The sequence below is a fragment of the Sinohyriopsis cumingii genome, chromosome 4 (assembly GCF_028554795.1).
Source record: "Sinohyriopsis cumingii isolate HCF-2022 chromosome 4, ASM2855479v2, whole genome shotgun sequence".
In the NCBI taxonomy this organism is placed as follows: domain Eukaryota; kingdom Metazoa; phylum Mollusca; class Bivalvia; order Unionida; family Unionidae; genus Sinohyriopsis; species Sinohyriopsis cumingii.
The window spans coordinates 89,827,775-89,899,863 of NC_142964.1; the positions used below are offsets into that span (position 1 = coordinate 89,827,775).

At 36.0% G+C, this 72,089-nt stretch overlaps 1 protein-coding gene across 1 annotated transcript; it reads left to right on the plus strand.

Moving 5' to 3' along the window:
- The first annotated feature begins 12,045 nt into the window (after window positions 1–12,045).
- Window positions 12,046–40,034, plus strand: LOC149801640 (uncharacterized). Its single transcript, XM_089955909.1, has 5 exons — window positions 12,046–12,285; window positions 29,750–29,832; window positions 32,194–32,403; window positions 34,459–34,541; window positions 37,567–40,034. The coding sequence occupies exons 1-5, from the start codon at window positions 12,115–12,117 to the stop codon at window positions 39,780–39,782; spliced, it is 2,763 nt and encodes a 920-aa protein (XP_089812035.1). The 5' UTR covers window positions 12,046–12,114; the 3' UTR covers window positions 39,783–40,034.
- Window positions 40,035–72,089: the final 32,055 nt, after the last annotated feature.

Sequence of the window (72,089 nt, forward strand, 5' to 3'; positions counted from 1 at the left end):
GTATCCAGTAATCCTCCTTTTACATGAATATAGCAGCAATGTAACGATTAACTGTGGAAGTGACATTTTAGGGTAAACGTGGATTATGTATTATTGTAGGCCTACCTTAATAGACACGGTGTACTGTATCAAACAATGTAACATCATACGCATTGGTCATTCTGTGGTGAAAAATGATTTTGTCTTTGTCAATTGTTCTGTTTATTCAGATAGGCGCTTGTTTTTTCATTTAGAGTTTGTAAAAATAGGTATCATCAAATTTTATTAGTTCAGTTTTTTTGGGACTATTTTTACGCACAACAAATGAAAGGTGCAACGTCTGTCAGAATGAATTAAATTATTTATTCTTCTTTCTATCGAAATAATTTCGACTGAAATAAAAAAAATCTCAAATGGATAAGGCTCGTAAAAGTTGGACATTATTCAACTCGTTTCATAAATTCAATATTAAATCATTACCCATCTGAGATCCTCTATTTATTACGTACGATTTCTGTTGCTAAGCTAGTACCACAAAATACGCCATCAATCAATTGACTTGTGTTTTTTCTCAAGGCAACCTTCGCGGCTGTTGCGACTATTGCGCTGTTTCTCACCACCAGCGCCTCGTTTGTTTGGCTCATAGAGTTATCGGTTTTACGCTTTAAGTGCTCATTTTACAAATTCGGACTGGGCTGTTTAGATTTTTTTATATCTTTCATGGGTCTGGTATATACAAGACCGAGATATCTCTCTTAAGTCTTTGAACAGAAATTACAGCAATTCTCGAAAAACTATTGGCATTACCATGAACACGTCCAGAGCTTTGTTCAACGATAAAACGGTATGAAAATAAGGCTTTAGTACATCAGGCTACATGCCGGTCATGTTTTGGTTTTGAAATTGTGGAGCTATAGTAAGCCATTGTGGTCACTTACTACGTTGAATAAAACGTCCATATAGGTAGTGTTGGAAATGTTTGAATTAACATATTATAACAATATTAATAATGATGAGGACTTTGCATAGCACTTAATCTTTAGAAGCTCTAAGCGCTTTACAACATTAGACAACACAAATAAGATATAAAAAAACATATATAATTACAAACACAAACACCATGAAATTAGAAAACATAAAAAATATGCTGAGAATATTTAAGGTAGGAAACATTATCAGGTCTTTAAGTTTGTTCTTGCAGTCGAAATAAGTGAGTTTTGAGAGCACTCTCTAATGTGATCACTGTATCTTTGTGTCTAAGTTCAGTGGGCAATTCATTCCACGTTGCTGGGCCCTGGTATGCAAAAGAACCCTGTCCATATGACTTTGTTTTCATAGTGGCAATAATGAGTATACGATTGTCAGAAGAGGAGCGTAAGTATCTTGCTGGTGTGTACACATGGGTGAGGTCGGATATGTATGTTGGACTAGAGTCCGTCAGTGAAACGTAGCACAGAGAACACATTTTGTGTTTGATTCTGGATCGAATGGATAGCCAGTGTAGGGTACAAAGCAGCGGAGAGGTGTACTCTGATCGTGGTACTCTAAGTATGATCCGAGTAGCTGTGTTTGAACTTTTTGAAGTTTTTGGAGTAGATATTGAGATGAACCAGACAGAATTGAGTTACAATAGTCCAGTCTTGAAAGTACTAATGAACACACAAGTGTTTTAGTGGCATCAACTGAAAGATATTTGCGAATGGAGCCGATGCGTCTCAACTCAAGATATGCAGCCTTGCATATGTTCATGACATGTTGGTGCAATGTGGGAGTACTGTCCAGAGAAACACCTAGGTTTCGTACTGATTGTGTGAATTTAATGTTGGTGTTGCTGATATTTTTTGTTTGAGGTAAAGGATATTATGACTAGGTGTTCTCGTTTAGTCACACAATACCTTCTCTTTGCTGGAATGAAAACTTTAATAAAATAACTAATCACACCTTCAACTTCGTCTTGTTCTTGTGACAAAATGCACCAATACCTTCATTTCTAGGGTCAGTGTGATAGATACAAAGACCTCCCCGTTTAGAGTAAGAGGGGATGATAATGCTTGTCATGAACTGTTTTAGAGTCTCTAAAATAAATGTGAAACTTGACCGACCAACCAAACGTTTGACCTGACTCAGTTGTTTTGAGCAACAGGCGGGTAATATCAGCAAAATGATAAACAGAACGTCAAAAGTAGTAACAGACCTAAAAATAATCTAACATCTTTGAACGTATTGGGAATGGACCAGTCTTTCAAAGCTGATATTTTTGTGGGATCTCTTTGGTCCCCGTTTTCATTTCCTGAATGTCCCAGGAATAAAACCTCTTTCTTTAAACGTTTGAATTTCTGAGGATTTAGGGTGCAAGGTTGATCCAACACCCCTACCACCCAAATTTATACATGTATTTCTAATGTTCTAAGGCCATTTTGGTGAGCACGTGAAGTTCAAAGTGCAAAAACAAACCTTTTCCCTTGGTGATAATTTTGAAAAACATTGTGTACTTAATAGCTTCATTCAGTTTAAAATAGATGTAACCCAGGCCGATTTTGAGATATTCTACTTGCCTTGAACCAACATGTCTACTGCTATAAGTGGCTAGCTCTGCTTCCTAGCCGACTGTTTGTATTTCACTGGCTACATACTGTGTAGTAACTACATGAGGTGCATGCGCCTTGCATCAATGTCAAGAACACAAGCTGGAAAGACCAACTTCACAAATAGATCAATATCTTTAATAATTAAACAATCATAGATCAAATAGTCACACCAAAGCCTTTAGAAAGTTGTCAGGAGCCATTTCACGAAACTGCACTCTTTCCAGCTTAGTGTTACGTTTGCTACAGAAATACTTCGAGCCTGATAGTGCAACAATCATAAGGGGAAGATGGATTGAAGTTTTAACTGTAACGTCATTAAGTTTTCTGTAATCAACAAGGAAACACAAGAAGCGATCCCTTTTCTTGACAAGTACGATTTAAGCCGACAAAGGACTAGAGAAAGTTTCAATTATCTCTTGCTCGGCCATCTTTTCTTTTGATCTCTTGCTCAACATTATTTACGTATACGCATATGCTGTTCGCGTGTCGGTAGTCTATTGCCAGTATTAACTGAGAGTAGCACCAGACTCGTTCTGCCTACGTCATCTGCAATCGGATTATAGTCAGATATCCGCTGTCCTACGTCAAGATCTAGTGACATTTGAATTAGCCAAGGGAAATGCAGCTTTCAAAAATCTGAAAGTGAATAAAATCGTTCGGTACACCTTCATGATCTTCATCCACACTGATCAATCTCCAAACACGAAGATATAAGACTTCATCTGATTGGCTGTAACATCGTATCTCAATGTAACTACTGTTAAATTCCGAAGGACGTTTATGAAGATATAAAAAGGAGGAAAAGCGTGGAACACAGCAAGATAGTTTTTGCTAGGCAACCGAAGACAAAAAAAGGTGGCAACACTATAATTACTATAAAGCGTTAACATCAAGGATGATTCATCAGATGTGAAGAAAGTATAATTTGTAACGGAAAGTCTATCTTGCTGCAGGATGAATCTTTTTTTTAAATTCACTAAGAAATATATCTTAGTTCTTGGAAGAAGCTGTACCTTGAAGTCAAACAAATTAAACAATAAAGAAGTTAACAGAAATGAATTGGCAGTGACGGTTTACGTCCGAATGCACGCAATTTCCAGAAAACATCATTAGGGACAATACAATCTTTTTTTAAAAGAAAACAAGGACAGGAATCTGAAAAATTACTTGAACAAGTTAGTTTACCTGAGTTTTGGAAAACACGTATGTCTTTGCACCATTAAATAATCTTCGAATATTAAATGACAATCAGTATCGACAGCAAGGTCGCAGGAGATGCATTGGAATTTCCAGCAAAATTAAACGGTCCATAAGAAAAGAAGTAGCAAATCAAAACGTATAGCAAGCAGTTAAAACAAACCTTAAAGGCTACTTGATTGGCTTGTCCTGCAATGTAAGATGTATACTATTTTAAGCGGGGGGGGGGGGGGGGGGGGTGCGGGGGGGGGGAGGGACGCAAACCAAACAATCAGGATTTCATCTTTATGATAGTTTCTAAGTTTGCCATTCACGTAATAAAATGTGCACCTTTCTAGTATAGTAGCTCTACGATATTTGTAACGTATCTTAAACAAATATTTTAATTCATTACTTAAAAAAATAATATTTTTAAAGCAAAATGTTTTAGATTTGTATATAATAATTTATTTATAAATAATGTGGAGAAAATATCAGCAGCATTTGCTTGTAAATTTAATTGTTTGCTAAGTTTTATTAGGGATTACTGATATTATCCACAGCTCATCAAAATCAGCGTGATATATGAAATATGTATAAATGTTTATTTTATGGATAGTGTTTGCCTTACCATGAAAAGATATCATCTGTCATCATGAGTGGAGACTTTTTTGTATGTTTGGTATTAACTGTCCAATTTTGAATGTCCATCCGCTTTTAATATTACTATTTTGTTGAGATGATTTCCTCGAGCGAAAGCTGAAGATTCCATTCAGCACTGAACCAGGTCTTAGCCATTTGCAATCTTCAGCCTGAATCCTAATTCAATTGCAAACTTCGACCTGATGCCTAATCCGTTTGCAAACTTCAGCCGGATGTCTAATCCGTTCACAAACTTTGGCTGATGCCTAATCCAGTCGATAGCTCCGGCCTGATGCCTGGAAAATTGGTGCCCGCAAGGTATGCCATTCCACTCGCAATGAGTCATGCTGAGTAACATTGAACACATTAGAGCGATTGGTGGAATGAACGAATAAAGCCAAAGTATCAATGAGAAGATATCGTACATAAGGCGAGCAAAACAGCAAGAAATGTTTTTTGGAATGATTCTCCCATAATAAAAAAAATGATTGCGACTGTCGTTCTTGCCTTTATATCTTGGGGTGGGAGTTCGATTCAGACACAAAAACCCCAGCGAAATGGTGAGTTTGATGTTTTAAAGCTTGTTAGTCCAGTTTTTATTTCACTTATTTTGTGCAACATGAACAACATGCTGATTCATATCTTTTTGTATAGGCCGGAATATAGAATCTTCTATTCAGAAACGCAGGGTAGCTATGTCTGCTTCATCTGCAATTTCCTTATCCTCAATATCACAGTGACCAGGCGGGCAGCAGAATATATTTTCCAGATAGTATGACCAAATAATATTACTGTAAACATTCGAATATTAAGAGATTGTTAAACTTATGGATTTGCAAGGTCGTCATTGTGGAAAGGTAATCTGACAAGATGACAAAATTTGAAGTTTTAACGTAGTTCAGTGATTAGAGCAGTGCTGTCCAACCATCGGCCCGCGGGATGATTTTAAATGGCCCGCCAGAGTTCGATCATCTATATAGTCGTTGCTTTTCAGTTATCTGCTGCGGCACTCGGCTTCAAGAAAAACGTTTTTCAGTGGTCCATTGTGTCAAAAAGGTTGGACAGCACTGAATTAGAGCATCGCTGTAACTTCATAGGTAAACATGGAGGCTTTATTCAGTAACTTATCTCAGATGGTCTCACGTAGTTTTCGGATCTAATCGCCATCGTTGCTTTTCCTCCATCATTGTATACAGGGACGTATATACACCATAGGATTTCTCATTTCATTGAATTTTCTCTGTTCATCAAGAAAATGTATTGGGGATGATTTTAATTCGCAAACGTTAAATATTAGCTTGGGAGGTTTCGATGACCACGATAGTGATTTGGGAATACATAAGTTTGGAAAATTTGTACGATTATTTGCTGCTTCTTGGTGCCAAAAGATGGAATGAAATTTGGTTTCTGAGCGTACAAAGTTTGGTATTTTTGAACCTATATATCTCAAGGTCACGAGACAATAGACATTGCACTATTTATAATTTTCCTGGAAATAGGGAAGATAATATTTCCATTAACTTTGAAAAAGTTGACTACACTTCGGTCTGTCAAGTTAAATATTTTTTACAATAATATGAAGAAATTTATTTATGATATTTACGTTTTCTTATCGATGGCATGTATCTAGGAACGAATTTTGATTTATTATTGCTATTTAAAGTCATCCAACAAATGAACTGTTGAAATGTAGGAATATCATATCAGAGCACTTAGAGTTATACGTATCGCTTGACAAACGCTTTCAAAATGAAATGTTCAATGTCGAAATGATCTTTTATTCTAGAGTAATCTGTAATTTTGGCTACATTTGATAAAACATAAGTGTATAACTGTAATGTATCTAAAAGACATACAAGTTACCGAATTTAAGTTCTAAAGGATGTAATGTATTCTTAACGTTAGACTTGTGTAATTTTGCTAGCACTCTATTAAAGGTAAAATACCAAGCTAAAGCGAAAGCGTAAACAAAATATTTGAACAACCTGTCATATTCACAGAAGAACTTAGTCCAAGTATCGCAGGACAGCCTTGTTTGTGACAAAGTATTGTAGGACAGCCTTGTTTGTGGCAAAGTATTGTAGGACAGCTTTGTTTGTGGCAAAGTATCGTAGGACAGCCATATTTGCGGAATAGTATAGTAGGACAGCCTTGTTTGTGGCAAAGTATTGTAGGACACCCTTTTTTGTGGCAAAGTATAGTAGGACAGCCTTATTTGTGGCAAAGTATAGTAGGACAGTCTTGTTTGTGGCGAAGTATCGTAGGACAGCCTTATTTAGGGCAATGTTAGGTGATTTCATTTGGATATGGCATACTTTTGAGAAAGCATTCCGTGTCACATTTCCTCAAAGTTTTCAATTAGACTTAGCTCACAAAATGATACGAATAAAGCCCTACCTTTTTATATAAATAATATGAATACCGCCCCAAAGACTACCTTTTTATATAAAAACAATGAAATACAGCCCCAAAGACTACCTTTTTATATAAACAATATGAATACAACCCCAAAGACTACTTTTTTTTATATAAATAATATGTATACAGCCCCAAAGACTACCGTTTTATATAAATAATATAAATACAGCCCCAAAGACATTTTTTATATGTATTGAATCAGATTTCTGTCTGGGGCAAGCAGGATTAAATGGTACATTTGCCAGTTTGTGGAATAAACCAAGCACTGTACTTTACTGTGATCGTAAAGCGACTTAGACTAGTTTTACATAATACTTACAGCAGCACACATCAAGCGAAGAAAAGAAGTTTCTAAGTAAACTGGATATGAAAAAGTGATTACTGAATTCTAGAACCTGTCGAACATGGAATTAAAAAGGTGCAGGAATGTGACCATTTTGATACCTACAAAAGATTTTGTTGCATGTTCTCTCTCTCTCTCTCTCTCTCTCTCTCTCTCTCTCTCTCTCTCTCTCTCTCTCTCTCTCACGAGTCAATGTTCCAGAATAAATGCAAGTCTGAAAGGCCTTCACAAAGTAGTATCAGATCTTTCATTCCTTTCCAAGACAATTCGAACAGAGATAACAGACGTATTTTAGAACTGTCTAGAATGTCACAAGGTCTACACAAGAGTCATATCTATTCTCATTTAACTGTCTGTTGCTCTACTCTGATATTTGGTATGTTGGACAATAACTATTCAATACATTGCAAAAGAAGGTGATTATTTCATGTATCTGGTAATCGTCTGCTTCTCAAAGGACGGCAGTTTTTTTTTTAATACCTACAGACCGTGTAGGATAGGAGGTGATTTCAGCATTTAATTTCTATCTGCTAGTTCATCACTGATCTATAATCATCTCTTGAACACATTTTTATTTTTATATTTGAATGAAAGGCAAGAGAAACATATACACTAGCATTGGGGAAAGAATATTTATTTTCTTTATTGCTTTCGCGGGACTGTTGATTAAGCTAGAAAGATGCTCATGTATGTATGTATGTATGTATGTATGTATGTATGTATGTATGTATGTATGTATGTATGTATGTATGTACGTACGTACGTACGTACGTATGTATGGTATGTATGTATGTATGGTTATGTATATTTGATTTAATTATATCTGATTTAATATATATTTATTTCAATTTAATTCTTTGTCAGTTTTTAAAAAAAAAAATTTTTATTACGTGATAATGTAATGTAAATGTATTCACTAGAGATGATACCTGGTTTAGAAAATAGTTTGACCTTGACTGTTAGTTTATAAACACCAGGAGCTGATCTCAATCCTGACCTTGTTTCAGAATTTGTAGCAACCTTCGTAAACAAGTTCTGTTTTATTTTAAAATGATTGCTTGTTTCCAAGGTCATGAAAGGACTTTGTCTTTAAGATATAAACAATTTATTTTTTATTTCTTACAGTAAAAATGATTGGTGTTCGTCAGGATCACACTTGGTAAACGTGATATCTAATAAGAACTTGCTTCTATAAACTACCAGAAGATGATCACGTGACCCTTGTTTACGTTTTCGAAAGCCCATACAACCCATGTTTTGGAGAATTAATCTCAGTAGAAGTTGAGCCGTTAAACTGTTAGTTGTATGTTGTGTTGTTTAGAGCTATTTCAAATTACTTGGCTTGGAGTTATTTCAAATTACTTGCATTCAAAAGGATTAATTCTAAAAAAAAAAATTCTGGAAAATACGTGTGCTCATGTAATATTATGAAACAAGGACAGTTTTTCTTTAATAAATTTTTTTTTATTCAGCTCTCAGAAACCGGAGTGATAATTATTATTTCTACAAGTTACTGTAGACCTCAACACTACAAATTGTAGCATAAGTCATCGTCTTCCATATTGGATTCTTCGTCGGGATTCGAACGTGAAATCAGTTGAACATTTTGTTATTAGGACTAATAAAATTTTATTCTCGGATTATTTTTGGATCATTTTTGGATTTGATTCTACAAAACAGCAAGTTCATATTTTTTTTATTTTAACAGAATTTTTTCCAGGGAAATAAATTATTGCATTTTTAAAAGCTTGTCGTTTTCACCCTTTCTTTGTTACTGTTTATTCGAGCCTAAACAAGTGACATAAGAGTATATATGAATGTATGTATGTATGTATGTATGTATGTATGTATGTATGTATGTATGTATGTATGTATGTATGTATGTATGTATGTATGTGTGTGTGTGTGTGTGTGTGTGTGTGTATGTATGTATGTATGTATGTATGTATGTATGTATGTATGTATGTATTAGCATTTCACTGTACCTCGGAACATTAATTTATACATGATGCCAATTAAAAGACATGTTCTTTAAATATAGAAGTGAAGAAACAAAATCACAGGAAGATGAACTCTTACAATAAATGTAAACACGAAGTACTACAAGATACATTTTGAAGGTAAAGATGTTACACTTCGCTAACACATGGATTAACTAATTAAACAAATATATTGCTTACAAATATAAGGTAACAATTTGTTATATAAACTGCATTCCCTCAAAACGTTCCAGATGTCTTCAAATGATACATCATCACTCAGTAAATTAGAAGAAGGGAAAGAGAAAAATAGAAAGGAAAAGAGAAAATAAGAAAGTTCAGTTTCAATGTACAAAGTGTAAATTATTATCGTACAGAGCAAGCATAACAAGCTAATCTGAAAGATCCCAGTCAGCGTATTTGTTTGTTAATATACCAGTCAATTTTATTTTTTATTCAGAGCCCAGTCAACTTTTTATCTTCAGATCCCAATCAAAAAATTTCTTTCTTTTGATCCCATTTTTTTTTCTTCATGTACGGTCTAGTTTCTTTTTCTTCAGATTCCCTCAAAGTTTTAAAAGAATAATGCAGTTATGCTTTACTAAATTAAGATGTCAAGATTTTGGCGTAGTACCTTTGTACATTAAGGAGTGTTCAACACTGGCATAAATCTATTGAAATACCTCAAAGCCCAAGGACAATAGCATTGAAAATACTTTTACACTCATTGGCAAGGCGACCTGTGCCGTACCTCACAGATAATGGTTAGATAAGCAGTAGAGGACACGTTTAAATTTATAATCAGTATCATTAAATTAATTTACCATGTAATTGCAATTCATTTTAATACGCATCCTCTCGTAGATCCCAGGAATTGTGTCCCTTTATACCATAGTTTGTATGTAATAGCATCTTACAATAAAGACTTCCGAATGCCATGATTTTTGACAAAAAGTGACTATAAATTGAGAGGTGAGTTAATTACTAGGAGAGTCTGTGCGCCTGAATGCCAATATTCACGATAAGGTTCCTACATTTTTCATTGGGGGTGGAGTGTTTAAGATTAGTGGGGGTTGTGGTAGATGCGCCGTATATGCAATGCGACTGAGTATTGAAAGCTAACGAGAAGTATAATAGCATTCTCTCTCTATAACCATTCTAAAATCGGTCCTCGGGTTGAGGCACCCATCATCTTCTCTATGTGTGTGTGTGTGTGTGTGTGTGTGTGTGTGTGTGTGTGTTAGATGAAATGACAAAAGAATCTTGACTGAATCGCATTCTTAGATTTTAATACTTGTTACATTGAAAGAGATAACGTTTGAGATCAGACGAATGACTTTAGTCAGAATTTGTGATCTCCCTTCTCCGAAGCCAGAAGTGTTCCTAACTTTCAAATATGACATTCCACTATGCATTAGAACAAGGTACGCCAATGAAGCATGCAGAAGTCTATAAGCTTTCCTTGATGGGGAGGTTTTGTAACTGTGTCTATGTCATCATATTCATGACACAAGAGAATTGTTAACTGTACCATTTATTTATCTGGTTATTTTGGTTTTCCACGTGACTGACTATTACGACAATTATTTCCGCACAAATATTAAAGCCAGAATATAATTAGATACGCTTTCGTACATGTAGGTCTTACTAATTGCAATTTTCTAGCCCATATATAAAATGTGGCAAAGTTCACTACCAGGAGGATTCATTGCACGTATTCTGACGGACAGAACGTGTTTAACTTGTCCGAGATAGTCAGACGAGGCTCTTCACGGAGGGTGTGAAACTAATATTGTTTCAAGTGTTATATACAAAATGGAACAAGTTTTTTTTCTAAAGTAAAAAGAAGAGGACCTAATATCTTATTTTGTCAATGGAACGGGATCGGAAAAAAGACCTACTGACTTAACGAGAGAAAAAAAACACCACCTCGCACATAGTGATAAAATAGTATTAGTAGCAGTATAAATAGTATTTGCAGTCGTAGTGGTAGCATAAATGGTAATAATAATAATAATAATAATAATAATAACCTTCGATGAAGAATCGTTCTGTCGCTTCATCCCCAATCTCATGACGTCAATATTCGATCGAAACTGCCCTATTCCCTAACCTTACAAAGCTTGTTGACCACTCCGGTGACCTAGTGGTTAGAGTGCCCTCTTCAGATGCGGGAGGTCGCACGTTCGAACCCCGGCCGAGTCATACCAAAGACTTACAAAAATGGTACTAACAGCTGCCTCGCTTGGCGATCAGCATTAAGAGGTTAGTTTTAGGACTGGTCGGCCGGGTGTCAGGATAATGTGACTGGGTGGGACATCATGTTACAGTCTGCGGCATGATGCCCCAGTGCTAGACATCACCATAAACTGTCACACTGTAGACATCGTAGCGATATGACTGAAAAATTGTTAAAGCTACGTTAAAAATCTAAATCTCTCTCACACACACAAAGCTTGTTTGTATCACATGATCTTTCTACCTCTGGCTTCAGGAGCAAATATTAGTCTCGAGATCTTGGTCAGGTAACACTTTAAATTTGGCTCTTTCGTCGCTTTATTAAATAGACAAACTAGGTTTCATTTGTTATGAAGAAGATGTAAATTATATTTATTGATATCAGGCAGACAGGGTTCAATATCAGGTGGCTTAAATGTGTAGGCCCCTGTTTATAGCTAATACCATATGTTGCTGCCACGTATTTTCTGCTAATTCAGTGTTTTCCATGGTGACGAAAAAATTCCTACACCCACATGATTTTTGGTTTTCATGCTTATGATCGTGTGAAGATATTTTATTTATTTATTTATTTATTTATTTATTTATTTATTTATTTATATTTTCACATTAAGTGTGTTACAGAACAAACATTAGGGTTTAGTTGAACCCCATCCTTCTAGACCCTCAGTCATTTCTAGTTTTGAGGTACTTATGGGACTCGTATTCCTGTGATGTTCGTTCGCATGAATGCCGTTCCGAAGGACCAAAAATGTACGGTCACCTTCTTCCAAATATTTTGATTCTTCGAATTTTCTTGTTGGAAGGAGTTTTGGGCCATGGTCGCATGATTGAACCACCGATGCGTTCATCAATATGGCGTTTTGGATTCAACTCGGAGCCCAATTACACGGACAACGAACTGAATTGTGGTGGTTTTGTGGTAAGTAGGTGGTTTTATATGGAACATATGGTATGGTTTTCATAAATTTACTGAATATACAAAACACATAATGGACGGACGATATGTCACACAAAAGCTTGTTATCATTTGATTTGCATGAACTCGATAATAACATGATTATATCGACGTTCCTGACTCATTGATAATCGTGTTCTCATCTCTATAGAATTTCCTATTTTGAAGGTACAACGTGTTACACACAAACCACACGCTGATAAAAGCAAAATGTCCAGCTTTTATATGGCAGGAGTTTTTAAGTTTACCTACATTTAAGAAGCAGCATATTAAATACGTTTTCAGCTTCAACACCCACCTTCACTTCAAGACAGCAATTTCAATCTAATGTTCATTCTTCTCCAAATGGCCACTGTAGCCAGCTACCAAAGGCATCTTCTGGGATTTTTACAGTTTTAAATCTCGCATCTGTTCTCTGAACCAGAGACTTGAGAACGAATTTGTCAACCAATGTCACGGTACCTTAGTACATCTATGTCACTTCTTCAACCGTTTGCCACACACTCTCATTGGACTTCACAATTGTACTCCAAACGATTTACTTCTCGTTTTTCCATTTAACTTCAAACTCTATTCCCACAATTAACGCAAGTTTCACTGATTGCAACATCTCGTCTTGTACCGCAGCCCACTTTGGTAATGGCTTCCTTTAGAGATGTATCGGGATTCTCTTTTACCCCAAAACGGTATCATTTGCTCTATAAATTAAAGTGGAGCAAATTCGTCTTCACTCAACTTTATTCATTAAGTCACTCTGATTTTTCCTAGAAAAGGAACGTATTAATTTGAAGTTTCCCCTCGTTACAATAGCGAAGACAGGCCAAGGTAACAAAACAACCAGTTATATAAGTGACACTTCGGGGCTGAACAACCATGATGTAAGATACCAAATATTACACAAATTGTTTTTGCCAGATGGTAGAAGGCCTTGGTAACTGATTAGAAAAAGCGATTTTGCGAAATTTCCGGTTGGACAACCATCTTAAACGCGGGCAAATTCGGCTTTTCTCCAAACATGATCGATTTATGTGCATCACGGTCTGTCTCGGAACGGAAAAACCATGTATATGAGGCAGAGGAATCTCGGTCTAGTAGGTGATTGTACTAAAAATTGAAATGTACTGTCATGTCAATAGCCGTATGTCCCAAACAATCCTTGATGAATAGCTTCAATGTCCCAAATAATCCTTGATGAATAGCTTGAATGTCCCAACGAATCCTTGATGAATAGCTTGAATGTCCCAAACAATCATAGATGAATAGCTTGAATGTCCCAAAGAACCTTTGTTGAATAGCCTGAATTTCCCAACCAATTCTTGATGAATAGCCTAAAGATCCCAACCAATCCCAGATAAACAGCTTGACTGTCCCAATCAATCCTTGATGAATAGGCTAAAGATCCCAACCAATCCTTGATGAATATCTTGAATATCCCAAATAATCGTAGATGAAAAGCTTGAATGTCCCAAACAACCTTTGTTGAAAAGCCTGAATTTCCCTGCCAATTCTTGATGAATAGCCTAAAGATCCCAACCAGTCCTTGATGAACAGCTTGAATGTCCCAATCAATCCTTGATAAATAGCCTGGCTATCCCAAACAATCCTTGATGAAAAGCTTGATGACCCAACCAATCCGTGATGAATAGCCTAAAGATCCCAACCAATCCTTGATGAATATCTTGAATATCCCAAACAATCATAGATGAAAAGCTTGAATGTCCCAAACAACCTTTGTTGAAAAGCCTGAATTTCCATGCCAATTCTTGATGAATAGCCTAAAGATCCCAACAAATCCTTGATGAACAGCTTGAATATCTCAACCAATCCTTGATGAATAGCCTTAGAGCCCCATATCTTTGATATATAGCTTCATGGCCTAAACAATCCTTAATGAATAGCCTAAATGTCCCATATAATCCATGATGAATAGCCTAAACGTCCCATATAATCCATGATGAATAGCCTAAATGTCCCATATAATCCATGATGGATAGCCTAAATGTCCCATATAATCCATGATGGATAGCCTAAATGTCCCAAATAATCCTAAATGTACTGGTTCGTCAATATCATACATGCCCTAACAAGTCCAAGACAATACACACATTCCGTTAATGCATCAGAAGTTGTTATTCACATTTTATATTGCATATATGAACAAAATATTTATCTGGCGCAAAGAAATTTTCAATGGACTGGCAGTTAAAGTACCGCAAAAGATTTGAGAAGAAATTGCTAACTGAGATATTCAAGAATCCGGTTTTGGTCGATGTTGGCGAAGCACTTCAGAATATAATTGTTTGTGGGAATAAGCAATACGGCAAATGTTGTTCGATTCATTTGCGAGACGTTCTGTGACCTGATGTCTCCAAGCATCTCATCCTCAGTGCAGCCATCCAAATCTATAGATCCCTAGACACTTTTAGATGAGTAGAGACATTTGTGTGGAAATGCTTTAAGGGATAACTCCAAAAATAACTTTGAACGAAGCCGATTATCAAAGTAACCTTTGCACTCTACGTGCAGTCGTTCCGAGCTACGTTTTCTGATACTCTATGTTTCTCCTGCTAAGTCGTGGTGTACTTTTGGTATCACATAATGTGATTGTTCTGTTAACTTTTTCTCTTATCACTGGATTCGACAATGAGAAACTATGGTAAGTTTCCTTGACTGTGAAGAGTTTCCTTTTTCGAGTAACTCGTTCAATTATTGCTGCTTCTTTTCGGTGCACGTTCTTGCACATTCATATTTGTGTTTGTTGTTCCATAATGGACGGCTATGACTTAGCAATCCGTGCTTCCCACTCGCCTCGGGGCTCAACCATCCGACATGTAATTACCCTGTCAGACCTATACAGTTTAATTTATCAATTTATCCGATAAAAAAAAAGACATTTCACTCAACTGACTGTCCCCCAGAATGTATGTCCCATTCAAAATCTCAAGGGACAGCGATATGCTTCTGTAATCCCAATGTTTACCGTTGAAAGTATGGGGACCAGTCAGACTTAGGGAATTCTTAATATAGCCTCTGAAGTTTGTTGAGACAAGCCGATTGATCACATTACGGTACTTCTGAACATTCATCAAGCTGAAATAGAAGTAGAAGGAGACTGTAGAATTTGAGTGCAAGCAACCCGACTTACCTCTCCTCATCTACTAGGATCCTACACCGACATGGATCAAAACCCAAGGCAAACGTTTTGTTTCAGATTTGTTGCATCTATCATAATCAGCTGACATTTGTTGGCACGAAACAATTGAGATCATTAAATCTGTAGCAGTTATGTGTGTGTGTCTCTCTCTCTCTCTTTCTCTCTGTCTGTGTGTGTGTCTCTCTGTCTGTCTCTCTGTGTCTGTGTGTCTCTGTGTCTGTGTGTGTGTGTGTCTCTGTCTGTGTGTGTCTCTCTCTTTCTGTGTCTGTGTCTCTCTCTCTCTCTGTGTCTGTGTGTGTCTCTCTCTCTCTCTCTCTCTCTCTCTCTCTCTCTGTGGTGGGTACGTGGGAAAGCCTGCCAGTAGCTTCTCGTGGGTCGGTGGTTCTTCCCTGGGTTTTCCAGGGTTCTTCCTCCACCAGTTATACTGGCCGCCATGTATAGCCTATCTTGTGCTGAAAAATGGCGTTAAACCCGAGAACAACAACAACAACTGTGTGTGTGTGTGTCTCTCTCTCTCTGTTTCTCTCTATCTGGGTTTTTATTGTATTGTATCACAGTCACTGAATGTACACTGTGTGCGTGGTGTGTGTTTAGAGTTCTGAAAATACTTATCACGTTTCCGGTTCTGAGTCTATCCGGTCTATTGTAATAAATTAGGTCAAGAACTGTCACAATAATGAAGTCGCCGTGTTGCACTCTTCTTATGGAACGTGCTTCGAATAGTTTTGCGTACAGATAAAGTTGGAGGTATCACCCCAAAATGGTAAACTTCACTTACATGTTTCTAGAATAACAGGAAAAAATGCACATCCGTCTAGGGTTCCTTGTTTCTTTTCCAGCGTTCTAAATTTACAGGATAAAGATATTTTCTAATTTTCTTATGTGATCTGACTTCAAGGTGTTGAGCATTGCAATTGCCATGATCTGACTTCAAGGTGTAGAGAATTGCAATTGCCATGATCTGAATTCAAGGTGTTCCAGTTGTGCACTGACATCGGTTTAAAATAGATGATAAAATGCTTGTCATTATCAAAATTATTTTGCCATTGTATGTTTGACAGCTCATGAAGCTCAAAGGAAATATTATATAGAACTTAACTCTAACATCGGATTAAAAGCTTGCTACTGACAAAAATGTATTTATTCCGAGACCTTACAAATTCAACGCATTAAAAGCTCTAAAATGATCACCAAGTGTTAAGTAATCAATTATAAAGGAGGATCTAGCATGGTCGCGGGCAGGGTAGGACAACAAGAAAAAAATTCCAGGGCCAACAACGGTCAGTGGGCCCACCATCGTCACAATTTTTAAATCATAAGGGTCCACTGGATAACTTTTCCTAAGGCCCACTAATCCTGTCTACTGTCCTGGGATCTGGCAAAATCCCGAAGAAAGATAAATCTGGTGCACCCCTGAATTCGAGTTCATCTGATAAATGTGTAATAATCGGTTGCTTTTAGAAGCAAAAGGGAGAAATGCTTGCTGGTGTTAAGGTACCCCTAAGACCGATCACCACCAGTGATCTGCAGAATTAATATCCAGTTTTATATTCAATCTAATTTCCTCTTAGTTTGTTTTGTTCTTGTTTGGTTTTATTAAAGGCTTTTCTATAATGCTTCATTTATTTTCATAATTGGGAACTTATAATCATTCAGGTGGCAATAAATTGGTCTTTATCGTTCATTAAGGAAATCGTTGTCACTCTCATCTGGATTGTTTGTGATTAAACTGAAAAGGAATCCATTATATACGCTTCAGTCTGGCCCGTCAGTCAGCTAGTAATTAGATACATCACCGTCCGTGCTCAGCTTGTTTCATTTAGGACAACTGAATATCTATATTTCTCGCCCTACGGGATGGTCAGTCTAGACATTTGGTCGAAATGGATTTCATATTGCTTTCTTAATTTCACTGATTTCTTATTATCGTTATTTCATTATTCTGTAAATTGAGTTTAGTAACTGAAATAGGTTTGCTATTTCACCATAAGATTATTGAAATATGTAATCTTAAATAATTAGTGAGATAAGGATTTATCTCGAAGAAATGATTCTCGCAAAATCCCACTTAACTGGATTCTCACCCTATATAAAATGTCATACAGTCTTTATAATATGTCCTGTTCCTTGATGTGTTTTGCATTGTTTTATATAACCTTCTTTTAGTATCATCACATTTATTTCCACGCAGTACTGTCCTATTTGGAATGTACATTCTCCACAATCTTTTCATGGGGGGAGGGTGATTTGGTAACTACAGTAAAATGACATCAGCCTCTTGTATAATATTTATTGTTTCCTTTCGATTCGCATTCAAAATATTACATGCACTCTCAGATACATTCTTTTAGTACTGAAATATTACACCATAGCATCAGAGTGATAGTGTTTGATGATTGAAAATTCAAAGTTCAGATACCCAACAACTCTAACAAGCGGTAAGATGTCTGTATTAGCATTGTTTGCATATGCAGATTCATCATCATAGTCGGAACTTGAACTGGGGTTTTGATACGTCTGTTTGCTTTCCAGTTTTTTTTTTCATTATAAAGAGAAGAAAAACATGTTGACTTAGGCTGCATCACCACGATTAAATTGAATAAGAAAATTTGATCACGTATTCAAGATCTGTCTCGGCTGTCAGGTTCTTCTTGTTTATTCACCACTGAATATATAAATTAAATGATATTGATGTTGCGTTTGGACAAGAGATCTTGTCTACAACCCCTGAACTGCTTGATTCAGTATATATATATATATATATATATATATATATATATATATATATATATATATATATATATATATATATATATATATATATATATATATATATATATATATATATATATATATATATATATACTGTGTTCTGCTATATCAGTCCCACTAGGTTCACAGGAGGATACTTTTTTCAGCTTCTAAGTTAGATTTAAGCGTCAAAAAAGTCAATTCTATCTTCATGATGAAAATGTCAAACTTTATTTTTTTTTCAATTGGTTTCTTTACAAGACTGCTGTTTCTGGAAAGCAAACCACAAAATATCCGCTAGCAGTCAGCTTTTAGGAAATGAAATTCATTCCGCTTCCAACACAATATTGCTTCAACATTCCCCTGTGCATAGTATTCTTACAATTACATCGCAGAAGTAGAAACAAAATATATTGATCTGGGGCTTTTTATTAAACAGTACATTTGATCGTATAGCTGGTTCATGTGATACGACTCTGGACTTTAACAAAAAAGTCCGAAATATTCGAGTTTGGTAAAATTCAACAAATAGTTTATTTCCCTAGATAAAAGTAAAATTTTTAAAAAGAACTTGCACTATTGTGAACTAATCTCAAATAGTCTTAAACGTCCTATAAACAAGTTCAAATATAATGTTCCAATTAAATTCCAGTAGTGTTGTTTCCAAAAAATGCCAGCATTGAATGTGTTGATATGCATGTCTCGAGTACGCTAATGTACCAATGGCCCGAAGTGTGGCCATGTGCTAACAGTCTTGACATATAATGATATAATCCAAAATGATCTCGTCTAAATTCACTATTATTCCAGGTTAATGTTTTAGTCCAAGAATATTATTGAGCACTTTGCGATTCTATATACAGAAATCTTGTGAACGAGCCTGCTTATTTCATTTGTGCTGATCTGCATCTGCATGCATATTAAATTAGTGATGCTTTTTATATTGTGCTCTGTAAATGATACCTTATTGTTTATTGTATTAACCGCCATTCAATTCAACTAATCAAAAACACAACCCACCCACCCACCCCAAAAACACAAATATTCAGTCCTCTTGGGTGGGAATGCATAAGGACTCTTCATTACTTCATTAATAATTACGTGTATTGTAAGATAAACCAAGGACTCTTCATTACTTCATTAATAATTACGTGTATTGTAAGATAAACCAAGGACTCTTCATTACTTCATTAATAATTACATGTATTGTAAGATAAACCAAGGACTCTTCATTACTTCATTAATAATTACGTGTATTGTAAGATAAACCAAGGACTCTTCATTACTTCATTAATAATTACGTGTATTGTAAGATAAACCAAGGACTCTTCATTACTTCATTAATAATTACGTGTATTGTAAGATAAACCAAGGACTCTTCATTCCTTCACTACTGATCATGTGTGTGTTGTAAGATAAACCAAATACTCTTCATTGCTAATTATTCGTGTTGTAAGATAAACCAAGGACTCTTCATTGCTTCATTACTAATTATGTGTGTTGTAACATAAACCTTAGAGAAGTAATTAGCTATATTGCTTTCTCCAGTTTTACTCACTTGATTATTAAAAGATTCAACGTTTTATTAATGTTGAATAAAAGTCAAATATGAGAAATTTAAATTAGGAAAATAACGAGAAAAGCTTTTGGTTTCCTTTTTTGTTTTTTGTTTGTAGTATTATAAGTTACTGCATTTGTATGGGAAAATATGAACGAGTTTTTTGGATTGAATATTGCACGACCTTGGGAGTGAAGTATATCCATTCGATAAAACGAGTTCATATTTTCCCATACAAATGCAGTAACCTTTTTATTATATGCTCATTTTTTTTCTACCCGAGGTTTAATTATATAAACAAAATACACTACAAGAAACAACGTAAATGAATGTATGTCGTATTCCAAACTAAATACACAAGCGCATATTCGTCATTACACAACAACAATATTATTACTGCGCACATAACTTCGCCCAGATAAATTTGAACTTAGTCGCGCGCTCGACATAACTTTCAAAAGAAAATGGCGTGTCTAGTTAATATTTAAATTTGGAGTCATATTGTGAACGAATGTGCATTGCATCAACTTTTACATTTGATCTGGAATGAATAGATTTTGGTATTTTTATCGATTCTACGAAATTTCGTGATTATGTACTGTATTTGTAAGTGAAAATTCCACATGAAATACATGGGATTGAAGAAGCTAGGGAGAAACGTGTTGACATCTGTAGCTAGCCTAAATCCGAAACATTGTATCAACGCGTAATGTGCCAAAGCAGCTGGTATGTGGCAGTCCACGAAACATCTGTTTTAGTTCATTCAAACAAATTGAAACAACCACAACGTAAAACGCCTCTTACGCGAGTGTACATGATTTGTTTACAAATCAAAAGTGCTGGCGTCTGCGTCCATTGTTTGTTTACAATAAAAAGTAGTTCCTTTAAGCACGTAAATGCTATATGTGTATTGGCGCGCGGGTTCAGTATTGGGTAATACTGCACTATTCTGATAATGTAAAGTTAACGGGGAAAACATGAGCATATAATAATAGGCTATATTCACTCGCTATTTACACACGAGATGTAAATACGGAGGCAGATGTCAACAATAATGCCCAGCGGGTGGGATCGTTCAGTGGAATATTCATAAGGGGCCTTGTCCGAAATATACAATTCTTGCAACACATGCTTCTGGATTGACATTTATCACGTTCACATGAACAACGTACAGTGCTTGCGCATGGATATGCGTTTACCGACTGAACAAGACCATGATCACTATTCATAGAGAGGGAGGAAGGAAGGAAGGAAGGAAGGAATGGTCTGATCCATTATAATTTTAGGATTCATCCAGTAAACGGTTCATGAATACACAGAATCGATTGAAGCTTTTGTAATTACCAGTATACATAAGGCAGTAAACTATAAAAAAACACTGCAACGTGTACTGACTGGTATATTACTTTTTACTTTGCTGTGATAGTACTAGTCAATTGCTACATTCACTAGCCAACTGTCCTCAGTCCACTTCGTTCCACATCGACCTTTGGTATATGTAGAGACCCCAAAGTTTATTTATCTATTTCAAATTGGATGCTGTTAAAGAAACTGGTCCAGATTACTCGTTACACTTACCCCGGGAAATTGTTGGGAATCACCACTGCGGCTTTCGAAGATAACACCCCATGTTGCATGTCAATTGCTTAAATTCATACGCAAGTTTTGCCTTCAAGTCAAAGAATGTGGAAATTATGGAAGTCAGCATATTGGACATCCAACGTGTGTAACGAGCTCACTAATTGACCAATTAAGTTAGATTACTTGGGACAGTTCCCTCCACGTGCATTTTGGGATATGGTATAAACACTTGCTTAGCTACAATATTCCAAAAGTGATGAGAACGAGGTGGATCGGCGACATTCGGCTAGTAAAATGGTTTTGTTGCACACCTTGTTTAAGGAGTGCACAAGATTACCAAAACAAGTTTTAACTCTACGCTATGACCGTACAATTCTTATTTGCTACTCTTTGACATACTGATACGTAAACCTGTAGCTGTTTGTAACAACAACATTATTTGCAGGCAATTTGTCACTAATCACTTGTAATACAATTACCATACAGATTAACAACCAGGTGTGCTAGTCTACATCTGTAATTTGCTGTTTCCTTTTTATTAACCGATATACCCTTCTTCGCGTCAGGAAGACACGCGTAGCACCAAGTATAAGTGGAACTATGCATGCTTAACGACAGTTTAATTTTGAAGGTAAGATGGCTTCGGATTGATTAAATTGAACGTTAACTTTAGCGTCAGCGGTATATCTGCATGATCAAAGATTGTAAAATCAGGACCTTTATTTATGACCTTTTCATTCGAGAGAAATTAAAGTGAAACACTGGGTATGTGCATGTTAACTCATAATGAAAAGGCTCGAAGAAACGCGCCTAATGCTTTATCGAAAATAAATCTGAAACACTTTTGCTCAGTTGTTGGTTAATATACCTTGTACATCAGTACGAGTTGTTAATGTGGTAGATGACGTGGTTGTCGGCAATTCATTACCTACAGGGAAACTTGGATGGCCTTTTATATCTTATTCGTAACAGCTTCGTTATCTGGCTTCCGTCATTCGTCTACATATAATAGAACATACAAATAATCAATCAGATCCGTCCTACACTTCTGGCGTAACACAAGGATGTCTATAATTCACACAATAAAGAAATATATTTTATAATACACTTTATCATCTATTCACTTTAAATTGAAAATAACCTTTCTGCATTTGACAAGTAGTTTTGGCTGGGTTTCAAGTTTCTTACCGTCATCCTTACAATACAACTAGTCACATCTATGTTCATCTATACTGAAGTTAATTAATTTAACTCTTCTTTGTTCGAGTTTGACATCTCTTTCTCCTGTTTACGCATCCTTTCAATAGTTAAAGGGGTCTCCCTGTTGGATATCGCGACACGTTGGGGAATTTAATGTGCCGGAATGTTATCTGATACTGCGGACAAACGGAATTTACTGTTAAAATGCCAGTTCTATTAATTTTGTGGGTTACTCTGGTGAACCATGGAGATTTCACATTGTGGCTGACTATGAATATAATCACCCACAAGGACTAAAACAGTCTTACTTCCCCTTTAAAAACCCACCATGCCAGCCATTAGACCGAGATTCAATGTACTAACCTTCCGAAACTGAACAAATGTAGTAAGAACAGAAAAGCAAACACAACAACAAGAAGCACACACAGACACCTTACGAACCGGAATATTTTATTAAAATCATTGATACTGAAATCAGAACAAAATCCTAACTGAAAAGAATTTGTGTGAGACAAAAACAGAATAACCCGAAATATAGTTAAAATTAAAATTCCGAAACAATCAGAATCTACTTGAGACTAATAATCCCCAGAATATGTTACTGAAATGGCGGACATCAAAAATCCTAACTGAAAAGAATTTGTGTGAGACAAAAACAGAATAACCCGAAATATAGTTAAAATTAAAATTCCGAAACAATCAGAATCTACTTGAGGCTAATAATCCCCAGAATATGTTACTGAAATGGCGGACATCAAAACTAGCACTAACACTTCAAACTGTCACACAAGTTAGCGGAGACCTAACAAATCCCGAGTATTATATTACAAAATATGGTTTAGACAAAGTCACATTAAAATAAACGGAATTAGCGAAGCCTGAAAAAAGACCGAGAATATTACATTTAAATTTGACCTCTATTTAAGGTCTCGTTGAAGCAATGAATACGTGATGGCATATAGATGTGTGCATATGCACATTATATATATTAATCGTCCCTTACCCCTTTGTAATTTGTATGTATGTGCGGTGTTGGTGTGCAAGGATGTTGAATTGCATAAAATGAGGTTCTTTCTGTCACTAGGCATGTTTTTATCCGTCTGTCCAGCCTATTTTCTGGCTCCTGTTCAACTTTTGACCCATGGTTGAATTCACATCAATGGTTAGTATGATTAAAAAGAACTCCTTTCTATCAACCGTTTATATACGTTTGTGCAAGTCTTTGAAGAATGTTGGTCGGTCTGAATGCGTGGGTTTTAGACCTCATAATTCTCCCATGTACTGTATGTACCTCTTACACACGAGTATTTATATGCATGTATTTCTTGGTCAACATGCTTAGTATTGGTCAGTAAAGATGTGTAAATATCTGCGTTGGTCAATAAGACTTGTTAGGATGTCGGTTGATCAGTAAAACGTGGCATTTGCTTTTGCAATTTTAATGTACGTTATAAATTTTGTTTTAGTTTTATTATATGTTTCGAATTTCATTTTAAATTCCATGTGTTTGTATTTGCACCTTATATGAAATTAAAATCGTACCTTTCTTATTCGTTTTATATATTTCGCAATATTGTTCTTTGTTTTTAAATTATCTGCTAAACCCCGTGATAATTTCATAATTTTAGTAGTACATTTACAATTGATTATACATAATCTGTGGATGATTTGTATTTCTCAATTGTCTGTCAGTTTGAAAGTAGTACGATTTATTCCATGTCATATTTTTTACGCAATATTCCAGAATTTCTCGTCTCCGCTGATTTCTGTTTCAGAACCTTTAGTACGATATTTTTGTCGGGGACAATTTTTATATTAATATTTGGTATTATGTCTCCGCTAAATTCCTTTTTAAATATTCAGATTTATTATTTTATTCTCAATTATTTTAACTCAGTTTTCTTTACTACTCTAATTCCGTGTTTACCGGTTTTAGTATTACTTTTCGTTTCGGACAGGTTTTAAAATCATTCCAGATCTTCAAGTTTTAGGTAAATTCTGCGTCAGTTTCAGATCCGTAGCATTACTTATGTCTAAGTCGGATGTTTTGATACAGTTATCCTTGCTTTTCAAGTTTTCAAACCAATTCCGTTTGGAGATTTTACTTTGAGGCTGATAAATTCCAGGTTAGTCTCGTAGTTTTAATTCCACTTTTAACCTTGGTGTAATGGTCGCTATAAGGGGTTTCACGGTTGCAACGGAGTTACTGATCTTAGTGCCTAAAATTACCTCCCTTAGCTCCAATGCGCATACCCACAAAAAATTTCCAGTTCCGGATAGTTCACCGTTCTACACTTGGTTAGCGAAACAAAATCAACAAAGGAAGGAATCTTAGCTGTACTACAGATCATTATGGTTAAATCAATGAATCAAATATATATGTCAAACATCTTTTGTTCATACTAGGAGAATAGTTATAGACATTAAATAAGATAATTAGATTTGGTGTCCATACTTACATTATTATCAGATAATTAAATATTTAATTTAACATACTTAAATGATATTAAATACACTGTCCATACCTGATAATATAGATTCACTATTCATAATTTCAGATACATTTGCAGGAACATTTCACTCTGCTCTCCGATTTTAAACATTTATTGCACATTTTTGGTTATATAACTTTAACGAAAACAATCTCAACAATTTGCATTTTTCATATGTTGATATATCCTTCTTTCTCAGTTACTTTTGCAAGACTAATAGTTTGTTTATAACACAAGTTAAGAAAGTTATAACACAAGTTCGATAAGAAAATTATAACACGAATTCGATACGTCAGCTGATTTGTAATGCTGAATATTTTAAACCAGAAAAGTTTTGTTTTTTTTAAAAATGGAACACAGTATTTTAATGTATTCAGAGGAACTTGAGAAAGCAATAATTACATTAGCTCTCATAGCGATAAAGGAGTAATTAATGCAGACGGAATATTTATTCATATTTGGGTGTAAATATCGTACAATATTCAGATTAAATAACATGACCAATGACGTTTTTTTTGTTTCATTTTCTTTTTGGCTATTGAAACATTAAGTATTGGACGGTACATGCAGTAACTTTCAGCATGATTTTTTCTTTGCTTGTGCTGGCACGTAATAACTCAAACTTGCTGGGGTCTTTAGACAACATTTCTGATTGCCACCAGCAAATTCATCTAGAACAGCCTTCTTAAAATTAGTTTTATTCTGTTTAACTTTCCTTGCATCAAATAGGTAAGTTTTAAAGATCCAATTATTTCACAGATTCCGTCCTATTACTTTGGTTCGCCTTTTAAAACAATATTGATCCACGTGACCGGATGTAAAATTGCAAACAGTATGATTTAAAAAAGACTGCTTGTAAGAACATACTCTATAAGTCAATAATAAATGGATGCTCACAAACATTCATATTTGTTGTCTTTATCTATCAGTCACTCTTTCTATCTTTGCATCATTTTATAATCGATTTAACCAGAAGTATGTTTATGTAATATACGTATGCGAACACCGATTCATTCGAGGATATACATACCCATGCACCAGATGAAAGGAGACAAACATACATACTGGCAGACAGGCAGATAGGTGAGAGCCACAAATGTACTATACATACATAGTGTCTAACATCTATATTTCTCCAAATTGCGTACTCTAAAATTTCAAACCGTTCAAGGAAATAAAATTAAAATAATCATCAAGGAGACTCGTAAGTGCGCCTGTCTGTTCAAGCGTGGTAGACATTTGTGCATTTTGAAAATACTAAATTTCATGAAATATAATGAACATTAATAGAAAAGCAACAGTCTAAATCAATAATAAAAGAACCTTAAGAAGTTAGAATTTTTTCTCGTCGTTCAACCTCCATTAACTGCTATGATTGAAGCTGTAAAAAAATAAACATATTTTCATTATTCTTCAAGCGAGATAAATTGCAAGAACTTTTATGCAGCGATACACTTTCACACAATCAAATAATACAAACTAGAGCATAAGGTAGTAATGGAAAGAAAATGAAGTTCTGAAATGGGCAGAATATTTATTTGAACGCTGGGAGCCGCGCAAATTAGTTTAAAAAAATTAAAGATGTAAAAATAATTGATCAAATATTGATATAATTTCTTTTTAAGATAAGTGAGAAATCGATACTGCTTGCATAATGAGAGTGGTCTGTCACATTTTCTTGATCTACATCTGCCATCTTAATTGATTGAATTATCCGGAAGTGAGTTGCACCGATATGCCCTCTGGTGTTTTCAAGGGGAGATACTAACCGTGAAACCCCCTATACTGGGCACTGAATTAAAAGGGTCATTAAGACTGTAGGTCAGTAAATGTTGATGTTAGTCAGTACCTAGGAATCCTGGTTAGTATGCTCGAGTTCTGGTCAGTAAGACTATTGTTGGTTAGTATATGGCTGTTGATTGATCAGTACGGGCGAGTGCCTGTACCCACAGTGGCCTCAAAATGGTACATTCCAAAGATTCCCTCAATGACCCACAATATGTTTGAATTAAATTCCGCTTGTTCCCAGAGCTTTTCCAAATGGCGGCGTAATGTTAAATATACTTGTCAACGGATTGTCATTTTAGTTCCCAGAGCTTTTCCAAATGGCGGCGTAATGTTAAATATACTTGTCGACGGATTGTCATTTTAGTTCCCAGAGAGTCTAAGAATTACTACAATGCACTTCTGTCAAGCAGAAGAACACGGCCGTCATTTTATCTTTCATTTTTAAAGTCCCTGGTCTCCACTTCTAATCAATCCCCATTTTCGCATCATTGTCTAGTCCAACAAGAGACACGTACTTACTACTCCATTGACGACTGACCTCTTTTCTCTTAAGCTTCTTGTCACAGTTTCATCATAACCAAATTAAATGAACTCATTTCACTAGGCCTTGATAAATGTGGTTGAATACGGAGGTATTTTTATAACGCTATAAATGTTTGTACCTGTACAATTTCTTGTCAAAGTTTATATTCCATTTTAAAGAGGATTTGACCTGAATGGATGCTTGGATTAAACGACATACTGTGATAAAAGAAGTCTATGGAATGAATTAAAAATATCTATATTCTCTACAACATACAATGATTTTTTCACGCTCTAAACATACGACTCATTCAATTACTTCACACAAAAATTTGTTATGTGACTCAATTTAGGACTTTGTGACAAAAATTCAAAACATGGGGAAACCAAAAGTCGTTATTCATATTCAAAAATTGTAGACACATGATACGGTAAAACCAAGTTGCGATTCATATAATCTCAAGCAAATAGGCGCAACTCAATTTGTACTCAAAATGTACTCAATTGGAAGAACATATGTTCCATGTACTCAGCTGAAACAACATAAATCAATCGAAACATTATCAATTGCAATAAACATAACCACAGGGGTTAGTTGCAAAAAAAATTAGGAGTATCCATCTATGAATCAAAATGATGGGGGTTCTAATCTGTAACAATATAACACGAGTCCGCACCCATCGGTAGTTCCAACCTTGCTAGTTTATCCCAATTGCTTCTTCTAATTTCCAACTTAAGTAAGCCAGTCGAAATCGTTCTGTATGTGACATATTGGAGAAAATGCAATAATTGTTCGCAGATTTTGACGTCTGGACAAGTAATGGCCGGCAGTGCCGTTTGCATTCGGATAGTCTTGGATTTCACCATTGACCGAAAGGTAAGATCCGAACAACTGCGGACTGATAGGTTGTTCGGATCTTACCTTTCTTTCAATGATGAAACGAAGCGTCTTGATCTGTTTTGAAAATTGAACTATTTCTTGATTATAACTGGCTTGCTCGAGTTGGAAATTAGCAGAAGCAATTAGGATAAACTAGCAAGAGTTGGAACTACCGAGGGATGCGGACTCTGTGTTCCCTTGTGTTATATTGTTACAGGTTAGAACCCACGTCATTTGATTCATGGACGGATACTCCAAATTTTTTTTGTAACAACCCATGTGAACATAAAATAATTGTATCAAACATAACATACAACTGATTTAAATATTGTAAACCTTGTAAACCAGAAATTGACCTGGTTTACGTGTCCATTGTCAAACCTCACTTATCCTGAATTATTGGGTTAGCCCATACTTGTAATGGTCATGCATCCCTTTCATGGTTCCACCATGCGTACATGTTTACAGATTAGCACTTCCGTCCTTGTATGGCCTTGATGGTCGCACATGATTCCATCCCAATGCAGACATACATTACAAACAGCCAGACCGACAGACTGATACACCCACACACACCCGCACACATAACTAAAATAAAACCAAAGTGGTCGTAATAACAGGTACGGAATAAAAAAAACTATAAACACATGCTACTAAATTAAACTCTTGATTTCAACTTGTAACAGTTTAAAAGTTCATAACGTTTCAAATCCGCGTGTTGATAAAGGCAATATTTCATGCTACGTCATCAAAACTGAACATGCTTCACATATTTGCAAACAAAATTAAATGTAACACTTACTCCTATGGCTGTAGAATGAAATGGAGAGCATACACTCCTTGACAATATCCCAAAAGACCATGTGTCGATTAGAACAGAAACTTGCCTGAAATCTACAGGAGCTTTGAGTATTAGCAAGGGTAAAATACCCGTGCATACCGTGCTTTTTGTGTCTCTCACCGCAAACGATCTACGACGAGATGCATGCTAGCTTAGTCACTTAACTAGAAAAACAATTATCCACCCTGGATAATGTTGTACACATATACGACGAAAATAATCAAATTGTTCTACGGCGAAATAAATTTATTTACTGCCTTATTCTGTGACACCATCTGAATCCACTTCCTAACCTTTGAAGGTATAAAACGTCTCCACCATCATCGTGACTACTGTTTGCCATAGCTATCACTTCGAAATGAAAATAATATCAATGGAAATTATCTGTACCTCTTTTCCCACCCATTATGAATGTTGATTTGAACTTAGAGATATTTCATATCGGAAAGCATAAGAAAACATATATACTTGACTGAAAAGCCTTAAGGAAAGAGACTTACATCGAGTAGTGAGAAAGTTTATTAAGGAACGTTTTCATATATATCCTTTACGTCTTGAACACTTTAACTGGATACATAATTATATCTTGTTGAGTACTCTTTGTGTCTTGCATAGCCTAATCTCCAACAGTTCACCAAAACAAATGTGTTTATTCTTTCAGAACCAGTATGAGAAAAACAATGGGAAGTGCGGCGTGTGTGGCGATCCCTACCAAGGACCTAGGGAAAACGAAGCTGGCGGAAAGTACGTGAATGCCATATTTAAAGCCAGTGGATCTTATTCGGTCTCTTTTTAGCCTGATCAACTGTTTCAGTCATTTAGGCAACCAAAAAATGACACAAAACCATTTACGTGACAAGTTTAAAGGCGGTACGATTTAACTCCTGCCTCTCCCACGCTAATTCAACATTCCCTTCTCAAAAATCAGCATTAAATACCCTAATCCCTCGAAGGATCATCAGTTTTTAATTGGATAACTCATTTTTCCTTTAGTTTTACTTAGTTATAATATTCAAAATGTGACAAAAGAAGTATAAATTTGAAGGTGATAGAAGCAGACTACACCAGAAAGCTCTTTCTCTTGTCTTTAGTTTGTCTTAATTTTTGCTCTGTTTTTGTTTTCTATTCATTGTTCCTACGGTAAGATGATAATGGAAAACTCGCGTAAATCACAGAGATCACCTACCTGACCACTGTTCCATTTATCCTTAATAACACCGACCACTTGGATTCAATCTTAATAACATCAACCACTTGGAGGGCGCAGGCAATAGATTGGGTCTGAGTTGACAGAAAAATCAGATGAAGTGTATTACATTTCTATTTTGAATTTAAATTCTTTCAACACTATCTTTTAGACATGCAGCAAGAACAGGTCACCCGGATTCTACCAATATTTCAATTCTTCGTATTATAAAATGGCATATTTTATGTATTTTTTAAATGCAACATGCTTTTTGAGTCCCATGATCTTGCCGATGGGTGGAATGGGGGCTTTAAATAAAATCTAATTTTATAGCAACGTTTATAAGAGGCATTACAATTGTAATCCTAATGACAGTTAATAAGTAACAACGTTTTTTTATGAGATTGATGAAATCTATTCTGAAATGTATTCAGTTCGGTCATGGACAGAAGTCCATTAATGTGACTAATTCTAATTTAAGATCAAACGACAGTTTCTGCAATGTGATTGGATAAAAACGTTTACGTCATACTGATCTTAATTTTTGTACACATCTGTAAATCCTGCAGACTACATTAGGCCCCCATTGTACATGTAATTTCTATGATGCTTTCCCAAAGAAAGCATACGACAGGCTTTACAAGCCAGGCTATGTTCAGAAATTAATACATTTGGCTTCGACAATATAATCTCCAGCTGTTATTAAAGGTCAGTGTCATGTGACGAGCAGGGAATCTCAATTAAAAATGGACAAGATTTAGGTTTTGAAAGATCGAAATGCGCGTGCCATACGCAAGAAAAAGGTTGAACAAAGAAATTGACTGGTTTAAACAAAAGCAACCCAAAATAAGTTTTAAAAATGACCATGCCAAGTTCCTTGGATCACTAGCATGATCCACTTTGACACTCTCCCCATAATGCAAGAGTCGACAACTCTTGGCTACCAAAGGTATTATGATGCATCCGTGTGAAGAAGATAATGTAAGAAAACTACAAGCTGCTACACACACACACACACACACACACACACACACACACACATAAAATGTTTCGCTGATGAAATCCACTGATACCAGTAGAGAAAGGATAAAAATTGGAATTAGGATTAAATGATCATTGTTGGGTATTTATCGAAGTGTAAATTGTTACATAATCACTCAGTTATTTTTTGAACTTATTTACTTTGTGAGCGATATGTAAAATCTATATATCGATAAATACCCACCCTTGATCAAATAATCGTTTTAATGTAGAACCGACCCCAGTGAAATCAAAACAGATTTGTATTTATACAAAGATTGACGAATTTCGAATTTCAATATATAATCTGACAATATACAGAAAGTGCCCAGTAGTCATTATTATGCTACTTCGTACAAATAATTGTTGTCTGTGATGTATATATATATATATATATATATATATATATATATATATATATATATATATATATATATATATATATATATATATATATATATATATATATATATATATATATATATATATATATATATATATATATTTGTAATACTTGAATCGTGCACAGTCGATTCAAATTAACCTACCTGCAACAATTTAACATTTCCATTTCTTGGTTTGCAGAAAGCGATGAAAGTGAGAGCCATTCACGTTAGGTCATTCAAACCATAGAGATTATTTGCAAACGAGAATGATAGCAGATTAGTCTCACATTTTCCTTAAGCTGGTGATTGATCTCCAGTCAACACAACCACGCTTATGGCATCAAATAAGATTTTGACTACGTCATTGATGCTTTTTCAAAATTTAAATTCAAATCTTCTGGTGAAGTCTTATAGGGTGGTACAATTTGAAGAACACATAATTTGATTTAATGCGCTTCAATGTTATTTTTTAAATATTTATACTTCATCTGAAATTTTTTTTGCTACCTCAAGGTACGCTCGCGGGATAATAGTGCGGCATTACTCTACTGGTCAGATTATTGAGGTAACTGTAGAACTGACAGCCAACCACCAGGGCTATTTTGAGTTCCGGATCTGCCCCCATGACGACGTGACCCACCCAGCGACACAGGAATGTCTGAACAGGACGTTACTCACAATCATAGGACACGGTACAAGATACTATATACAGAATGATATCAGGTGGGAATTTACTATTGCAACTTATCATACTGGTGGTGGTGTTAAGAAATTCACTAAACAACTTAAAATTTATACATCAAATCCAAAATCGTGAACTCGAGGGAGAGAGCAAATGTAATTAATTTCCTTCTTTCCCGCTGATTGGTGTTATCGTTAAATAAAGAATTCGTCATCTCCATCCGTAATATTTATTTTGTGTTATTGTGTTATCGACTTTAAAATAATACAAAAATCGTTTAATTATTTATATTTGTTTTAATATTAAGCTGTCCTTTTAATTACATTCTGAATCACATGCATTGCCTACCTTTCGTCTGTCCGCCAACTTGTCTGTCTATATATTAGCATGCTGGACTCACAGCCCATATATACAGGTTGGAATGCTACCAGTGGATTAGCCCAGGTCGGTGAACGTTATGAGTCCTTCGGCAAAGCTCTTTACGTCAACTGCTTTGCCTCGAAATAACCTACTTGCATTGTTGTGGCGTAAATCACAAAACCAATCCTGTCTGTATGCGTGTGATTTGGTGATTTTTCAGTTGTGAAAGAAGTGTTACATGTGACAATTATAATGGTCACAATAATCATAAACTCGCTTAGGTCTTTTTGCTGAAAGAAACAATGTGAAAATCTGAATGGTGAAAATAATAATAAACCCGCTAAGGCCTTAGGTAATAGAAACAAGGTGACACTTTCAATGGTGACAATAGTCATAAACCCATTAAGGCCATAAATAACAAAAACAATGTTAAAGTTTGAATGGTCATAATAATCACAAATACGCTAAGGCCTTAAGTAACACAAGCAACGTGACAATTTGAGTGGTCGCAATAATCTTAAGCCCGTTAAAGCCTTAGGTAACAAACAATGTGACAATTCGAATGGTCACATAAGTCATGAACCTGCTGAGGCCATTATGATACAGAAACTGTGACAATAATCATAATCCTGCTGAGGTCTTTATGATGACAGAAACAATCTGACAATTTGAATGGTCACGATAATCACAGAACAGTTAAGGCCATCGTGATGATAAAAACAATGGCTTTAAAAGCAGTTAGACCTTTTGGCTAGGTATTAATAACCCTGGTTTGTCTGTTGTTATATGTTTCGTAAGAATTTTGTCAATACTTAAAAAGTTTCTCTTGTATTGTTGAAACGATTTAAAAAAATAAAAAGTATAATAGCTAGACTTAGATCCATTCTATTGTGGACCTTAAACGTTTATTAGTCGGTGAGCATCCAACCCAAAATAATAGTCCAGACAGTTTTCTTTCATTTATTGTCGTTATCTTAATGAAAAAGCCCTGCTTTGTTTCACAAATTGAATATCGAGCGTTGTTCCGCCACAAACGTGTTTGATAGTTTTAAGATTGATAGCGTAATCGTGTATAAACTGAAGTCTCATCTCATCTATACATGATATAGAAATATACTTTGGTTCGCGTGTCATGATTGAGTATCGATCATAAGGTTGGAGTGCATGAAGTTGGGTATAAATGTCACAATTTCGATCTGTTTAAGGCGTGCTATCTAAAAGTTCGTACTTTGAACCAAGTTTGTATGTATGAATATCTAATTAGATATACAAATGCAACACCGTTACCGAACGTTTGCTTCTAATTGTAGAATGAATTTATTTGAGAAAAACAATCTATATTATATGGACTATTATTCAGCGATAAACGGCCTATGCGGGAAATTTTCTTAATTGCTAAGTTCTAATGTAAATATCCTACACGTATGGAAAGTATTATTAGATAAAAATCCACGCAAAATATTTATTTACTTACTGACTTATTAATTTACTTACCGATTTAGCCTTGCTTGGTGCTCAGCATTAAGAAGTTAGTGTTAGGACTGATCGGCCTGGTGTCAGGATAATGTGACTGGGTGGGACATCATGCTACATGTCTGCGGCATGATGCCCCAGTGCTGGACATCACGATAACTGCCACACTGTAGACATCGTAGTGATACGACTGAAAAATTGTTTAAAGCTACGTTAAAAATCCAAATCACACACACTTACTGATTTATTTATTTGCGTTGCAGGCAACAATTTGTCCACCTTTTGGTTCAACTACCCCCAGATATGACATGTACTCAGTGTGTTCTACAGTGGAAGTATGTGGCAGGTAGGCTGTTTTATGTCTGATATAGTGGTAACTGTCAAAAGAATAAAATTTACACAAACATACCTCTTCGACGGCTAAACTGCTATGAATCGTACACCTTAGTCATTATACGACGTTCGCCTGTTGAAGTAACCAGAAAGCATACGGCATCTTTTACCCACCCAATATGGGGGCCCCGAGTGGCCGAGTGGTCTAAAGCGCTCTCCGTCACGGATCACTGCCATCTCACCTCTGTCTGCGTGGGTTCGAGTCTCGGGCTCGGCAAATGTGGATATGTGAGAAAGCTTGCAGGTAGCTTCTCGTCGGTCGGTGGTTCTTTCCGGGATTTTCCCGGGTTCTTCCTCCACCATTAATACTGGCCGCCATGTATAGCCTATCTTGTGCTGAAAATGGCGTTAAACCCTATAACAACAACAACAACAACATCAACCCATCTAATATGACAGAAACTTGAAATTTAGTTTCACTTTCCTCTAGAAAAGGAATAATTAATTCCTTAACTTCATTGTGTGATAGCCAAACACAATAGGTAATGGTATAATTTATCGAAAGGCGGAATAAATGCTATGTTCTAAAAGAGACCTGATTCGATTAGTTGGTCCAGAATATATTGTTAATCGTTATGAAACAAAAGTGAAATATTCCTACTGACATACTAGAAATCGTGACCTTTTTCCATGCGTTTTCGCTATATTATGTCACAAGTTTTGGAGATAGTTAACAGATCTCAGGATGAGATTTCTTATACGAAGTCACTACCCACCAAACCAAACCACGAACAATGAAGTAACAACCACCATAACAGCTGTAAATCTTCCTAGGGAATAAAACTGTATGCATTTTGCTCGTATATTGAGTTGTAAAGTTATACAGATAAAGTGAGACGTTAGAATCTGTCGAAGTACGCAAAAGAAAAGGACCATAAAACTTTGAGTGGTCTGGGATGGAAACTCAGCTCCACCGATAAAAGACAAAACTGAGATTGGCCTACCTATGATGTGATGACTCTCTGTTATTATCCTACAAACTGACCACATTAATGGAAAATATGTTCACTGCCAACTAAAATTTGAGATTTTATCAGTTAAGGGCGGTCATTGGTATGATCATTGCTAACTAAAAATCGAGATTTTGCCAGTTAAGGGCGGTCATTGGTATGATCATTGCTAACTAAAAATCGAGATTTTACCAGTTGAGGGCGATAAATGTTGTGGTCAGTTGTTATGTCTAGGCAAGAAAGACTATACATATTGACGAACACTTTTAGACAAGTGCTCTCTATGTTATTCATATCACTTAATAGACTTAAGTCGTAATCAAAATTCTTCACTCCAGTCGCATATACATAGCTAACTGCAGTGACCATTAGAAACAAATGAACACAAGGGATTAAGGAACTTATGAAAAGTAGATTTCTTTATTTAAATTCACTTAATACAGTGTCTATGCAGATTATCTAGGGACTATACGTATCGCCTAAAGAACAGATGACTACAATCTGTACAATGACACTGAATGAGAAGTCAGTTTCCCACCTGTCAAGACACAGAGTCTCAACACAGATAATTCTGAACACCAACTGGGTAGAAAACAGATTATTATCTGCAGTCGTTCAAAGCTAAACATCGGTCTCTTACACTGTTTCCCTTCCAGAGTTTGAATGCAAACTTACAAGTACTCTCACTTCAAGAAATATTACTGGATTCACTCGAGAACCAGCTGATATTCCTGCTGTTAGAGAGACCATGTTCCTCTCAGACCATTCCTTGACGATAACTCTTCAGTAATGTTTCAGATAAAGTTCCAGATCTTGATGTCACTTTGGCATTAGTAAGAACCATAGCAAAACAACCGATTCGCCAATGACGTTGAAATATTGTGACGATGACAATTGAATGGAATTTGTGGAGTCACATTTGTTTGGGGGGAAAGTTTCCTTCAATGTCACACACAGGAGATATCTATAACTGTAGAAGCAGTGGCGGTTTTTGTTAACAGATCGGAATTTTGTTTACTAGTTTGAAATGAAATTATGTCAGCATGTTTCCTGTGAAAAATGTCAAATGTTTGTATAGCGATATTTTAAAAACAATGTAATATGTTTTAGGTTATGACGGTCATATATGATGACGGGTTAACATTACCAGTTACAAGTTGAGAGACCTTACTGTTAGAATGCTTTCTAATAAATGTGGCTAAATTCTTTGGAGAAATATTTGGAAAGCCTTGTAACAGTTCATATATTTTAGTAACAGTGTCCATATTTACCGGTAATTCGGCCTTATTCGTACATATTTGAAAAGTCTCTTTGTCAGAATGTTCCCACTGACATTGGATTAAAAGGTGGAGTAGTCTTTTAAAAGAATTTGAAAATAACAAATATTGACGGACTGACGAAGGACCATACTGTAAGCTCATCCTGACCTTATAATCAGGTGAACTTAAAATTAGAGCCCAGAAACAAATTGATATCTTAACTGTGTACAATCATTTTAAAAGGCAAATTCACGGATATAAAATTTAGCAATTGTTTTGAAACAAATCTTCTATTTAGAACATCTTAATGGGTGTAATTTTTACAGGGCTAAATATTACTGCATCGCATCGTAGAAATATAAACTTGAAAATTTACCTAAACGCGCATTTTTGACTACATCGATCCGAATAAGTGCTTTTCGTTGGCAAAGATATAAATCTTCAAGTACCCTCATCTGGTGTCCAATGAAAAAGAATATCTTGTGTGAGTAGCCTTTACGTTTGACATTAATAAGTTGCAAAGAATGTGCTTGTCAGAGTTGCAGAACTTGGCTGTAATTTAAATAGATAACGTCTCATTTATTATCAGGTAAACAAAACTTATTTGTTTATCGCACAAAGAAAAATGAGCAGCACGAACCTATGTTTATGAAAATTTTGAATACCTTGTGACGAACCATCGCGTACGATGGTTTTTACAAAACTGTTGCATTCAATTAGATGTTCCGTATACATTAATATGCGTTATTTTATCTTTTCGTTGCTGTAGGAAACAACAAAGGATCGGGGGCCGGCTACGAGGACTGTTATGGTTGCGGACCGCAGGAGCACTTCATTAACTGTGCGGATGTAGCAATCTATTCGCAGTCAGTTCAGCAGCAACAGGCGATGATACCAGTTGAATCTGTCTTAGATGATTCGTTGGAATCAACTTCTATAATCGAATATTTAGAGAAAATGAAAAACTCTCATACCAATCGCATGGTCGACTTTGATTTCCTGGCAGATTTTTTGTCTGTGGATATGGAGGACGACTTTTGGGAGGACATGCAATTGTTTCTAGACTCCACCGCGGAACCACTGAAGGCTATAGTCACTAATACAGCTGTCAGTTTGTTCCCAGCGAACAAAGATGGAATAACTAAGTTCCATCACCTAGTCAAGTTGAGTTTATTGTTCCAAGGAGTAGCACCGCCATCTAACGCACGAAAACCCTCAAAAGCATTGATCGATTCAGAGAGCAGCAGAGAATCTCGATTTGATAAGAATGGTGACAACAGTGATGCAAGTAGCGATTCCAGCAATAACGAAATAGTCTCCAAGGATAAACCCCCCAGCGAAAAGCAAGGAAAGTCAGTAAATTATGCCTATGACAAATTTGAAAGTCATGACTTGTATGATAGTTGGGCGGACTCAATGTCTAAAGATAGCAGTGAGTTTTCAGATGATTCTTCAAGCAGTAAAAGTGACAAGAATAAAATGTCGCATGACATTAGCCTTTCGTATTTAGAAAGCCTAAGCTCAGACTCTAGAGATATATCTGAATCAAGTGATGAATCTAATGATGAGACAAGAATTGGAACTCGTATTTCGTCCGTTGACATTAAAAGTCCAGGCAAAAAAAGAACGGCGATGGTGTCAAAGGTTAAAACTCTTTCCTATGATAACAATACCGAATCTAGTGAAGATTCAAGTAGTAGCGTTGAAGATTCTTGGGACGAAGCCAGTAAAGACACAGATGATCAGTCTAAAAGTTCTGGTGAAAGATCGAAGACTGAGACAAGTGACAATGGAAAAGATGGTGACTCTGGAGAAAATCATTCAGATGCAAAATCTAAAGAAAGCTCAAGTGATTCAAGAGAATATTCGGAGGATTCAGAAAGAGATTCGACTGAATCTCTGAATGACTCAAAAGACAAGAGTGGTAGCCAGTTCAACTCTATGTCAGCTGACTCTGAAAGTCAAAGCAAGAAAGAAGACAATTCAGTAGACTCGGAAGATTCGTGGGATGTATCAAGAAGACTTGAAGGAGATTCAATAAATTCTTGGAAAGAATCAAAAGAATCAAAAAGCAGAAAAGGTGACTCTAAGGAAACTGAGCATCAGGAATCAGATGCAAGTAAAAATATGAATGATGACTCCAATGAGTCTAAAGAAACGGACCGAGATAATGATACAAATTCATGGGGAAAAGACAGCAATGAGAAACTTGGGTCCAAGGGCAGAGATGAAGACGAAGCCAAAGAGTCAGTTAGAGGTGAAAAGCAAAAGGATGAAAAAGATTCAAGAGAAAGAGAGACAAATAAAAGCAAGGAAAAAGATTACGTTGATAGCAAAATTGACGACATAAAGGTTTCAAAAGGTAACCTTGTATCGGAAGCATTGAGCGATGTTGAAGTTGAAGCACCTGAAATTGAATTTAAAAAACCTGAAATAGAAGTAGAGAAACTAGAACTCGATGTGGAAGCACCTGATCTAAAAGACGCATTTGGAAACTTGAAAGATACTATTAAACTGGAAGACGAAAAACTAGTTGCTGCAGCGGTCATAAGCGGATCAGAGCAAAACATAATGGACAAGGGAAAAGGTCGGGCTTCTATTTCTAATTTACTAGCCCACAGTATTGTCGCCGCTGGTCCACAGATTTTGTCGAGCAAAAGTAGTACGCTAGAGGAACAACTGCGGTCTGCCCTTGTCACCGTATTTCTTGAAAACCACAATCCATCCTTGGGTCTGTGCAAAGATGGTAAAACAAAAGCAAGATGCGGTTGTACAGAGAACTGGTCAAAGTACCCCCTGGTCGATATGTACTGCACATCGTTGTGTCCGTACGGCTATTGCCCTACATATCTGTGTCAGTGTAGTTGTCCCAAAATCTGCCGTGGTCTTGATCACTTGGTGCAACTCACATCTGCCATAAACCAGTGGTGCAAGACCAACTGTGAGAACGGACAATGTCCATCGCATATGTGTATATGTGATTAGAAGGCTCGGAAATATTTTTGTTTGAAACTTTTGCACCCAAAATATATGTAGTCTTGGTAATATAGAACTGGCAATTGTTCAAGGACTCAAAGCGTTGTCTTTTGTTGCAATGTGATGGAAAGATATGACATTTTGCATGAACTGATGCTTATGGATGGGTTGATGTCATATTCTTATTTGTGGGGCTTTAAATTACACAATAAATTATTGTAAGAACTGTTTTAGTCACGATTAAAAGTGACGTAACTCATAGTGACCTTCATTTTTAGGCGGGTGAGGAGTTGATGTAGTAGTAAGGCTTGCATACATACCTATCAGTGTCTAAATCAGAACAAGGTTGTAAACAAACTCATTCCAAACATACAAATTGAAAAGAGTTCCGTACCGAGCACTTTTGAAAATATCAGCAGTGAAGTCTCTACAATAATTAAAATAGCTTTCTTCATTATACTACTTACGTCACTAAAAAATTTACAACTGGTGAAAGCGATTTCTTGAATGTTACAAATTAAGAAAAGGACAAAGGTTTAATTTTTCTTCCTTGTTTTTCTAAATTAATAATAATAATAATAATAATAATAATAATAATAATAATAATAATAATAATCATAATAATAATAATACTATTGATACCACGACCTCTACCACGACGACGACCACCACCACCACCAATAATAATAATAATAATAATAATAATAATAATGTATCATATATTATCCAAATTTAACATTCGTGTCTGAGTGGCTTATAAAACTTTTGTGAAATGTGAATAAGTCAACAGGTATCGTGCAGGGTTACATTAAGTACGTCAACGTATGTTTCGTTATATTACGTCAATTTTATATATATATTTCTTATTTTTTCTTTCGAGCCCTTATAAGGTGCGAATCAGTTTTTCATGCACAGAAGTCTTATTTCACATATATTTATGATACATGTTTCCTTTCGTTTAACCTGTTTAATGGGATAAAAAAACAATAAAAAAAACATTACTAGAATATGGATTGAAAAAAAACTTGTTGCTTAGCAACCAAACAGCAATCCATCAACAGTATGCCCAATGGAAAATACTTCCCCACCCGGTTCGTAACTGAACACTGTTTAAGTAAGCTCCGGGAATTCATTAGTGGGTTTGAAAAATGCTTTATAAATATAGTATGCATATGATACTGCGATTTATGTGTCATTTTTACGAATTGAAAATATGTTATTCAAACTTGGTTTTTGGATAATAATGTTTGGGAGCAAGACGTGTACGGTATTCTTGGATGCAGGATGGTAACATTATTAATGATATAAAATTAGCCTACAGGATTTGGTAATATTTCTAATAGCCAAAACAACAGCCATCAGAAATCTTTCCCAGGCTTAGCATTCGAATAATATAAATGTTACCTTTGGCATTTATAGCAATGGAATTTCTTTCATTTAAAACAATTTGACAGTGCTGAGAAAACAGCTACAGCGGATGCTATTGCTCCAGCATCGTACATATTATGGGTATTTTTATACTCTATATTCCTACCTTCGCATTTCGCCAAAATTCGAAGCAATCGCTTGCACCAGAGAATTTCGTAAATATGCTTCTGTTGCTGAAGCAGTCACGTACTTATCGAAGGGTTCTGATGTCGTGGTTATTCTTATTAGTATATAATCTCCAGAGCCAACTGCAAGACAAAGTAGTGCATTCTATACTTCCTTCTTGAAATCTTGTTTATTTCCCTTCAATATCCCTCCACAAAATCACCCAGAATATTTACAATAACAATCCATTCATCATAACCCTCTCACCTTTTGGCCGGTTGTATCCAGTGATCGCGTCGACTCCGAGTTGATCACATGTAATCAGTGCTTCAGCCAGGACGCGGGATCCGGGAAAATACATGACATGTCCCGCAAAACAAATTCGATGGGCCAAAAGTGGCGCAAATAAACTGGACAGGGCGCGTTTATTACCTTTACTTTTATACGGATACTCCAATCAATCATTAAACATCTGGCGTTTTCAAAGATTCTTTAATGAAAATGAATAAATTTCATCTAGCGATATTTTCTGACTGCACCTATACTCCACATGGTTATTTTCCACATTCACCTGAGCAGACACACACACAGCATATATATATATATATATATATATATATATATATATATATATATATATATATATATATATATATATATATATATATATATATATATATATATATATATATATATATATATATATATATATATATATATATATATATATATAGATAGTTCGGAAATAATCATGTACTCGATCTATCTCATAACAGTTTAGAATTACACTGGTAGTCCTTCCTGCCGTTAGGAATGCTAATATTTTTATTTTGAGACAGGGAACCAGTTTAGACTTAGCATTGTAATAGCCTCAATCAAAATACGAAACAGGATTTTTTAAAATTTTTTTCCCAAATTACGTATTGAGGTAAGTTGTACCTCTGGTTAATTAACAATTGTTATCAATGAAAATCTGTAGTCTCGACAGTTTTCGTAAGTCATGTGCTACCAGTCACAGGATGCGACTTTGAAATAGTACATTTCCATGGGCGGCAAACTTTTACTTAAAGCCAGATTTGAAAAGGCGGATAATATATTGTTTTCCCCTACATCACGCTTAGACTGTGACGGCATTCAGAATGACCATAGGATGACTGTCCTGAACAAATCGAAGAAGCCTAGAAAACCCATTATGAATGACTAACAGAAAATGAAACTTCTGACGAAGATTTAGACCACAAAATATCGGAACTAAAGAAGAAAAGAATCATTCACGTGTTCTAAGAAGGCTAGAAACGTGAGCATAACTGGTTAGAAGATAACTCAGATGAAAATGAAATATATTGCAACTTATGCAGAAGTTCAAATGAAAAGCACTTTATGACGATTGGATGTCTAGGACCTCAACTTTAACGCGCCATATCAAATGCGGTGACCATCAGCATGCCCTTAGAGACGATGCTTTGCGCAGCAACTTTGTCATTACAGCAAGCAATGCAGTTAGTCTGAAGACTGAAACAATGATAGGTGACATGCGTTGTGTATACTGGTTAGTCAAGGAAGGAATAACAATCATGAAGTATGGATATTTGATTGATTTCTGTCAGTTACAGGGCGGTGAAGCTTTAATGAATTTGGAACACGGTAAAATTCAAATTATATGTCTTGGCAAAGTGCTGAGGAAATTCAGGAGGCCATTGCAAATGTAACATCATTAGATATCAGTCAGAAGCTGTAGAGGGGATGAATGTTTGCCATGTTGATAGGTGAAGGCACATATATTAATGTTACAAAGAAGCTAATTGTGTATGCACGTATGAAAGATATAGATACTTTTGATCAGAAAACATTTTTCTTTGGAAATCTATGGCTTGTGGAGGTTCATGTAAGTCCACAAATCATATTTGATAAATATAAAGCTTTCATGGTATCTAGGGGTCTAATTGTTGAAAATGTTTATTCATTTGGAAGTGATGCCACTTCTGTTACGGTTAGTAGGAAAAATTGAGTCACTGCTAAAATCAAAGTGAACTCTTATGCAATGAATGTTCACTCTTTTTTTACATCGTTTGACAGTGTGCACATCTGGAGCAGCTGACGGTATATCATACATAAGAAAGACTTTCCAGAAGACATTGATGAATATGTTCTACCCTATGTAGAAGAGTACATTTAAGAAAAGTTCAGAAACTTTGAAAACATGAAAATGTTAAACTAAGGGAAGTCCATGAGATTCGTTGGTGTGCTTTCTATGAGACATTACATGCCGTTTACTTATCATGGAGACCACTTGTTGCATATTTCCAGCAGCTAACAGAGCCAAAATGAGAAGGAACAGAGAAACACTGATTTTAGATTTATTTCTACCATGCACATGCTTATGGAAGCTGAAAAAGCATTTATTCGATAGAACCTTATGTTATAAAAGCAGGGCTTTCGTACCTGTTGCTTTGGAAAGTGTTCTTGAGGCTATAAATAAAGCCAAGAGTGGTAAATCACATTATCAGACAGAACTACAAGAGAAACTTGTGAAAAAGCGGTGTGACTTTATGCAAAAGGATACAGAGCTGTCAAACAATGACTTATTTTGCTTCAGAGGAATGTACCAAAATAAGAAGAGAATTTACTGACACTTGCAGCAAATCTCAATAAGATTTCCCAAAGGATTCAACAGTAACCGACTTTGCTTTATAATCTCTTGAAATGCGTCCACTGCCAGTTCTTCCTGCGGAAGAAAAAGAAGTAGATGGAAATTGTGACTTAGATCTTCTTGGGTAATCCTATGGGTAGAATAAGAAGGCATCACATAGGACTATCGAAACATCCCTTGTACATGCAGAAGCATATAAAATAGAATGGTCACTTGTGAAGAAGATGGTCTTAGACCAAATGTACCCAATGGATGGCTTTTCAGACATGAAAATGATAAAAAAAGTATCATCATGACACTATTCCTAAGATAATATTGTTGGCAAGGTTTGTCCATCTGGTGTCCCTTTTGCAGTCCACCGATCGTGAACGAGGATTTGGCGGTCAAAACAACATTCACGTACCTTCAAGAAATCGCTTGAATGCAAAGACTGATGACCATAACGTTGGAGGGTGATACGATAGAAGAATATGACTTTTTCCGTGCTGTTAGTGCATGGTCAGAGGCATTAAAGAGGAATATCTTGGTTTTTCATGCCAATGCCAGGTAAAATAGCCCATGTAAATGATTTCACTTTATTATGAGGCTGTCCCATTATGATGATACGATTGGTCTACTTTTTCAAACACATGATTCCTTCTAAACGTACTAAATATAATAATGGTTGGGCATTTATTGCTCTTGTTTAATGGGTCCCGCATGCAACTACACGAGTCTATTTTCATACTTTTCACGATTGACGATGATGAAGAGCATGGGGGATCATGTGTATGTATGTATGTATGTATGTATGTATGTATGGTGTATTTGTCAACATATATCAATATGATTCTCACTGCGTATTTTTGTCTAATCTTAAATTTATATTTCTGTCTGAATGTCAGACTGTCTCTTTTGCGTTAGTATTGCTTTCTTTATAAGACCAGAAGAGTTTCGGCTAAATGAGGCAGATAAGCTACAAGTAAGCGAATCTTCGAACTTGAGTGAATTTGACTAAAATTTGTCGACACGTCCATCAAAGTACAGCAGGAATTAGCAAAGAGCGGAGTGATGGCATTATATATTAAAGATTCATCAGCGGATGAAATGAATGCATTCTTCTTGAACATTTGCATATTTTAGACGAAAAACCTAATAATAAACTGAACAATTAGCTCCAAAGTTGAATATAACACTAGGAAAAGACTTTAAAAACTGAGACACAGTTTATATTTGTATGGTAATATATTTTATTTGACAACGATACATTCCGATATAATTTAAAATATTTAAAAGTTGAATCGTTAACCTAAATTAGCTTTAACCTGTGAAAATCCGTATGTAATTAGCACATATTCCTAATATTACCAATCATATCGGTCACTAAATTTGGTAAAAAATCTCGACAACTGGTTCGATATTTTAAATGTACGCAATACCGCGTACATTGGATGAGTTGCCCAGTATTAAATGAAATATGATGACTTCTGTATAAAATGGGTTTAATAAATTTATAACATATATTCCAAAAATCTTGATAGTGGTGCACCTGTTATTTAATGAAAAAGCCTAAGCATGAAATAGTGCTAATATCATCATCATCATCATCATCATCATCATCATCATCATCTCTGCTATTATTATTGTTATTTTGATTATTATTATTATAATATTTAAATATGGTCATCATTGCAGAATAATTTTTAACATGGGATATCATATTTTTCCAATAATACTTTAGTACATTTATCGATGGCGTCAAAGACGCAATAGTTGGTGTACTATGAACCATCGTCGCTAGGTTAGCGCCTCTGTTATCTGGCTATTTCCTATCCAAGTTTGGATATTATCCCACCTTCGAGCCGTTCTGTGGACACAAAAGTATATTAAGAATCTAACAAAATAGATTCAAACACTTGGCTTCTTTACTTTGTGTTTTGTGATGGTTTCCCAAGCTAACTCTAATATACGTCTTGACTGTAATCTGAACTAAGTAAAATTCTTGGCAAAAAATGTGACAGCATGTTTTTGGTTGAACGAAATTTTCCCGTACTTATCAGAAGACCTCCATTGTCAAATCTTCAGTTTCGGAGCTGTGTAGATTTTGCACCTTGTTAAACTGTTCAATTTCGGAGGTTAGTAAATATTGCATGTAGTCCGTAATCCAGTAATGCCTAATTAAAATCGACAGTCTGAAAAATATGGAAACGGTTGTCAGAATATATTGAGGATTTAAATTTCTTGGTAAAATGTCATCCTATGAAAGCCATACGTTTTGATAACTGCATAACACTCAGTTGAGACTGCATTTTGCTTGCATTCTTTTCCCTAGAACTACTTTAGTGCAAAATGGTAAGAGATAAAAAGAACGAAATAATTTTTGATGAACGTTGTGCATTTCCTGATATTGTTTTCAAACCTTTTGTTGGTTACAATTGGCTTTGTTAGTCTTAATGACAGGTTTAGTGTCCCTGCGCGTTAGTAATTTTTTCAAATATATCTATAGAGAAAAAGTAATTTTATAGAGAAGGAAGACATTTTAAGTTAAATATCATATAAAACATTAGTTTATTTCCAAATGCTGTGCTCACAAAGGCCCCGATAAATATAGGAGCCCCGCTAAAATGATCCAAGTCGGGCTACTCGTTTGCTAAGGTTGCCTCTGTTTATCCGGTGGCCTCTATATAATAAGATGGACAAGTAAATACAGTAGCAAGATTGCACGGAAAAGGAAGATTACTGGGAGTTCTAGAGACTCTATATGACACGAATAGTCAGATTAAACATCTGAAGGAATGCTCTCAAAGTTACGCCATCAGAAGTTAATATCACAGCCTCGTGTTACAAACTGTTGTAAACCCAAACGTAAAGGTTCCACGCTGATACTAGTTGGTCTAGACGTTTTGGGCGGAAGGTACTATACTGAGAAGACTGTAAGACGTTATTGATGATGGGATTTTTCTAATACAGAAGCTTTCTGAGCCATACATGAAAAACAGATTCGTTACAGCTGTGATTATTCACTACATGAAATATGAGTTTTTGTCCTGTTCAAAGGAAGTCTCGTAGGTGGCGATATCTTGAAGTGCAGAGCATAAATCGTATAGTAATTATGATCTGAGTGATGTACCATATTTGTTTCGTTAATAGTGATATTGCTGATAATTTCATACATCAATCTGATGAGAATAATGTAAGCATAAAAAATAATATTCCAGGAAATGATGCAGCAGGCATTTTAAACTGAAAAAAGATATATAGGAAACTACGCTAACCGAATTAACCACAACTATTTATGAGAACACGTCTTGTTTTGTTTGACTGATTTGATCTTTGAAGCTATCTATAGCAAGGCATGATTAGATACATGCATCCTTGGTGAAAATAAAGTGTATGCGCATTTGATTATTCAACTGGCCTTAAGTCTGGGTTCCTAACTAATTTTTTTTCAGCTGTGATTGTTCCACTGCTCTGATTTTGTTTGCATAAAATATTAACTAGCCCGAATAGTACTTCTTGAAACAGTTTTACATCATTCAGTGCAAGTTATTTCATAATAAAAATATAAATTGTAACAAAGTGTTAAATTAAACATTGAGTTTCTTATCAACAGGTGTACATCTCCATTTCTTTACCTCATGAGATCAAGAAAATTTGGTAGTTTTACAAGATTTCAGTCTCAATCCAACCCCGAGGCAGGGCTCAAATTTGAGCTTAAACTGTTGCTTTTGGACAAATCATCCCATCGCCTATGGCTGGTTTCCAACTAGACTGGCCCAAATGTAACAATGTCGGTCACCCACTATAAAATTACTTACCTTGTAGTAATTAGCATTTCGAAGGAAACGCGTATCTAATAGTGGAAGATGGCTGAGGATAGGGCTCAAGTCAGAATGATGTCGCTACGACAAAAAATTCACAGATTAGTTTCATGGTAGCGTAAAGGCTGCCACAATCGAGTCACCATTCTTTAATCAATAATCCTTTCGATACGGGCTAGATCGTATATATCTGGCCGTGGAGTTTAAATGACCCTTTGTGTTTGAGCATCAGTGATCTTCAGTAGCGTTTTTTTTTTCTCAGATAATAGTGGCAATATCCCTGTAGTTGGCAACTGCGCATCTTTTGACGTGGGCTTTGAAGTACATGTCAACAACAGACTGCTTGATGAAGTCGATGTATTCAAGGTGCAAGAAGTAAAATGGTTAGAGAGTGGCGGAGTCCTTTTGGTTCTCACGAAGTCCAGGATTGGGCGGTAAACGCAAGTCGTGTCATTCTTGGCATTGTCCAGAAGCAATTCCTCAACCAAGTTTGTCAGATACCACTGTGATCTGCTCTGTTTTGTAGGTACCCTACTGACAACCGATTGCCATGAGAACTGAACTGGTCATTTACTGCGCTTTGTTGAGCATCTGTAGTCACGGCCTGAAAGGCATGGTACTTATACACCTTGCATGAATTTAAGCAGTTTCTTCTCCGCTCCAGCGACGGTGGCACGACCATCATCCAAAGGGCGAGTTTTGAGAGCGTGGCCTTGTCTTCTTCTGCGGCATTGTCAAGTTAAATGACGTCATTCATCGTCTGCATTTTTACAAGTCAGCGCGATGAAATGTTTTGTAACAAATATGATCTTACGCATATACCGACAGAAGCAGAAAATGTGGGTTAGCCAGTGTTGACAGTTACTTGATCGATGTAGTCAACATTCATGCTGATGAAAGCTTTAGCCGTGGTATATTAGACATCGTCAGAACGGTCTGTTGTGTCCTTCGTGAACACCATCGATGAGTCTGCTCAGTGGGAATAATGATTTCTATAGCAACAAAGTCTGAGATTGTTCTACGGCCTCACCTTGGTTGTTATCGAGAGAGCGGGTACTGTTGATTAGTGGCTTCGCGTCATTATTGACACATGCCACTGATGAGGCGACGAAACCATCGTAAGAGAAGAAGTAGAGCTAGGTGCCCTGCACCTACAGCTGCTCATGACCCATCTCATTTGGATCGGAAACTTCGTACGATTAAAAAACTGCAGGTCGTAGAGCAGAGGTGTCCTCACATTAAGAGCATTATCTTGTCATGAAAGGATGTCATTGCAAAGGACTGCATCCATGTTCAAGTTTGCGGTGATAGCAAATCTTCAGCAACACTTAGAACCAGGGCGGCAATGTTTAGCGGGTTGCATCATTGATTGCAGTACAACCATGGGGCGGAAAAGTCCTGCCGTAGGCAGTGCGTAACACTTCCATAACGCTGCTAGCGGTAGTGTGGTTTATCAGCGCTTCCTTTGACTGACGTACGTCATTGACCGCACGCAAGGCGACGTCCTTGGCTATCTGGGTGGCATCTATGGTCAGTTCTTCGGCTGCCTCTGACCCTGGCTTGAAAGTTGTCATCCAACTCGCTTCACAGTTGCATGTTTTGAGTTCCTGGCCGAGATTTAAAGCTGCTGAAGGTGGTTGCATTTGCGAGGTTCTCATATTTTTAACGCGAAGGACGGTCTTGGACACTAAGACCAACGGTGATCGTCTCGTGATGGAGGTCTAGCAAGTTGTAACCCTGATCAGCTAGCGTAAAGGGGGGTCTATGCGAGGGTTTTGCAAGGTAAGTAAACAGACAGTGCCGTGCAAATGACGGAAACAGGGTTGGACTCTAGTCCGGCGTAAAGCTATTGAGCACTTTGACACAACTAGCCTCGTCGCCAGTACTCTAATCAACGTAGGAGCCTCCCACAGAGTCGCAAGTAAGTTACACAGAGATAGTGTTTGTGAGCTGCACTATGCCTTGCGCAATGTTGTAGCCCTGACAGAGAATGGCGCTCGAGAGGTCGGGACATTGCAACAGTTGACACAAGCTTGGGTTAGCTATGATGAGGCGGTAGTTGATGTAACTAATATCCATCTCTCCGGAAAGGCTTGGCTTATAAGTATGAACGTTAAATTTAGTGTTTTCGCCCTTCATGACTGAAATCTACCACTGGATACTGTTGTTAAGGAGCCATTGTGTTATAGGCCTAGTCATGAATCTCGTTGATTCACGCTTTAAATGTGGCATCGTCCATGCATCATCAGACCATCGCAGATGGTGCTGGCATTGTTTATTGGCTGGAGGGACGTGATTCTGGTCCGGTAAGACTCTATGAGCATTTATAGGCATTTGACCAGCTCGCCGATAATGTTGAAGAAGTGGATCGCGCTGAAAGGGCAAAACGAAGGTTGCGTATGCACCTCCGCTATAGCGCCCGCCAGAAGGACGGTGTGGCGTGGGACCTTTTCCAACCACTCTCAATCAGCAAGTACTTTTGCCGGCAACAGATGGCAGTGAAGTGTGGAGCTTGTGTTTACACAGCGTTCACTTTCCTTGGTCGGTATGGGCGGGTTTGTAGCTGTCTAGTTCTTGCCTGTATGGGTTTTTAAGCTCTGTTGTTCGGGCGGGCGTAATTTTTCCATAAACTGCTCAAACTGTTGACCATCGTCTGCTTCTTCACATATTCCTCTCAAATCAACAACTCTGACCAATCTTCGTCTATTTGCTTTGGATGCGTCCGTTGGTCTTCTGCTAAAAGCAGGAGCTTTTGCTAGTTGTTGGTCTCCCAGCCGCGACAACTAGGTTGCCCCTATCAAGAATAAATTTGCGTCATTGCTCGTTAAACATTTTGGAATATCTGAGAATGGTCAACCTAAACTCGGGCAAGGGCGGATCTGGCAGGGTATTACAATGGTCTTCTGAAGCCCTTTCTAAAGCCAATACTGTTTCAGCATCGCTTTCATGGACGACTTGCTTTAGACTTCATCCTTTTGCGAGATAGCGGACGTTTAGCATGTCGAGCAGCTCGTTGCAGCGGGCTATGCACGTATCCAGTCTGCGCATTTTATTTCTCGTATTTGATATTTTTTGTGAATGACACTTTTCTTTTCCCATACAAAGATTTTGTATCACAACTTTAAATAACCCATGGCTTACCAAGCCCTGCCCAAAACTTTAGTGGTGTGGACATAGCCTTGTACAAAAGACAATAAAACTCGTAGGATTCAATGTCTGCGGCACGCCATGTGCAATGCACGCTTAATAGGCCATATACATCAATCTAGCGAAGCAGATTTCTGTATAAGATTTGTTTTGGATCAACTTCGGTACACGGGCATAGCGCTGAGCCAAATAGAACACGTCAGCATTCTTGTACCGCAAACGGCTAAATAGACTCGTGTTTTTGTGGGTTTAATCTTTCTTTTTTTTTTTTTGGAGGAAGACAAACGTTATGGGGTCCTTGATGGCGGCTAGTGTTTTCTTGCTAACCGTTCCTCCTGCGGTCTCAACCAACATCCTGAACAGGATTCGTATAATTTATGATCGTCTGAGCTGGATGCAGCCAAGCATAGCCTGTTCCATTTCTTTCAGCACATCAAGAGGTTTGCGCTGCGTCTTTCCACAGCCAGAAATAATAATGGTGTCAGTCTGCAGGACCCACTGATGTGGCGGGGTTTTGTGGCTGACATGTCTCGGACCTCCATGCAGTTTGATGGGCGATGTAGGACCTACCTCAGTGCTACTAAAGCGTCACCAACATCATTTCGACTGATCACGAATTATTTGACTGAAGACTGAAACTGCTGACGGCCACGAGGTACCACATGCCAATGTGAAATACACTCTCCAAAGACTTTGCGTGGTATATGGGATCAAAAAGTCGATAATAAACGCACGCGTCAGTTCTAGTCGCTACGACAGGTCACGCAAGCGCAAACAAGGTGAAGACATCGCAGCTAATCTTGAAAGCTGCCGATCTACCCTGGCTATCTGGGGAAAAGCATCTACTGAGTCTCAACCAATGTTGACACATAATGTGACATTTATCGGGACGTCCATTGTCGATCAAGACAGGCTAGAAACTCGCACAGGCGCAACACAGCGGACGGCAAAAGGCCGACATGACTTGAACATAATTTAGTGTCCAATGTTGGCGAAGGCCCCTGTTGATGGCTTGTAGAAAGGGGCATACAATTCAAGCTGATTCTGTGAGGGTACATTTAAACGCGCTAACAAAATAAAACGGGTATTAAGCTTTCTATAGTTTACTACAGTCAACGAGGTTACTGGAACGGAGTGGCAGAAGTCAAGAAGCTGACAGATGCCAGATAATTATCACAAAATATTGATACGGCTTGGCTTGAAAGGCAGTCAACGCATAAAACTGAGGCAGCGGTTTGATGTTGTGACAGGATTTAAGAGCGGGGATCTAGGGAGAACATATAAAACAAAAGCGTGAATGAGATGATTATAATGCATTCAAACGAAGAACGAATCTGCCACATTACTCGTGCGCATAAAATCCAGCAATAGATAAAAGAAAATGTTGCGCACAAAGTCCAACAATGTATATAAGAAAATAATATCGTTCCTAAATGGAATCGGCCAAAACGTGGAATTTTGAGAAATAAAAACAAACGATCCCATATGTGAGCGGATATGGTCAGCGTATAAAACTGTAACAAAATATGTGTATATAACGAGTTATAAACAAGTATGACTGACATGTGGATAGATCGACATGATATAATCAATGTATGAAATTCACAAGCAAGTATGATAGATATATAGTTTATCAACAAGTATGATTAATCTATGGTTGATTTTCACACATAAGTAACATTGCAGCAAACTGATGAGTGGTGTTATTTATATGATTGCGTCCAATCGACCATCACGAGAAGATTCCGATCTCCCGTTGACGGGTGGAATACCGGACTTGTGTGGTCCACTTCTCCCGAAAACCAAACCCAACCCTTGATCCGAGGTCACCATCAACCGCAGCATCCTGGTCACATAAAACCTGAGTTTGATGACCCCTTGGAACGCTAAAATGCAACAACTGAACCATATAATAAATACAACACGGTTAAGTTCGAATAAAGCTATATACGCTACGAATGTGTGCATTTGAATGTAACACAATATATTATATCATAACAAGACTGTAAGAGGCTTATAACCACATTCGTACAGTATTATAATAACTTAATCACTACTCATCATTTGACGCGTGCAACATATAACTGAATGCAGCTTGTCTATCAGCTTTAAAATTTCTAACTTGAAACATACTATATTTAATTGGACAGCATGGTATTGTTATGATATCTATACATTTTAGAATAAATTCCGAAACATGCAATATATAAAACAATTATATCACATAGAACGGATAGCAAGAAATATCACATTTTTATTTTTACATCCGTCTACAGATGGGCAACTTCTTGACTAACTTATCTGTATTATGAAGATTTGAAGATTGTGGTCTATATTATACTGGTTGCAGTCAATCATTGACAGAGAACTCAAGGTAAAATGAGTTGCACACTACTGGCGCATTGTGAGTTCAACAATGAGATATCAAGGGGTAGTTTCGCAAATTTACCCATGTCAAATTTCTTACCTAAAGACTTTATCAGGTACTATTGTTTAATAATTAAATATCTAAATAGACAGACTTAGCTTCAGCAAGAGTTGTGTTTTGTGGTATGTACATTTAAGACGCCAAGCAGCTTAATGATTCCTATCTTGAACTGAATTTTCCACTGTTATTGGTTGCTCTGTATCTTACCTTACTATTTGCTTATCATCCTGCAAACTCCATCAATCAATGAAGTCGCTCGTAAGTGATAGGGAATCATTGGCCATTTATCACCAGAACAATAATGTAATTGCAGGAATATTGTTTCATTAGGCTATGTCTAACGCGTATTATTTACTTAACTGTGTGGAGGGCTTTTGTTTAATATGTTGAACAAATGCAAGCAGTCACAACGTAAAAAATGCACAATGAAATACATTTTGCCGTCAAGTATTTACTTTTCTTAAAATTTTTTACTAGATAATGTCTAACTATGTACACAGCGTTTGACAGAAACTATATTAATCAAAATGTTTAAGGTTGCAAGGGACAGTTTCGTAAATTGAGCCAGTCAAATTTCTTAACTCAAAGCCATGATTGACATTTTCAGCTATTATTGTTTAATAATTATTGTTGTGAATTGTTTTATTTCTGTCCTGTGTTGCTCTGCGAGGAATGCACACCTCTCGTAGTTACTCACAATATCTAGGCAACGAAATACCAATGGTCGGCAGAGCAAGCCATCCATGGCACTAGACATTTGGGTTCAAGGCGAGTAGAGTTTCTCAAAAAACGGCTTGGATGGCGCCTATTTTGAATTGCATCAGATTGTTTCCTACACAATAATTGTCAAAGCTATCGCAGATGAAATGGCTTGCATATGCTCTGTAAGCATAACTTTGTTCTGAGCATTACAATCGAACGAGAACAACCCTTGTATGAATTTGGGGCTGAGGCTGCACAAAACATATTTTACTGAGATTACACTGACTTGTCAGTGAATGATATGATTGTTTTGTTTCATTATATCTATCCAAAATTATAGACCTTTATGACTTTACTGGCGTATTTTGTTTTCATGAACTTTTATATTCGACAGATTCATGATGCGGCATCAGATTTGTGCATAAAAACTGTCTCTTGAACCCTGAATAAACAGAACTCACAATTTATATGACCTAGGTTGAATACAACCACCGCGGGTAACGCTGTTCGAGATAACGAAACACGTTTACAATTTCTTGCATATAATATATACAAAGGTATTTTGGTAGACACAATTTCTTAACAGATATTTCGAAACCTAAAGAAGTTCACCCATATATTGTGTCTGCCGCACAACAAGGTTGGGCAGGTACGTACAGGCATGCGCTGACATTGGTTGATCACGCCAGCCGTTACAAGTAATCCGAGCCCGTAACCGCCAAGCAGGTTTCTAATTTCGCCAGCATTTTGGTAAATATCTACAGGCAGGGACCGAAAAATAATGCAGTCTGTTGCAGGAGTGAATGTACGCAGAGTCACAATTCTTGTATAAAGAGGGCTTGCGTGTCAGTCAGGGCAAGGCTGGAGTCCACAATGGGTAGATCATTTTGGAGAGGCTCAAACGGATTCTGGCTGGGTGGCTGTTTGGGCAACAGTACACCCACAATGTGCTAGAACAATACTGCCATACTTATTACTAATGAGAGACCTATTGATGCCATTGGTAAAATCTAGGATGCGTGATACGTCCGCGTCGTATATGATGCGGTATATCACCTTAGAAGAGCGATACCCATCCTATCATACCTTGGTGCGGTACATATATTCACCGGGGGTGCTGTCGACATTGTTTAGTCCCTCGATGCGTACATCTTGGCTTTAATGTTTTATATTTCATGCCAGTCATCTATATACAATTTTTCTGGAAGTAGTTCTCCGCGTAGACGTTTCTTTCATGAGGAACTAGAGCTGAAGTTAATCTTCTACCACCTAAGTCATTCGTTGAGGTACCCTTTCTCTTTGGCATGGGTGAGAGAGGAAGGCTGCATCGAATTCGTACTAAGCGTATATAACCCTCTCAACCACATATTTGGATCATGTGCCATATTTATGTTCAGACGTTTTGCAGACCTGGTTAATCCAGCTATTTAGTCATGGAAATCGAATTGTGAAGTTCGTTGCATGGAAATGCCTGTTCTACCTGGTCAAAAGGTTAAAGGACCTCTGTAAAACCTTGGCAAAATTGGCAAAAGATGCTTAAAAGACTGGTGACCAAGCTCCTAGCTTCTCAACAAGCATTCCAAGGGTGTTATTGGCTGGCGGCATACCCGTGACTTAGTTTGATCGCCCTTAGACATTTCTGGAGTATATAACCAAGCTAACACCCAAGTGCAATATTATCCGAGGCTTCTTCAGATACCCCTCTGTCTAGGCTAATTGGTCGTTGTACGGTAGTCAACAAAAGTCCGCGTAGTGATTCCGTGCGATCCACTTCTTTGTGACATCGGCGAGAGGTTTGTCTTGTTTCTACGATACAACGCCAGGATGTGGTGGCTGCTCCGTGTGGTATTCATGTATTGTACAAACTTTTTTCCTCTAGGAAAAAGTATATAGTCATGTAATTAATCAACAAAGTTTGATTAACCTAGGTGCACCTTGTTATATTTTAAAGGAAACACAAATAACTTTATCTTATGGTTTTACAGACGAACTATACAGTCAATGTTTTATTTGCTGTTTTAAATGAAAGATTCATGTTTTGTAGCCTAAGGCCAACGGTAACAACAATCATGATGTTTCCAAATTTAAAAGAAATGCCATAAGCATCACACGTTATATGATATGATAGATGTTGTATTAGATTTAAAAAGTATTAGGTGATGTGTTTGTAAATAAAGTGAACAGAAAATGTAGACAGCACACATGTTGTAACTGCCTCAATTGACATTTCATTTAAGGATAGTTTAATAAAGAGTGATGAAGCGTGACAAAAAAATGACACATCAATTAAACCGTTCAGAAAAGTGCAGTATTTCAAGACAGTGTGCTTATAGCAATTCTGAAATCCGATAATTGATCTGGCTTCCTTCCATAATAATTTCGTGACAAGCAATGGAAATGGAACTTAATATGCTTTGGATACTTTGTGATAATGTTTTGAATGCCCTGATCTATAGCATTCACATTATCAAATTATACGTCATCCCATAAATCATGATTTTGTTCGATAATGCAGCATAACCTTCTGTTCACTTGTGTTCAGTTGTAAAAAAAATCGGATCAACTGCCAGTTACTTAAGTATGGAGCTATTTTTACGCAGATTTAATACTGAATGTTACAACTCCATGTTTTTATACTAAGTAACATACAGCAGCAAAACCGATACATTTTGTGAGTCTTAACAAATAATTTAACTCCTAAATTGCAAAATTAAATTGTAAAAAGAAACTTATTGTATTATCAATCAAGTTCGAAATAAACCAAAATCGTTCCATCACAAGTCCAAAGGAATAGGGTGTTCCTGTGGCATTACAAAATCAGAATAAGTAGATGTACCACTAGCCATGATTGTTCTGTAATGCAGACAGCCTTAATGTATCACAATGTCATTGTTCAGAACTCCTTGAATTAATTCAATATAATCTCGAAATATTGCTTTATTCTAGACCGTCATATGAGCACTTTGTAACTCCTATAAATAATTTAAATAAATGATTTCGATCAAGTCAAATTCAAACACAAGATTGCAGACATATATTAAAAGAAGAGATCAAAACTGTGAAATACGAATAATAGTCTTTGTACCTCTTCTCTCTCTCTCTCTCTCTCTCTCTCTCTCTCTCTCTCTCTCTCTCTCTCTCTCTCTGTATAAACCCACTACTCTATTGCGAGTATTATATGGCAAATCATCCCACGTGATTTATGTCGCAACCCTACTCTCGTCACTTAGTCCTGAAATGAGGAATTACCCCAAAATTGGCTATAGGTTTAATATATAGAACACAAAAACAATTAAATAATATTTTTAAGCTCATTCTCTCACTCGATATACATAACACCTCCGTCCATAAAGAAATAGACAGATTTATACATAAAGCCAATAAGTTATAACACAAGTCATAATGAATAAAGTTCTAATTAAATGCCAGTGGTGTTCTAAATAAGATCCAGAGATTAAGGCGTTGATGTCCCTGTACTCTTGAATGTACTAATGTACCAGTAGCCTGAAGTGTGATGATGTACTATCATTCTTCCAATTCATCACAATAATACAAACTGATATGTCCTTTTCTATAATTCGAAGTTATTGTTTCTGTCCAAGAATATCATTAAAGAGCACTTTATATTTCCAGAGAATAGTAATTAGAATAAATATTTTTACCTGCCTGAAGATATTAATGGAAGAATGAATAATTTCTCAAATAAAAAAGGCTTCATGAAAAATTAGATTACAAAAGAATAGCCATGATGTAGTATAAAAGTTCATTTCTAGAACAATATAAGTTATAATTAGACAAGGTCCTTTACAAAACTTATACCAAAAACCATGGTAAACATATTGTCATTGACTCAGATCAAGATAATGATCCTAATATTTAACCCATACTCGTAAAGAAATATTAATAATGTGTATTTGTTTAAAAACTAAAAACAACATCTGTGTCTCTAGTCAGGAGCAGCATGAACCTGATTTTGGACAAGGTCAAGTCCAAAATACAATTATATATAATTATGAAGAAAAATAACAAATACAAAGTGCGTGTAACAATAGCCCAGCTTAAAATAATTATCTAAAGCTGTTTGTATGCGCTTCTGCAAATTGCATCAAATTCAGATCGGAAGGTCTTGTTCCGCGTACACAGTTCATTAGTAAGATCTGAGATTGACTATGACTCGACTGTGTGCGCATCAATTTGTAAATCTCATATGCAGATTCTTGATCCAATACATGTGCTCTCAGTGCCCACTTTATTGACGAGAGTAATTACTTCTACACTTGGTGACAGAAGTATTTTGTTTGAACTCGACTGAGGAACTTTATAACTTAGATGTTTTGAGGAAATGAGATTTATATGGCAACTTTTGAACCCCATAGTTTTAAGGCAAAATTTTATCATCGTTATGCTTTATTTTTCATACATTTCACATACGTTTAACAACTTCATCGTCTATCTTTCATTTTTGATTACGAAATATTGACATTTACTGTCAGGGCCTACGTTCCTAACAATTCTTACGCAAGTATTAATTACGTTACATTCTTAGAAATCAACTTTAACTTAGCAACATATGGTCGTTATTACACACACACACACACACACACACATACACGCACGCACGCACGCACGCACACACACACACACACACACACACACATACATACATACATACATACATACATACATACATACATACCGTCGCTACCTTGCATCTCCAACTTCCATGATCCTGAGAGATGTGTACATACGTTTCGAAAGATCAAAACAATATTGCACCGGCCGTTGCAACACCCTACGAAACCATCTCGAGTCGATTACGCAATTTAAGGATTTATGTTTGTCACAGAAATTACAATTATACTTAGATATTTGAATTACATGGAAAGCTGTATAACAACAAAAACAAATCGCGTCCTCTTCTTCGGATTTTCTTTCCACACTGAAAACCTTGCTAACGATCAAATTTGACAACCCGTTAATATTTCACATCGCACATAATCATGATTTATTCAAACAATCTGGTAAAAGTAGTTTATACCTTTGGTAGGTGCTTACTTTTGGTGCTAAGGAGAACACAATATAAGATAAATCAACCAAAGTTACGATGCAGTAACCCGTTTTAGAATGGAAGATTCGATATAGTGACCACACATGTTACCTGAATCGGCGTGTTCTTTATACGTGGCAAGATAGTTGGAATGAAAGCTCCAAGAAAAGGTTTCACAATAGCTAACCCATATATATACCTCCTGAATAGTGAGACTCGATTTAGCATTCGGTTCATATAACAATTAATGAGGATTGTAAAGCTTTAGCTTCATTTTATTTACTTTTTTAAAAAGGTACAATAACTTTACCTGTAATATCTTATCTTTTGGAGGGCTACATGCTTGCGTTTATTTATAAGAGTTTATCGTGATAAGGTATTTTTTAAAATTTGCGTATCTTAATTTTTTAAAGTAAACTCTGAAAGGAACTATATAGCCAGGATTTTGCTGACATATCATTAAATCGCAGACATTAATATTAAACTATAGCATGCTATTAACATATGGGAGATGACGCATTCTGTATTTTGAAACATCCAACTAATATTGGAGTTTAATGCAAGTGCAGGTACACAACTGACAAGCACAAAAGTCACATATGACAATCACCAATGTCACATGTGACAAGCACCAATGTCACATATGACAAGCACAAACGTCATATATGACAAGCACCGATATCACATATGACAAGATGATGCAAGAAAACTCGTCGTTTTCATATAATATATGCATAGTTGTTTCTCTGTTAGGCACTGCATCGATCATTGAACTAGCTTCTGTTCAATGAAATCTATAATAAATAAAGGGTTAAATATAGTTTTGGGTGATTCGCCGTCCATTTGTATTCATTAAACTTAAGGTTGCTTTGTTGTTATGAAATGTTATATTTTACCCAAACACTTTTGAAAGTATCATAGATAAATCAGGTCAACGTTATTTAGAATATAAAAAGATAACTTCAGTCAGTTATTTCTGTTATCCAGATCTTATCAAACCATCAAAAAATCTAACATTTGTGATTCTCGATGCCATATCGTTTCTTTCAGTAAATTATAACACATTGAAATAATTATTGCATTGTTGCCACCTATTACTTCTTTATTCACTTTTTAAGACATCTTAGTAGACTTGTGATATCTCATGGATGTACACCACATTTACAGAGAATGACATAATTACTCCGAATGTTATATGCTTTATACAAAAATATTTAATTACTCTCAATGTAATAAACATGATATAAAAAAATTAAATAAAAGGCGTTTTCCTGAGGCTGATTAAAATCGATCTATATTGCCCATGGGTACCCGCATTAAAGGGCAAGGGATTTCTTCTCTGAACATGTTTTGGCCTACGTCCGTAAAACGTAATAGCTGACTACTACATGTTTGCCCAACTCCAACCAAAATAAATTATTCCCTCTACACGCTTAGGATCTTTAACATTTTCATGCATTTGTTTTCTTATACATTCCATATGCAAGTCATAAATGTCCAAATGCATTTAATGTTTAAAATCACTTACAGGAAAAGTTAGATGAGGCGTTTTTGAGCGTGGGAAACGGTTCTTCATTCTGACTAGACACCGAATTTCAAGGGTGCTGTCGTGGTCGATTTATATCACTTTTTGTCAAGTACAAAATATCTTCCTTGCACGAAATCGTATCTATATTTTCTTGAAGCGTGCATATATTTGCATCGTGTATATTAGTTTTTATACTTTGAAGCAAGCAAGGGTCAGAACAGTCTATATTTGATATAGACTTCCAAATAATTCCAGAAGAGTTGTCAAAGAGAGACTGATATAGTCCTGTGCGTTAGATTCAGTAACTTAAAAGATCCCATTTTTATATGAAAAACAGACTTCTGTAATAATAAGCTAAATTTGAAATGTATCTAATCTGTCAGTAAATTGAATCATTTTTTTTTTGGCAAAATTAAATCCCTCTTGACGTTAATTTACCATCAGTTGTCCAAAGCATTTTCCTTCTTTATATATATATATATATATATATATATATATATATATATATATATATATATATATATATATATATATATATATATATATATATATATATATATATATATATATATATATATATATATATATATAGATATATAGATATATATATATATATATATATATATATATATATATATATATATATATATATATATATATATATATATATATATATATATATATATATATATATATATATATATATATATATATATATATATATATATATATATATATAATTATTTATCAGTAAATCAAATCATTTTTGTTGCAAAATTACTGTTTTTGATATCAAACAAGGCGTCATTTTTTGTGGTGGCCATATAATACATGAACATATGAACCTTGACGTGACTAAATATAATCTCCAGGAACCAATGTAGGATATTGTATACGACTTGTTACAAAAACTTTTACGGGTGGGGATTGGGTTGGGAAGGGAAATTTAATGTTATAAGACAGTTATTACACTGTTATCTTTTTGAAATTGTCAATAGCTTGATATGAAATTTTATCAATGTTAAAGTAATTTATAATTTATGCCGCATGTCGAGAAATTTCAGTCACTGTCGAAGTCTATGAACTATTTTGAAATAGAAATTTTCTAATGGGCATATACAGTGCATGTGGTCAGTTATGCACGAGACTATTTCGTGTGTCTCGAAAGTTTAAGGTTAATTTTTTTAAGCTGTCATTAGATTGGATACTACCGAGTGACCACTTCAATTCAAACGAAATAATGTTTATGTGTCCTTTTAAATTAATAAACTTATATAGTCCCATCTCGTAATCCACAGGCTACTGCATACATATTTATTGCATTTTTCAGTGAGTTCTAATTTCAGATGATATTATTTGAAGAGCAAAACAATGCAGAAGACACAGAAAGATATACTTTCACCTTATCCATACTTCAACTGCATTTATTCCTAAAATACCACATCACTTAAACTTCGGATATGTACTTGAATTATTTGTAATGCTTGTGAATCAATGCTATTTCAGGCATCGCTTGATTTTTCAATTTCTGTACATTCTCAAGAAATCAAGCATTTGAATTGATAGGGGTTGTTCTGTGTCTTTATAAGGCACAGTAGGAATATCTATTAATATTTCTGAGAATCACCGTCTAGTAAACACAGTTTTCCAAGCAATAGCATATCAGACCAAAATGCTATACAATATTACTTACTGCATTTAGTCCATGTAATCCATTGTTTTATGATAGTTTATTAGGTTTCGGCTAGGTTCCTATACATTATTTCTCCACTCACGCGGTATTTGAAATTGCCAAATGACAACTTTTGATATCAAGAGAATTCAGTGACAAGTGAACAAAACCTTTGCTGAAACATTTTATCGTTAACCTAATCATTACAAAGAAAATGTTCGTCTTTACATAAATCAGGACAGTGTATACTACTCTTGACGTAAGCAATTTTCGGACAAATTTTACACCAATGATGTTAGTAATCTTTTCGTAATTTTACTAATATTTATAGAAGTTATGGCAGTTCTCTCCCTTTATTTAACATGAGACTATTCAATCCCACTTGATGACGTGAATTTTGAGCTCTTTTACAACCACATCCTAGATATACATTATAAATAAAGATGCGAAAATGTCAAAGTTTTATCAGCTGATGAAATTATAGCATGTACTACTTTTCTCATCGTTTATTGAAGTGATATTTGTTCTTGTATGATATTGTTAAAAATATGACTTGTTCTTACCCAGTTTTTGGAAAGAAATGCTGTACGTTACTTACTTAGAGCAAAACAATGTTCAGCAAAATATCTTTAAAAATATTTGCAACTGTCAAATGAAAGTGAAAAACATTTTTGTACGTATTGGTCCTCATCACATAGACATTAATTGTTGTTTATTTGAAATATTGGTCCTACACCATAGTCACGTTAAATATGTATAATTCTGAATATATCGTATTCTTACATATCTTAATTACAGTTTCCCGCTCAAATTTATTATAGTGTTCTATATAACCTGTACGTAATGGATTCAAAGTAAGGTGAACATTTTTATTGGATTTTTGTGGTGGGGATAATTGGCCTTTTTTTTTCATAATAAAATTACATTTTTTTTTTCTTCAAAATTACAAAATTGTGTATTTTTATTGCAAGATTTAAACCGATAATTGAACATCTTTCCCAGAAATTGTTAGGCCATGACAGTGGAGAATAATGTTTAAATCGTACAGAGACAAACAAATCTAATTAGACAGAGGAATAATTCACATCACTTATCTTCTCCAATGTTATTCTTTAATATCAATATTTTATACTATTTTTTTTCAATTTAAAAGTGTTTCAACAATTGCAATTAGTTTCAGTTCTTGATATTAATTAAAATTTTAGTGTACACTAAACAAATTGTAATATATGAAGTAAGCGTTTCATACACAAAATCTGAGTGAAATTTTCCAATTTTCATATACTATTCCCTTAAGTTTATAAAGACCGTCTGTAATAATTATAGAAATCCATTTGATTGTGACGAAAGACAAAAGAAACAAGTCCGTATTTCTTGATGATTGAAAAAAGTGTTTTCTGTAAATATTTGTCATAATTCTTCATTTCATTATTTGTTATTTTCGATTTGTTACGTTCTGGATTATTTTGGATGAGTTTAATTTTGTCATATTTTCATATTTGTTTTTCTTATTTTTATATTAAATATTGCATTTTATAGAAATGTGTCAATCCACTATTTAAAACAATGGATTTTAACATGTGGCATGTTTAATGTCTACATCTGCATCAATGGTTGTTCCAAACCAATGCAATTACTGATATCCGTCTACCTCATCAAACTCTGAACATCTGAGACCTTAGATGCATCATTTCTCGCCACAAACCCTTTTCGTTTTTGAACGAATCAGCTTAAAAGGATTCGTGCTCTGCACTTCGAGTTTGGAACTACTTTCAGATTTTCATTATAGATTCAGACAACAGAGAAGGACAACCAACCATAGAGTCCCATTTGAATAATTTGTCGGAGAAGCCTTAAGTTATAATAGAGCAAATAGTAGGAATCCCTGTTTTACTTTAGAAAGCTAATAACACCACACAGAAGTACGGATCCAACCTAGATTTTTAAGCCCCTACATCCAGATGGTTATCTCGACCAGAGTGCATGTTTTTCCAGAGTCCACCGCTTTTGTAGTCAACGTGCAATTATTTTTCAAGATTTCTTTTTGCATTGTTCACAAAGCTCAAATGCAAAAATGTGAAAATGGTCTAGCATCTTGTTCAGATAATTAAATTTCATACATCTTTTGTATCATTTGTGAAGCAATAATTCCAATTTTTATGAATTGACCACGTTTCTACAATTTGATTGGATGTAACCGGTCACATGATACTGATCCAGAACATTTTACAATTCGATAAATTTCTACGCACTAGTTTTTGGTTCCCTATTTCCAGTTCATTTGATGTCAAGTTTTATCCATATCAACGCCTTACACCATAATAATAACAGCGTAAAGCTCTCCCCCATTCACTCATTCCTGTTTCCGATCAATATTTACAAACCCCAGATTAAAATCGCCTATTATCAGTTAAAACAATGTAATTGCACAGACCTTCCTTCACTACAACACTCACCCGTTTTATCGAAGAAGGTATATGGCAGGCTTCAAAGTCCAGTCTTCAGAAATTATTCCATTTCGTTTCGACATATGTTCCAGCAGCTGTTCTTAAAGGTCATGGTCATTCGACGAGCAAGGGATCTCACTAAAAATAGACACGAGTTTGCTTTTGAAAGATCGAAATGCGCAGAAAGCAAGAACAATTGATGCCATTACAGCAAGTGCCATAAGCAAGAATAATGTTAAAGACAAGAATAACATGGTTTAAATACCATCAACCATTTTCTTTTAAATTTAAAAAAGCTGATTATATAACTGACATGTCCCGCTCTGGCACTCTGCCCTTTATCACTACATAAAATCGACCACTCTTGGCTAACGAAGATGTAATTATGTATTTTATCGCAGTGCAGAGGCTAATTAAACTTCAAGCTACCAAAAAGTAAATGCTTTCTTAATGGAATATGCTGATATGATGACAGAACGAAAGAAAATTGGAATTATAATGATTAAATGATCATGGTTGGGTATCTATTGATGTGTAGATTGTTACCTAATCGCTCACAAAGTTAACATAAAGTTCACGAAATTTATTTATTTTGAGAGTGATTAAGTTAAATTTGCACATCAGTAAATATTCAACCATGATCATTTAATCCTATATTGGTAAAGATATAGAATGTTCGTGGATTCAAACGTTTCTAAGATACGCATACACATCTGATTTAATCAACTGCACAATCAGATTACAATCAGATTAACTGCACAATCAGATTATTCAGTTTGTCATAAACAGAGTAAACCAAGATAAATTGTTCCGAGTAAAACGGAGGGGGGTGGGGGGTAAATTCACTAGGCACAATGTATCCCAAAAGGAAAGGGCTTACGTCATAAAAAGCTTTATTCCTTGCGACAGTAGCGTATTTTAGACGTGTTGTATCCACAAATGTTTGTTACCAATCTGAAGCGTCCAAAGTTATGTCAATGGACGTGTATTTTGGAATTTAAGTTTTGAAATTTTTTACTATTAAGGTGATGCAATCACACACACACACACACACACACACACACACACACACACACACACACACACGCACGCACGCACACACAGACACACACACACGTTGGATCTCATTTACTGCTATTGTATCAAATACATGCGCATACTTTGTTTTTCGTCAGTCTAATGCCACCTCTTGAGCATATTTTAGAGATTGGTCCCATTAATACTGATGGCTTCAGTATGATGACGATGATGGGTAGACACTGTTCCCATTAATACTGATGGCTTCAGTATGATTATGGATAGACACTGTTCCCATTAATACTGCTGTCTTCAATATGATTATGGATATACACTGTCCCCATTAATACTGACGGCTTCAGTATGATGATGATGGATAGGCAATATTCCCATTAATACTAATGGCTTCAGTATGATGGTGGATAGACACTGGTCCCTTTAACCCTGATGGCTTCAGTATGATTATGGATAGACACTGTTCCCATTAATATTGATGTCTTCAATATGATTATGGATATACACTGTCCCCATTAATACTGACGGCTTCAGTATGATGATGATGGATAGGCAATATTCCCATTAATACTAATGGCTTCAGTATGATGGTGGATAGACACTGGTCCCTTTAATCCTGACGGCTTCAATATGACGGTGGATAGACACTGGTCCCATTACTACTGACGGCTTCAATATGATGGTGGATAGACACTCGTCCCATTACTACTGACGGCTTCAATGTGATGGTGGATAGACACTGGTCCCATTACTACTGACGGCTTCAATGTGATGGTGGATAGACACAGGTCCCATTACTACTGACGGCTTCAATGTGACGGTGGAAACAACTCATGGCTGAGAGTCTTTTTAAGGGTAAATATAATAAAATTTATGCCAAATGTGTCTAAACAAGCATAAAGCAAACATTTGTGATATCCATAATATCCGTCATAATTTATTATATAAACCGAATTATGTCACTAAGTTTTAATTTTTCTCTGGTGGTACATGATCATAAATTTCCTCAATTCAGTTCTCGTCATAAAGCTTCTGTCTCACATAGTAGTAGTGGTAGTGGTATCATTGGTAGGTTTTAATGGCATGCCGACACAACTCTGCCTAGATTACCAACTGGTCTATCAACACCCACTACCCACGAGTAATAACTGTCCTTTGCCAATTCAAACTGTCTTCCACAAATTCTCTCCATCTGTAAATAAATTTAATAGCTTGATCGTACAATCCTGTACACAAACGGCTGGCAAGATCGATAGATACATACAACGTTGGAGTTACCTACCTTTGCTATACCCCAGTGTATCTTATGTAGCCGCAATAAGCATCCACTGGAACCACTCCAACAACAAACTTTTATCATCTTTTTGGATTCGCCTTACACACTCAGTGCCATGCAAGACTTTAAACAGGACAACCCGTTAATACCCCAAATCTTAAAGAAGCACGACTTGCTCATAGTGCCTGGAAAGAATAGTCTGTACTGTTTACTGACAGGTCACAGTAGTATTAGGGTAATGACTGGGGTACTAAGCAGCCCAAGCTGCCCTTTGGTCCCCAGTTTCTGGACGGAAGATCCGTTTACGCACACAAATCCTACATGCCTCAGCGTGTGATGTATGATTGGCTAAACAGGTGGAATGAAAACTCCCCAAACAAGCATCTAAACATCAAACTCATCATTGGAGAGTGGTTTCCCTCATATAGAATAAATTGCATAGATAAAGTGGCATTGTGTCAACCGAGTATCGGACATACATACCCAACTCACGCATTACTGCGTATCGGACACACATACGCGTATCGGACTCACACATTACCTCCTGGGGGGTGATACCTGACTACATACCTTGCCAGAATCGATTGACGGTGTAATACATTCTGATCACCTGTGCCCACTTGCACTCTTTGAGACAGAATGGGATTGTTTTCATGAATTAAGGAATTTTATGATGATGTTCCATCCATACAAAGCCTTGGACTTTATAGAACATGTTTTGGTCAAGCAGCAGAGGAGATGAATTCGACAAGATTCTAAGCAAGTCTTTTCTAAAATAACCCTTCCTCCCAGGCCGAAAAAATATTTTTGAGATCTGACTGTCTGGTATTTCTACAGAGAAAAAAGATTCTTTAGTCGACAATGGATTGTCTAAAATAGTTTAGGGTTCTTTTCATAAAAGATTTGCTCGAAATCTCACAGGTTCACGAAATTCAATTAAACAGGATGCCCTCTATAGACCTCATGTCAAAATTGAATAGTTATTTATGCAAAAATATTATGAGGTAGTAAATCATATATAGAACGAAATATACTGTCTGCACACAATTTCTTAGAATCATGTTACAAAATAGTTCCAGAGGACAAATACACAACAACAGATGTGAAAATAGTGTGCTTAAATCTGACAAAGGGGCAGATTGTTTAATTTGAATAGAAGAGCGAGGCAGTCAAAGAACTAAATGTGACGTATCACGTCTTTCATAATAATTATTTTCAAATGTTGGATGGTTCATTTTGGATAATTTTTCAGATAAATAATGAGAAATTAGAAGCATTAATGTCTGATCCTTTCACCGATATATTGCACACGCGATAAAAAATCTTCCGGAAGATGCGAGATTACAATTCCTTCGGCATAATTCTTTGCAAATGAGATATTTTTCTGCCTCGAGATACTGCGAGATGCACTAAATTTAACCAATCGATTATATTGTCGACGATCCAAATATTAGTATCCGAAATAGTTAATCCTTGTGATGAATGAATCGTTATGGCGTACCATAGTGACCAAATTTTACTTGTTTTTAGCGTTTTATCGACTACACTCAATGGAACTAAACGATATCATTCACTAAGAGAGTTTGTCCACCACCGCCTGGTAGATCAACTTCCATTTTCTGTCGTCGTGAATCTGCCGGTCGATAACACAACGGCACAGGTAATTCTTGAAAAGATTTCATGTAATAAAAGCAATTGTTGTTGAAGTTCGTCACGAGTATCTTTTAAACTCGTGACTATTAAATCACCAGGTTTCCATGATTCTGTAAAATGTTCATATGGCGTCAATGGAATTACTCCGCACATTATTTCGTGCTGAATTGTATTTGGTTGTCTGATTAATCTTTTAAGTTCTTTCAATGGTTCAAGTGCTCTAAAATCACCATTTATTTTCTCATAATAATCAACAATAAACTTCAGATATTTGTGTGGAGACAATCCAACAAAAGGTGATGGTTGACCATGATCGCCACACATTTTCACCGCTGTATTCTTTGTCAATAGCGATTATAAAAATATTTTTAATATTTCTTCAAGCACTATGCATATTTCATCCCAGATAATAATCTTAGGGATATGTTTATCACCAATACGGTCAAGAGTCCATTGATCGCTTTCCATCTAAAAAACAAAAAAACTGTGATAAGTACAGGATTAAATAATTCTCTATTTCATTTCTCTGGCGAGTCTGTGTGTAGGGGTTAATACAACTGTAGCAAGTCCACGAAATTATTAAATCGCACGAGTTGACTTGCCCGATCTTCCTGGTCCGTTTAAATAAACTGTTTTATATCTTGCTATGGGATCATTTATCGATGGTGCTGATGATACTGACATTTGATTGTTTTCACGATAAGTCTATTTACACTCGACATCGGCTGTTTCATCATAGATGTGTAATTGTTCTCGTTTTATTCTCCATCCACCCCATGATGATTTAGTGCCGATATTCACCTGTTTCAATCGATCCATGTGTTTCTTGTTAATATGAATCCGTCGTTATTCTGACAGCAAATTTAGGAAATCCACTCCCTCGACAACAGGTTTAGTGATACTTACGCGCGCATCGAAGATCTTAAATGAGTAAACTGCGGTGACTCTACATCAGTGTAACTCACAATTGTACCGAATTTAGTTCCATCTAACATGTTAGCTGTTTCTCGACTAATACACGTATTTTTCTTCGTTGTATCAGCAATTAGGAAGTCGAGCTCAGCATCATCAATAACTAATCTACAACAACGGCATTTGTGATCACCTGATCCTCCTTGTGTCATTGTCCGATTATTTTTCTGCAAAATCATCAGCGAGTTTATTTTCATAATTGAGTTTGTTTTCATCTTCATTTGGATATCGCTTCTTCTCTTCCAGCAACCAAATGTGTTTCTGTGAATGATATGCTAATTTTCCTCACTCACTGTTAATGATATTAATATTTTTACATCAAGCATATACCGTAATAATACTACTGGTGCCCATATATTTTTTTTTTTTTTTTGTAAAAAGTGTTTTACTAAAACAGACACAATAAATCGGATGAAAATCTTCAGCAAATTTAAATTCGTACGAAAACGGTTATATAAAAACCTGGTAGTGGTCCATTTATCGCAACTCTGGTCATCTCGAGTGTTGGATGTCCAAATCGCTTAAAATATTCCGAACATTCACCCATACCAAGAAAACTTCCAGGATAGCATGAAATAATATCAAGCGATATCATGTCTCTGCAATCATATCTGTTATTCCACAATCCAACGTGTCCATATTCAATACAACGTGATATTATATCATCGAGAAAATCAAACCTAAGCATTTTAAACATATATGTAGCTGAAGTATGCATAGTCTTTGATGTATAGGCTATCAAAGATGCTGGTTTACGTTATTTCTTTATGTTGTTAGTATTAATATTGAAAAAAGATAACTGACAAGATCCTGAACTGATGTATACCCAGTATAATTAGAATATTATTCAGAAAGATTGGTACATACTTTAAGTCTTTAAAGCAAACTGTGGAAACAATAGGTAGGTGTAGGCGCCCCCCCCCCCCGTGTGTTGTGTTTGTCAACACTGAGACCATAATATTAATATTCAGACAGTGGTAAAAGTATCGCACGGCCGGTGGTTTGTGCAACGCAGCTCCTGCTGCCCGACGTTTAAATTACACTAGCGTCGTTTTATGTGCTTTTTTGTACATCCAGTAGTCGACGGATCCGGTGATCTATTGGTTAGAGCGTACGCTTCGGATGTGGGAGGTCGAGGGTTTCGAACCTCGGCCGAGTCATACCAAAGACTTATAAAAATGGTGCTAACAACTGCCTCGCTAGACGCATGGCATTAAGAGGTTAGTGTTAGGACTGATCGGCCTGGTGTCAGGATAATGTGACTGGGTGGGACATCATCCTACATGTCTGCGGAATGATGACCCAGTGCTAGTACAAACTGCCATCCTACAGACTTCGTAGCAATATGGCTGAAAAAATTGTTAAAGCTACGTTAAAAATTCAAATCACATACTCACATGCACTCACATCTTAAAGTTAACAAAAACAATGGATCGACCTGCTAGGGGTCGTCCAAGAGTACCTAGTGTTTGATCCTATCAGTGTTTTTACAGGACAGACATGAACACGGTTATGCTTGATTAGGTATCTCAAACGGAAACAAGAAATCTCGCATTCAGTTACGAAAACTTCACGACAATCCAAAAATTATATCAAAGTTTTAATGATGCAATAAGTGAACACGGTTTTTCCATATTGAAACAGCATGCGTAAAATTTATCAAGAATATATTCTAGAGCTCTCTGGATATTGCATTCTCCACTTAATCACTCGCTGAGTATTAATCGAACATATTTAACACACACTTTGAATGCCAACTCGACCCTAATCCAGTCACCGATAGATAATAACAGAGCTCCTGGTATAGAACCATATTTAGAAGTGGGTTTTCAAAGGATTGCTAATGTGCATAATCGAAACGGTGCTATTTGTCTCGTGGAGGCCACATATTTCATTAAGTATGCAGTTGATTTTGACTAACACAGACTAACTTTGCGATCCTCGAACCTGTCAGCACTAAGTCATTCAGATATGTAAATGGTTGCAACACCTTGCACTTTTCGAACAATTTTGTCGATGACCCCCTCCAATATATTGCTGAATTTAAGACACTGAAAATTTGCAAAGAAACAACAAAACAATAAAAACCTCACGTTTTATTTTAGGTCTAATTACGTATATATGCATTTACATGGATATTGTGTATTTGTGTAGAAAGTTAGATGCTTTTTGGGAGATACGACACGTAAAGTGAGATATATAATTTGGGGGTCCAAACGTTAAATCTAATAGGGCATAAGTGTCACATTAGAAACTACAGTGACTTATTCAGTTTTACAACCTAAATAGGAAAATGGTTCAGAAAGATGCCAAGATATTTTACTTCGCTAAATTAATTATACCTCACTCAATTCTATTTTGATTTACATCATTAAAATAATTCAAATGCGTTTCTGGGGATAAGCGCAAGGCAACGATCTGACAAAAGA

Excerpts from the sequence above, each read along its gene's own strand:
- LOC149801640 (XM_089955909.1), top strand. The coding sequence starts at position 12,115 with ATGTACGGTCACCTTCTTCCAAATATTTTGATTCTTCGAATTTTCTTG. Across the intron at positions 29,833-32,193 it reads GAAAACGAAGCTGGCGGAAA|GTACGCTCGCGGGATAATAG; the intron begins GTACGTGAATGC and ends TGCTACCTCAAG. Across the intron at positions 34,542-37,566 it reads ACAGTGGAAGTATGTGGCAG|GAAACAACAAAGGATCGGGG; the intron begins GTAGGCTGTTTT and ends TCGTTGCTGTAG.